The sequence below is a fragment of the Macrobrachium nipponense genome, chromosome 18 (assembly GCF_015104395.2).
Source record: "Macrobrachium nipponense isolate FS-2020 chromosome 18, ASM1510439v2, whole genome shotgun sequence".
In the NCBI taxonomy this organism is placed as follows: Eukaryota; Metazoa; Arthropoda; class Malacostraca; order Decapoda; family Palaemonidae; genus Macrobrachium; species Macrobrachium nipponense.
Window position 1 is genome coordinate 65,088,691 of NC_087211.1, and position 60,948 is coordinate 65,149,638.

Below are 60,948 nucleotides of genomic sequence, written 5' to 3' on the forward strand. Positions count from 1 at the left end.
GAACGGGAAGCGTCATGTAAGCGGGAAGCGTCTTCTAAAATTCTAGAGAAGCCGAAGCCTATGACGCCTTCAAAGACTATTAGAGCGGGGAAGAGGAAGGATTATCATTCCCTTAGCCCCTCTCCTATTAGGAGTTTGTCTCCTCAAGAAGAGGAACGTTCGGAAAAGGAGAGCGGAGAAGCATGTAGATCCCGAGTTAGAGGAAAACTCGGATGACGAATATAGTGGAAGAGAAGGTCTGTCTAACTATAAGGTGTTGACTACCTACTTCTTGAGGAGTACGGAGACGAGTTGACTCCTGCCGCTCCTCCTTCTCCGCGCTCGCTCTTTTCCAGTGCTAAGACGAAGAAGCCTTCGTCTTTTCTCAAATGAAACCCACCATATCGATGAAAAGAGCTTTACATTCCTTAGACGCATGGATGAAGTCTAAGAAAAGACCTTAGTGAGGACAGTCTGCTGTATGCCTCCAGCAAGATTAGCTTGGAAAAGAGGCATTTGGTATCAGACGGGAGAGAATATGGGTATTGCTCTCCCTTCTACAACCGAAACAGATTTTTCGACTTTGGTTGACGCTTCACGGCGTCCAAGTCTCAATTCTGCACGGATTACATGGGGGATTTCGGAACTGGATCATCCTCCTCAAGGGACTCTTTCGTGTATTGGAAGTTTTTAACTTCTTAGATTGGTCCTTGGGGTGATGTCCAAGAAAGCCCATGATTCGGAAGGAATCGAACCTGAAGCCCTGTTATGCATATTGTCTTGTATTGACAAGGCGGTACAGGATGGATCTTTTGAAATAACCTCTTTGTTTGGGGGCAGGGTCTTTTAAAGAAAAAGGACTGTATATGGCGCCTTCTTAACAAAGGCAGTCTCACATGCTCAGAGAGCAGCACTTCTATATGCGCCTCTATCTACTTTTTGGTTCCCTGCTCAGTTAGTAAAGCACATTGCGCATTCTTTAACTGAGAAGGCAACTCAGGATCTGCTGACGCCAGTCAGCAAGAAAGAAGAACCTGTTGCTGCATCGGACAAGAAAGGACCCAGTACAACGGTGCAGCCCTTTCGAGGTGGTCCGACCTCCAGACCTTCCCACAAGGAGGAAGGCTCCAGAGAAGAGAGGTAGATCTGCTTTTCGTCCCTTTAAGAAAGGAAAATGAAGATTCTCTTCCTCCAAGCACCAGTAGGTGCCAGGCTCCTGGAATTTGTGGAAGCCTGGACACTGATAAATGCAGAAACTGCGTCATCTTTGGCGATCTTAAGGAGGGGATATCGTATCCCTTTCCTGAACACTCCTCCCTTAACGTCAATACCAAGGGAACTATCAGCCAAATACAAGGATCCTGTGCTGAGGGATCTCTTCGATCGATGGTGGAACAAATGTGGGACAAGAGAGCGATAGAATTGGTACGGGATCAACACTCCCGGGGTTTTACAATCGCCTTTTTCTGGTGGCGAAAGCCTCGGGAGGCTGGAGACCAGTACTGGACGTCAGCTCTCTGAACAAATTTGTTCAGAAGGAGAAGTTCTCCATGGAGACTTCTGCTTCAGTCATGGCATCATTACGTCAGGGAGATTGGATGGTGTCTTTAGATCTCCAGGACGCCTACTTTTCACGTCCCGATCCACCCTTCATCGAAGAAGTACCGTCCGTTTCATGACGGGGGAAGGATCTTTCAGTTCAGAGCCTTGTGTTTCGGCCTGTCCACAGCTCCTCAGGTCTTCACAAGCCTGATGAAGAATGTGGCGAGGTTTCTTCACCTCAAAGGAGTGAATTGTCTCTATGTATCTGGACGACTGGCTCATCAGGGCCAGATCGGAGAGACAGTGCTTGGAGGACCTAAAGTTAACTCTGGATTTAATCAAAGCGTTGGGATTGCTTGTGAACCTCGAGAAGTCTCAGCTGACCCCCAGACAAGACCTAGTCTATCTGGGGATTCGGATGGATTCTCGGGGTTTTCGAGTTTTTCCTTCGCAAGAGAGAATCGCAAAAGGTTTGCGGATAGTCTCTCTCTTCTTAGAGAAGCAACAAACGTCGGCGAGGGAATGGTTGAGCCTTCTGGGGACGCTTTCCTCACTACAACAATTCTTCCCTCTAGGAAGACTTCATATACGTCCGCTTCAATTCTTCCTCAAGAGGTCTTGGAGCTGGAAAACCGGACAACTGTCGGACATTTTTCCCATTCCAGTGGAGATAAACGTCACACCTACAGTGGTGGTTGCTCCCTCTGGAAGAGAACAAAGGGATCTCTCTAACAACACAGAACCAGACCTAGTGTTGTTCTCCGACGCGTCGGAGAGAGGTTGGGGAGCGACATTAGGCTCATAATGGAAGTGTCAGGCACCTGGGAACAGCACAGGTGTCCTTGGCACATAAACTGCAAAGAGCTCTTCGCCGTACATCTGGCCTTGAAGAGCCTAGAACCTCTGGTGTCAAACAAGGTAGTGCAAGTAAAACGTGGCACACCACCGCACTTGCCTACATTCGGAAACAGGGAGGGACGCACTCCTCGTTCCTTTACGAGCTCACGAGAGATCTATTACTTTGGACGTCTCACAGGAACATCTCCCTGCTGACAAGGTTCGTACAGGGAGGTAGGAATGTGAGGCGGACAGCCTCAGCAGGAGGAACCAGGTCCTTCATACAGAATGGACACTACACGAGAAGTGTGTCTCGATCTCTGGTCTCTGTGGGGAACTCCTCATGTGGAATCTCTTCGCAACATTCATTTCAAAAAGGCTCCCAGTGTTTTGCTCGGTCGTGGAAGATCCAAGAGCACTTATGGTAGTAAGCCTTCCTGCTAAATTGGTCTCGAGTAGACGTTTATGCTTTTCCCCATTCAAAATCCTGGGGTTAGTAATGAAAAAGTTTGTGGCGTCAAAGGAGACGAGGATGACGTTAATAGCCCCCTTTTGGCCGGCCCAGGAATGGTTCACGGAGGTGGTAGAGTGGATCGTAGACTTTCCAAGATCCCTACCAAGAAGGACGGATCTTCTCAGACAACCACACTTCAAGAGGTACCATCAAACCTCCCCGCTCTCGCTCTGACTGCCTTTCGACTATCGAAAGACTTGTCAGAGCGAGAGGCTTTTCTCGCGAAGTGGCAAGCGCGATCGCGAGAGCACGCAGAACCTCCACTACGAAAGTATACCAATCGAAGTGGGAGGTATTTAGAAGGTGGTGTAGATCCAAGAAGTTGTCCTCCTCCTCTACCTCTATAGCGGAAATTGCTGATTTCCTGCTATTCCTGAGAGAAAAATCTCATCTAGCCGTATCCACAATAAAGGGATACAGAAGTATGCTCTCGGCTGTAATTCAGGGAAACAGAGGATTAGATCTGGCAAATATTAAAGATCTCCACGATCTCATAAGGCTTTTGAGACTTCAAAGTCTAAGGAACCAGTACCTCCGAACTGGAACCTAGACGTATAGTCCTCAAAATATCTGTCATCGGAAAGATTCGAACCTCCTCATCTGGCATCGTTTAGAGACATAACTAGAAAATGCCTATTCCTATTATCTTTAGCTACGGCAAAGAGAATTAGTGAATTACATGCTCTGCAGGATAAAGTAGGATTCAAGGGAGACTCGGCTATTTGCTCGTTTAAGACCCTGTTTTTAGCGAAAAACGAGAATCCCACGATCCTTGGCCTAAGTCATTCGAAGTCAAAGGAATGTCGAGTCTCGTAGGCAGAGAAGCAGAGAGGTCTCTATGCCCTGTTAGAGCTCTGAAGTTCTATCTTCAGAGAAAGCATCGGATGGGAGGCTCTAGACAAGGTCTTTGGTGCGCGGTAAAAGACCCCACAAGACTGATGTCCAAGAATGCACTGGCGTTCTTTGTAAGAAACGTCATTACAGATGCTCATAAGGTCTGTCCTGACGAACAGTTACAACTACTGAGAGTAAAAGCTCATGAAGTAAGAGCTGTAGCGACGTTTCTCTCGTTTTATAAGAATATGTCGCTTAAAAAACATCATAGATACGACATTTTGGAGATGCAACTCAGTATTTGCATCTCATTATTTGAAAGAGCGTTTGGCCGTGTGACATATGAGAAGTGTTTTTTCTCTAGGTCCTTTCGTATCGGCGGATACGATTCTGGGTACGGGAGCCGACACCAATCCTTAAAATGTATATACTTTTCTTATTTTTGGATATGGTCTGGAGTCTCTTCGAACAATGGAGGACTTGGTTTAGCACGGGCGGCCGTCTGTGTTCAGTAAGAGACGCTTGTCATATCCAATTAGATGAGTATAATTTTTTTTGAAAATTCTGTATGTGTGTGTAGTGGTTTTGAGTTACGGTTGTTGTGACGAGTTCGGGGATAACTCGGAACAATCCTTAGTTCTAACATATGGTTAGGATCAGGTGGTCGGGATTGGTTGTGTGCTCCTTCATAAGGTGTATTGTCATATAAGTGGATCAGCACCCATTGACAAAGTCCTTTTAGGCTCTGCCGAGTAAGCGGATAAGACCCCATCGGCAGACCCACAAGAACTCTTGGCCATAGATCATATATCTCGCTAAAGTTTCTTGAGGTGATGCAGACTACTGGCAAACACCCACGAAGTCTACCACCAACTCAGGTAGGAACCAAGGTTTTATTTATACCTACAACATATGTTGTTTACCTGTCTATTCCATATAAAAGTTGTCTTTTACCCTCCACCGAAGGGTGCCAATCAGCTATGTATATATCTGACAGGTAAGTTGATTGTAGAAAATGATATTGTTATGTTACAATAAAGTTTCATACATACTTACCTGGCAGATATATACAATTAAAGGCCCACCCAGCCTCCCCGCAGGAGACAGGTGGAAGAGAGAAAATATGATAGAAAACGGGGATGGTTCCTAGTCCTGCCGCCCAGGGCAGGCCGGTAGATCACCTGACCTACCTGTAACGTGGGGCTGCGAAATTTGAATTTCTGTCGGGACGACGGGTAGTTTCTTAGCTATGTATATATCTGCCAGGTAAGTATGTATGAAACTTTTTATTGTAACATAACAATATCATTTTTGCTGCAGTAGTGATGTTTGTTTGATTATGCATCTGACCTCACATTTCCAAAATCTGAAAAATTCCAAAAACCGAAACATCGGAATGTGTGTGTACTGCACATTTTTTTAAACACGCACACAATGTCTACACATTTACTGATACCCGTGGGTGAAAGACTCAAATTACAGTATTTATTCCTGAGAGGAGAGAGAGAGACGAGGAATGACGACGATGAAGGAGGCAGAGACGGAGATGTGAGAGTTGTCGAGGGACACGTTCGAGAACGAAGGAGAGATGTGCGTACGTGGCAGGAGATGGGGCGTCGCGGTGGGAGTTGAGACGGATGCTTAGGAGGCGGAGGAGAAGATTGACGAGAGAGAGAACGGGACGGACTGAGAGAGCTGCGAGCGCAGGGGACGTTTGAAGATCGCGAAAGATGGAGAGAGACGAGAGGAGAGAGAATGAGAGAGAGAGAGAGAATGATTTTTTTGGGACTCAAAGGCGTGTTATTTTTACAATTATTTTATTATCTTGGGATTCTTTTTTAATCTTGAGTTGTTCCGACACGGCATACAAACCTTCGGTCCTTTTACAATAGGAAGGTACTAGCAGCAGATGGATCATAAGCTTTGAACAAGGGGTTCGGTAGTTAACTGCTTGTCCGACAGGCGCGCGAGCCACTGGTAGGTAACAAACCACTTTTGCTTTCGGCCTGCTGGCGTGTAGACGTGATCATCGCTCTCTGCCCGCTTCATCGTCGTTGCTTTCTCATGGTTGTGTTTTTCTTTTTCTATTTATCTAGTGAAACTGAATTGTAAGTACAATCATTTCATAATTTATTTCCATTGAATTCAATTGTGAATTAAAGGATCTTGGTTTCTCCACGCCCTCCGATTACCCGAGTGCCGGGACTGAAGGGCGTAAGTGCGGGAATTCATTTTTCCCAGAAATGATCCTCGTATTGTGTATGCTCGGTGCCGAGGGCGGGAGAGCGCTCGCTCCGAGCTTATATTTTGGTTGGAAATGTGTAGATGAAAATTGTAAGTAAGTGCCCTTTTCATTATATTTTTTTTGACCTGTATGCTGGTTGCCGCGCGAATGCGCTCGGCACGAAAACTTATTCTGTATGGAAGTGGAATCGCAAGTACAGTATTCTTTTTCATTTTCATATATTTATTTTGATTGTAGCAATACTCATTTTGGATCAGTTTCCGCTCTTACCCGGAAATTGATCCTTTCCCCTTTTTATTGAATGAAGTGAAATCACAAGTGCAGTTCTTTTTCATTTTCATATTTTATTGAGATTGCATTATTTACTTGGATCAATGTTTCCGCTATTTCCCGGGAATTGATCCTTCCCCTTTTATTTTGTTATGAAGTGAAATCGCAAGCGCAGTATTCTTTTTCATTTTCATATATATTTTGATTGCATCAATTCATTATGGATCAAGGTTTCCGTTCATAATCGGGAATGGATCCTTTTACCCTTGCGCTCGGTACCGAGGGCGCAAATGCGCTCGATCCAAGCCCTTATTCATTGTGAAGTGAATCATAATGCAAGATTCTTTTTCATTTTATTCCTTTTATTTTTGATTGCATCAATATTTATTTGGTTCAAGTTCCGCTCAGTCAGGGAATTGATCCTTATGCCCTTGCATTCGGTGCCGAGGGCACGATTGCTCTTGGGCTCTTATTATTATTGTTGGGTACATGGGTGCTGTGCGGGGGTGGGGAACGAGAGGTACCGAGTGTACGGTCGCCTACCAGCGACCGTGCAGCCAGGAACCAGACCTCTGAGCTCGCTCCAAGCGTCAGGTTCACGGCACGGAGCGGAAGACTGGTGACAGCCGCTCACGCGACTCTCACCAAACCAGCTCTCGCTCTCGCGGCGACCAGCTGGCCACCCGGGGACGTGACGGTCCACGACCGGCCACGGGCTGAGGCTGGGAAGAGGTCCCCCCGTTCGCCGGGTGCCAGCTACGGCTGGAACCAGCGACGTGACGTGCCGTGAGGACAAGCACCACGGTCTCACCGTGACAGTGGAGCCTGCAGGTCGCCTGACCGTCGCTCTCACAGAGAGCGATCGGGTACGGCAACCAGCACCAGCTCTTCTGACACTCGAGATCGGGGCCGCTGTGCTCAGTCCAGCCGTTCTCCACAGCGAGACGGTTCGACCAGGCCTGCAGCTCGATCGCCACCGCGGGTTGACGATCGCCTGCAGCCCTCCAAGCCTGCTGGTTCTGCCAGCGAGCGAGGAGGGAGCGTCAGGTCTGCCTCTCCCGTACCTTCAACCTCCTCGGGTTACACCGGGAGGAGCGAGGTATTGAGGAGTGATCGTGAGGGGTGCGCCCCTCATGATCCCACCACGACGCCCTACGTGCCAGGCACGGTTCTTGGACTGGCAGGACGTATGCGCAAGTGGATGGAGAAGACCGAGAGGGCTGTCGCTGTTCCCCCTTCTTAGGGAGGAAGGTTCTCGGAATATGCTCTTGTTCGAAGGGCTTAACGGTCCTACTCTGCAAGATGCTGTGACTTCCGAGATCCAGGTGCTGATTCGTCAGCACAACGACCTCGGGGAAGGATCGCCGCTCCCACCAGCAGAGCCACGTCTCGGCTCGAGTCGTTTTGGGGCCCGAGAGGGAACCCAAATCGACGGTGGGTCTGCCGCGATCGGAGCTTGCCGACTGTGTTGAACCAGGTAGTCTCTCGTCTCCGGACAAGAAGGCTCTCTCAGTTCTGGCTGGTCGAACAAGCTACTTCCACCTCCTCTACTGCGACAGAGGCGTTTTTACGTGTCTTCGACACCGTATTTGAATACCCCTTCGGTCCTCCTGAGAGGTTTCGACCTTGACGAGGACTGGAATGAGTCGGAGGACGGTAATCGGCTCTCTCCTGTCAGGTGTCGATCAGCCCCACCCAGACGACGTTCACAGTGGCGGCAGACCCTTACCTACAGTATGAGTTCGTAACCCTCCTCGGGAAAACGTTTTCTCCTGACGATACGTTTTCCCAGGCTCTGAGAGGCCATCGCCATAAGGCGATGGCTGCTCCTTTTCTTCTCCAACTGCTAGTTCCGCTGGGAAGGCGAGCCAGTATCCAATTCCTCCCCCATTCCCTCTCTCCTTACGGCTACGAGGGAAAGGGGAGGGATCCTACAGAGATTTCTCTGTAAGATCCCACGTTAGGGCTGCACTACCGGGGGGACCTTCGGGTCCTACCTGACGTAAGCCCCGGTCGTTGAGGAGGGATCCTGCCCCTTTCTCGATTTCTACGGGAATCGAGAGGACCACCAGCCGATATCGTTTGACGAATTCGGTGGGGGTTTCGCAGAGTGCTTAGAATTCTACGGAATTTCTAGCGCACTCAGAGTGTTCGAGTTTTTTACGATCTCCAAACACTTAGGCGAGACCACGGTCCAAAGTGAGCGAGAATCCCCGATAATTGTTACACGATAATCGGGAACCTCGCTTATGCTCGAATTCTGTAATTTCTAGCATTTGGAAGGAGACTGCTGCTGAAAGAAGATATCTCACAGTAGGCGATTAACCTGGAATAGAGAAGAACGGACGGGAACTTCCAGTTTGGCTTGAACTATCGTCTTCGGTATTCTGTTCACCATTGAAGCTTTCCTTTGGGAAAGACTTCTCCTTCACTCTCTTGACTAGAGAACGAAGGCGGTCGATCTCCAATCCTTATTCTCATTCCTCGAGGGGAAAAGAAGTTAGGATGGAGGTTGTGGTACAGAACCTACAAATATACTACGTATATTACCCTCGCGACATGATTCTTTTAAACAGTAGAATTGTCCGGGGGGTAGGCGCATACCGTAGTTTAACTCTACGGTTTGTGACCGAGACGAATTGTAATCTTAATTGAACTGCAACTCGGGGTTGCCTGCAACCTCCCAGCAGTTATCAGTTTCGATTTTAGATACTTGGTATTGTCACGACAACACCAAATCAGCTTTTGTATTTTCCGAAATCCGTTTCGTTTAAATATAATTGCTCGAGCGTATTCTTTATGCTCGATGGTTCTAGCCGAACGCATTCCTTCGTGGAAGGAATTAACTGGCAACTCAGGATGACGAGTCACCGAGAGCTACTGCGTATTGAACTGCCTGATAGCAGCTCAGTATCAGCTAGGTCTCCGAGATGCACGGTCGGTTACGTCTCTCTCTCCCCTGGTTTGATTGACTACCGAACCGTATCTCTACCCAACAATCATGGACTTAGGTCTCTGATTAACGGGGATTCTCGCAATAATGAAGGACCATCTACTGCTGTGACGCTCGATTTCATCGCCTTCAACATTGCGAGAATTTTCAACAGAGATATCTCTTGGACTCTTTCATCTTTCTGTTTACCGCACGGTAACAGAAGTCTGTACTAGTCTCCCGCTGCATCGCACCGCGATAATGCGAATGATTTTTGCAGACATCTGAGTTTGTCTTCAAAATATCTCGTATTCGTAGGTGTGCAATTATTCATTGCTCGCCCCGAATTAACAGATGTGTCAGAAGACATCGCCTACTCTCCGACCTGACAGCTCTACTTCCAAATGTTCAGCCCATGAGAAGCAGTTCTTCAGGCAGTATTTCCCTGTCTCTTCATTACTGAGAAGCGCTACGCTTTTTATTGCAAACTACGATCCTCACCGGACAGCAATGAATAGCGGTTAGCGTTCTCAGTCTTTGTAGCACAGGTTCAGAATCTTGAGAATCCTTCTCTCGGTTCAGCTGTGAAGACGTAGGTTGCATTTTCTGTACACCTTCGTCTTCAACGACACAGTGTTGTTTCTCCTTAGCTGAGAATCAACTATACTATGAGATATCTTGCCATCAGGGACCTCGGTCTCTAGAAGGCAATTGACTTTCGCCTGTTGGGTATATGCCTTAAGAGAATCATCACCTCGCCTTCTGGCATCGGTGACGAACAAATTATTTGTTTAGTCTCTTGGCATAACCCTTTTAAGGCGAAGGTCACGTGACTTGCTCGGGTGCTTGGACAACTTGCCTCCTACCGAACACAGTCAGTCGGCAGCTTGTCAGGAGCGCCCAAGTCAGTTACGAACTTCGCTGTGGACTTAGTTCGGTTGTTCCATAAACAGTCTTTTCTTCGTCCTAACGGCTTGTCACAGTACCCATACCATCGACACCCACCATTGAGTGTCGGTGTCCTATCCACTACCGAGAAGAAGAACTTCACTGCATGGGGATAGGAGAATGTGAGACACTTCGCTGCAGACGGATAGACCAGTATGGGTACAGGACATCACCGAAGTCGAGAAGAGGGATAGGTCATACGACCATTCCCTTCTTTTCCTCTGAGGTAATTGCATGACTTTTCCTGCGAAGTCAAGCATCCAGGGGATGGGGATTCGTGACGCTTGATTTCGTACCGACTTCGTAGCGAAGACTCGGAACCCTTCGGTTCCTGACGATCAGTTAGAGTCCTTCACAATCCCCTCCCTAATGGACTTCACCGCCTTCGATGCGAAGGAGATGCTGCTTTGTCCTGTGAAAGCGCGGTCTGAAGAAACTCGACATCCCAGGCTGAGTGTTGAAGACTCTTCGTCAGCACCAAGATGACCTAGAAGTACACTCCCTCGAGTTACACAAGAACTCCGTGGCGCAGGTACTGAAGGCAGGGGTCTGGTACAACCAGACCACTGGCACCTCCTTCTACCTTTTGGATATTGCCCACAGGTCCTTGGATCGTTTTCCTTAGGACCCGTGGTGGCTGCTCAACACGTTGTGTAGCTAACCCAGACCCTAGCAGGCTGAACAGCATCGAGTCCTGGTGTGACTGTAAGAATAGATAAGTAAATGAGAGAGTGACTGGCTTCTCTTCCTATCTTTTTCTCCCCCTAACTACCGTGTGGGGTAGAGGGATACGGTCATCACCTTGCTGGATAAGGACGAGATGCAGGTGAGCTACTCGACAGAGCCCCATCCTATCCCTTTCACCAGGGATGGGAGCGAATATCCACCACTTCCTCCTACAAGGGGGGGGAAGTGGATGCCAACAAGAGACAAACCATAACTTTATGTTGCCTCTTGCAAATAGGAACTTGTTCTTGTTTGCTGGTACGAAGAGATACGCTTGCCTCTCTCTTAGTACTTGGTCCAGAGGTCTGACCATTGATCCTGCGGTGCACACCCCGATCAATCGGACAGAGGCTTGGATCCCTCCCTCGCTCTTACGACCAGGGAGGCATTCCAAGGTTGGGCGAACACCAGTCTGTTCACAAAAGACTCAGATTCCTCCCACCAAGAAGTGAGTCTTCCTATTGTAAAAGGACCGAAGGTTTGTATGCCGTGTCGGAACAAATGACAATTTGTCCAAAATTGCATTTTTCCTAACTATACAAACCTGAGGTCCTTTTACACATAGTCCCACCTCATGCCACCCCTCACTCTGCAGTTTTTGCTTGGGCCAAAAGCAAAAGTGATTTGTTTACCTCCCAGTCGCGCGCGCGCCTGTCGGACAAGCAGTTAACTACCGAACCCCTTGTTCGAAAGCTTACGACCTATCCAGCTGCCGCTAGTACCTTCCTATTGTAAAAGGACCTCAAGTTTGTATAGTTAGGAAAAATGCAATTTTGGACAAATTGTCATATTATCTATTCAATTCTCGAGATTAGTAAGAAAATTACCGTAACTTGACTAGCAGCAGCACACATCTGAATGACTCTGCCATTAGCATGCTAAACCACCAACCTTATGAACTGACGCTCTCGGAAAAGGAACTCGCATGATACATGAGATACATGACAAAACCACTGTTTATTGGTGAAAATTTGAGGGTCGCATGATATGCGAGATCGCATGTTACTCGAGTATATACGGTAATTTCAGTCCAAAAGTATTAAATTGTAATTACATAGTTTTAACTGGTTATTCTACTAAACCTATTAAGAAAATAATTTCAGAATAAGCTTAAGGCTATCATGTTACTTTCATCTGAAAAAAATAAAGTTGCCACCTTACCAGATAAAGTACCTTACCCTGAATAGCTAATTGGGATATTGTGTATTAAATTTTGATTTCCATGAAATCAAAGTCCTTTACAGAAAGGTTGACCTCTTCACTTTATTGTAGTTTTTCATGAAATATATTCAATATCCTGTGAAACAAGAGGTAAGTAGAAATATTTTGTTTGAGTTTCCTACTTTTTGTACGAGTAGTGATTTTGATTTTAAAAGATATATTTTCTCTGCTTAACAGTGTTGGTCAGAGGCAGTTAGTATGCTTAGCACGTGCACTTCTCAGGAAGTCTCGTGTTTTGGTACTGGATGAAGCAACAGCAGCTGTCGATTTAGAGACAGATGACTTAATCCAGCAGACGATCAGGAGGGAATTTTCTGACTGCACAGTTATTACCATCGCCCACAGACTTAATACAATTATGGATTCTACAAGGTATGGGAATCAACTATAATTGTTTTAATTTTCCTTCCTGATGGTTAATAATCACCCTGATTGTGGAAGTACCATCTATGTATATATTCAGATGAATATCTGTCAAAGGCTTGGAAATGATGAAAGTGGAATAATTTATTGTTTCTTTACAGGGTGCTTGTGTTAGCGCATGGTGAAATCAAGGAATTTGATAGCCCATCAACACTTCTTGCAAATAAGAACTCATTATTTTATGGAATGGCTAAAGATGCAGGACTCGTTTGAGAATGGTTCAGTATTAGTATTGTGCATTTTGTTGAGATAGCGATACTATCAGTATTAAGGTGTTCCAATTTACATAGATATGGTCATTTTTTTCTCACAAATAATTGCCATTAAATATTTATGAAGAGCATCTAGGTGATTTAGTAACTGGCTGGTTCTTAGTTAATAGAATTTTCAAGAGATGTTTGATATCCTTATTGTTGAACTTCATGTTTAATTCTCTGTCATTCTTTTACACCAATGTTGGTTCCCTTTTTGTTTTTAGTGGTAATTTTGCTAAGATCCTATGTGTTCTCTTTTATTCATTTATCATTCATTTGGCTTGAGCATTTGTAGAAAGATTATTTAATTTACTTTGTTAGAATTAGCTTAAGTCTTGTATAGCACAAGAAAATTACGTATTTACATTATTTTCACTCATTTTAGTTGTTTGTGCATATTTTAGGCTTCTACCTCATTTGTGAATAAACAGTTTCTTTTTTATTTTAAGTCATAGATTTTCCATTGATAGAATAAACAAGATGAAACTATCGTACAGTACTTAAATGGTGCGCTTTTAATTTTTAAGTAAAGTGAAATTTTGGAAATTGACCTTCCTTCTGTACTGGATATGGATTTCAAATATAGTTTCGGCGCAGCACAGTCATAAGAACCCATGAGTAAAACAGTGGGATTTCTATCTTGTAGAGAGGTGTTAACATACATATACGTACTATATATATGCATTCCCTTGATTTTTAAAAGTTTCAGCTAAGGCATAAAAGTCAAGGTAATTTCCATTTAAGCATCATTCATTCTTGGATAGTGAGTTGTCCTCTGTGGACCTATTTGGTCCTCATGTGGATCTATTTGGTGCCTGTGTGGAATCTTACACAAGAGTAATTTTTGAGTGAATTGATAAAAGTAATAATGATTAGTTATTTTTTCATTGGTGAATTCAATGAAAAGTTTGAAATGAAACAAAATCATTGATGAATTTTTGTTGCCTGGCCCAACAAGAATTGAGAGCTTTGGTTTAATGCTCAGGTAAGTTACCTCAGCACTGTAATACAGTATAATTATTGATGAAAGAGAGTTTCAGTTTTTTGTCTTCCTGAACTAGTTTTTATGTCTTGAACATTGAAAGATAAAACAAATCATGAATTTTCTCGAAGCCATCGCCATGGAGTTGTAAAATTGTTTACTCCAATTTTCATGAAGCTAGAAGTAGTTAACTGGACTGTTTTCAGTTTTCAGTTTGAAGGATTCTATTTTGAAAATACAGAATTTTTTCAGAATTTTCATTTATTGACATTAAATCAAGTACTATACACAAGTCTTCCTTGTTATCTCTTCGTAGGAGACTGTTTTATCCTTATACCAGTAGTTGTCATCATCATTTCAAATGAAGAATTTGGTGAGATAACCTCTTATATAAAATATTCTACCATCTTGCCGTATTAAAGTTTTTTCCTACTTTTTTACAACTTGCAAGTATTGATTAGTTTCGAGTTCTGTTAAATGTTTAAATTGCAGCAGTATATAATATGAGAAGTCATTATGCATTATTTGATCATGTCATTAACTTGTAATGCTAACATATAATTGCATTTGTTCATGTTTACGTTTTGTGTAATGTATAGAAATTTTCACTGGTTTCCTTGTCTAAACTTACATTAGTTTACTGCAAATTTACCTATACGTATTAGAATACACTACGTATATAGAATATATATGTTTAGTTTCTGGAAAGATTTCCATGTTCATGTTACGTATTACTCATAATCTTTTGTTTTACTTCCAACCAAAGTGTTCAGTGTTTTTGTATCCTGTTACTTAGGAATTGGCATTCTTTCCTAAATTTAGAGCAGAATATTTATTTTAACTAAGAATACTGTATAGCGATAGCGTACATTTGATCACTTCATGTTGTTATGGTAGGTGTTTTCAAGTCCCATTCTTTGCTTTCCATGTTGCTGTCAGTCCTACCCTTGGTAATTAATGTGCTGATTCCATTTTACCATGTCCTGTTGAAGCCCACCCAAAATTGAACCAGCCATATACTGTAATTGTACGACAAACGTCACCACTGTGTTCTCAGATGATGTGTATATTCGTGTTGTAGTTTAGTAACGAAAACTTTTATACACTAAGCTTCATAGTTTTACCATAGGTAATTGTTATAAAACTATGATACATCTGTGATGCATAGCTTAAAACTGCCAAAATGGAATGATAAATATTTTTGTGTAGTATTTTTTCATATATTTAGATGTATGCTGATGATTGTTACTGCATGACTTATTACTTGGATTTTTGTGTGTAAGCTTTATTAGGTAACCATTCATAAATAAGTTAGTGTGAATCAATCTTACAAGATGTAAATTGTACCATCCCAACTGAAAATGCCTTCCATAGGGTAAAATAGCAGAAGGTGAAATGGCTTTGAGAACTTTTACTTTTGTTTATCATGCTTCATGAGGTTTTTTCTTCTAATGTACTTAATTTTGCAGTAATATTTGCATAAGGAAGTTGCAGTCATCCTTTATATTATTAGGGAAGTAGCAACGTAACAATTAACATTAGACAATTATGTATTACAGTGGTTTATTACAGGTAAATTCTTTGTAAAATTATTGTGAAACTGCCATAATCATGGAAATTTTAGAATAAGGAAAATGAATTACAAGTAAAAGTGTTTTTAATCTGGATGAGTCATGTATTGTACTTATATAGTATTGATTTTATGCAATGGTTATAAACTCATTTGTGATAATTTAGTGCAATGGGGTCATTTACATTCAGATCTCTTACTCATAGCATCATCATATTAATCACATTCGTATGTCAACAGTTTTCATTAAAAAAAAACTTAGTGTTAGTACTTAAAAAGAATCAGGCAATTGAAAATCCTGAAAGTAGATTGCATAACTTGCAATCTTATGGCTATGGTTAGAACTGTAAGTTTAAAAGAGTGACTGCTGAAGTATATGAGCCATTTCTGAAAGACATTAATAAAATCTGCAAATGTTTTGTATTTATTCTGCCGACTTGATTACCATACTATATTGATTACATAATTTGTTTTCCTCATATTCATTCATTTCTCATGTACTTTATATGTAAGGACTATGAGAGGTTTTAGAAACTTTTTTCTTACACTTCATAAGATAAAATTGTACATGTATTACATTGTTCTTTGTGATGGCCTTTTGTACACTAAATTAAAGTATTACATTGTTCTTTGTGATGGCATTTTGTACACTAAATTAAACTTAACATTCTTGTTTACTCTTCAAGATTAATCATATCTGTCATTGTTATAACTTTTTAAATCAGCCTCCAATCTATGTAAAGGAAGAGGTGATGTATCAGAGGCACTTACCCATCAATTATTGTATCATAGGCACTTACTCATCAATTACCTCCTGTTTTGTCATGGTGTGATTAAATAGCCTAACAGTTATACTCAGTATTGAAGTCATGCTGTTTAGTGGTTTATTTTCAGTTTTCAAGCTACAGCATATTCGGATTGCTGTGGATTTAAAGATTGTCAAATTTTTACACTAATTACTTTGTTGCCAAATCTAGACTCGGAATCATTGGAGAAATTCATTTTAGCTTATGTAGTGTTAATTTTGATGTCAAATATTCAACTGATGCCACTTGTGTGTTCTGTGCATGTGTGTTGAGTCTTTGTGAAAAACCGTTCAAGACCTCCATAGATGAGTAAGTGAATATTGTTTATGCTGTTTACTTGTTCTAAAAAGGACATTCACCAGACTGTCGAATGTAATGAGGGCATTTTAGTTACTTACGGTTGGTAAGCTCAGTTGAGCTTGTCTGCACAGGTGTGTAGTACAGAGAATTTTACAAAGTTAATGATGATAACCTGTCTATGCTTGTAACTCACACTTGAATATTATAGTTTTGTATCTCATAGATAACGAAATTTGCCAATCAATTTTTAGCTGCTTAAGAGTACACACTTGATACCTGTGAATTATAACAGTGCGTGTAAGTAAAATACTAAAGTTAAATTATTGTTGTTGACTTGAATGACAACCAAAAAATGATAGGGTAACTAGTATTTTTGACAATATGTGCAAAATGATACTTGAAGCATTTAGTAATACATACCACAAATGGAAATAGGAAGAAACCATGATATATAACTTGTTTTTGTAATTGGTCATTCATTAGCAATGTTATAGTAAATTTTCTAAAGCAATAATATCAGAGTTTGCATAAACTGTAGACTAGTGCAAGCAGTTTTTGAAGTTCCAGATCAGTTTACTCATTACTTGTGACTGGCAAGTATATTACTGGTCGCTTTAAGTATAAATTAGATTTTTTCATTTGTATGTTACAGTAGGACTTATCATATATGAATACATGTTATAAGCTATGCTGCCATTCTAACTTTATCACTGTTATTGATTAGGTTGCACCAAAACTTTTGTACTGCATATTTATGTGACTTACTTGTTGTAAAAAGTATTTGCTTTCAATACAAAGCAGGGACTAGATCTTAGTTTAGAATTTATCTTAAGCACTCTGTGCCTAATTTAGTAACTGACTTATCAGTACTAAATACAACTTGTGATGGTTTTTAAAACCTTATAGTACTGTAGTTTTCATCCTATGTCTAGCTTAAGAATGTACTCAGTTCCCAGTTAACAGTATAATTGAATGATTAAGACTAGTGGAAGGTAAGTATGGTATGCCAAGTCATCAAACTGAGAGGTCATTTGTTTTTACTTTTAGGTTATTTAGAGTGGAAGAACAGTGTTAGTTATTTTATTTCTACATCTAGCTTTATGGAGCATAATATTTTGAAGAATAAAGATCTTGTGCTGTCTCATTTAGTTGCAATTTTTAAAGATTACATTATTGTCAGTGAAATGATAATGTATGCAGTTGCTATCTTTTCAGAAAATTGCATATTTGATTTTTATGCAACTTTGTATTTTAACATAACCTTTAAAACCATTGATGCAAATATCTGACTTGAAGGTTTGAAGATTGTTCTAGATTTAGGGATAGTTATATGACTCGTATGAAAAAATTAGTGTGTTATAGTTTTTGCCTTTCAGAAATTTATGAAGCTACCTTTCTATTCATGAGGATTTTAAAGCAAAGATCTTAAATTGAGTAAAATTTAAAATTATGATTTGTGGGGTGTGTGGATGGAAATTTTCCCTTCTTAGCAGTGTATCTCTTTCAGCTTCTTTCAAGATCCAACACATCTGTAGGGCTAGGTACCAAACTTGTTGTAGCTCCCTGTACTTTTGTTACCCTTCTAAATTACACAGAAACGACTTAAATAAGAATAGAATTATCCACTTATGAGTTTTAGACATGGTCTTCCAGATGAGAATATTGTCATAGAATAACAGTTCTTAGTAAGTATCTCGGAAATTAGATCTGGGATTGAAATATGCATGTCACATTTGTTTCCTCGTCGTTCTGGGAATGATTGAGACTGTTCCAGCATGAAGAGGTAAAGTTCCAGATCCATGTGTAACATGAACATCATTATGGTTTTGTTGTCTGATAATACATTGCTAAAGAGAGTGTAAGGGCTCAAGACAACTGTGACCTGCCAGCAAGATGTAACTACTATTCTTAATGCCTGTAAACTGCTAAGAGGTTAGATATTTGATTCCTTAGTCACTCTGAAGTCCCTCCCCATAATCAAATCTCTCCCTACATCATATTTTGGTAATCTTAGTGAATGAAGAAGCCATCAGGTGCTAAAGGACAAAAATGATGAAATAGTTTAAATCAGACTAAATCACGCTTCAGACCATCTCTATAGGCAGAAATGTTTGTATCATTATGTCAGTTTAGCTTTAGCATATTGTTTTACCTTCCTAGTCCAATCTGTTCTTGAAAAATAGTCTTAACATACATAACTAATTTTTCATTGTATTTTACTTTATCCCTACTAGTTTTATTATGAAAAGTTGTCTAAATTATTGCAGCTGTATTTAACAGCATGTTGTCAACCATTGAGCAAAAGCTTTCAACCCTCCTACCTTATAATCCTTTGATTCATTATAAATTTGGTTGAAATGTGAACCAAGCTTCCCATTCAATCTATCTTCATTAACAAGTATTCAGGCCAAAGTTCAGTTGAATATCCTCACATTCACTAGAATGTCAAACATTCAAATGCAGTGAAATAAATAAAATATGTACAGGATACATTTGAAATTATGAATAAATTCTATATTTATTGTATAGTATTTACCATATCCGGAGTTAAATTTTGAATTAGTTTTCTACAGTTCCTCTATCCACCTCTCCTAAATTTTCTGAAGGCCATTCATCGCCTCGAGCTTCTAATGCCTGGGACAGCTCACTTCTCTTTACTAGCCACTGCATGTGAATTACGGGCAGTCCACGGGTTACGTCGTTCCGAGTGTTCATCGCTTTTCAAACACGTTCATAAAAAATCGGTTCTGGGTTACAACAAATGTTCTGAGGTTATGTCGTCGTCTTAAGCAGCAACAAAACAGTAAAGCACATACAGATGCAATATAAAGTCAAAATTAGGAGGTTTTTGGAAACTCACCACATCAGAATGCAAATAAAATACTGTACAGTGCACCCAGAGGATTAAAGAATCTTTTGTCAATTCATTTCTCATTTTTATACGTTTTTCTTTCGACATGCCAGGTTACAGTGCGGCGTCGGAATGGAACCCCCAAAGTACCCTGAGGACTGCCTGTACTAGCACTGTGCCTCACAGACATACATACACCATTTACTACACAGCAGATCTCTTTTACTTTTTCACTTCAATAATCATAGCTCATCCAATCATTCACCTTGTCACCTGAAGAATCTCGGCTAAACTAAATTTCTCTCCAACAGCCAGTGTTCATTTTTGAGAGCTGGGACATAATGATAGTGAGAATGATGTTTTAAGAAAACATTTCTTTTCAATGCATAAATTTTATGGATTAGCAGAATTTCTGTATGGGGCCATTCATTTATTCATCAGCATGTTATCTAAATAAAGTATTTTTTTTTTTTCCCAGGATTAATTCCTGAAAACCAGCCTGAGGAAAGCCTTTATTAGGCTCAGAGGTCTGGATAAACTAATCCTTTATACAATAATAATAATAATATTCATTAACTGTATAGCCAGGAATGTTATGTGGATTGTAATTGCCTTATTTTTATGCTTTTACCTAATTCCTTTCACCAAAGCATTAGTGTGCAATATAAACAGTAGATATTAATCAGCATGCCCCTGTGGAAATTTTAGTTGGGAAATAGAATTTTATACAGGCAGTCCCCGGGTTATGACGGGAGTTCTGTTCTTGAGACGCATTTTAAGCTGGAGCATCGTCAAAAATCCTAAGAAAACTTTACTTTCAATGCTTTGGGTGCTTTAAAATCTATGTAAACTACATTCTTATTGCATTTTTCATCAAAAAAACCTTCAAATATTGATTATTTTGCATTTTTGGGGTCATATTTCTTCTGCCAGATCAGCATTGTAGGCGCTGTAACCCTGGAACATGCGTCGTAAAGCTAGAAATAATTCCTGATAAATATAATTGAAAAGCCTTGTAACCTCGGAACGTTGTAAGCCGAACCCTATGTAAGCTGGAGACTGCCTGTACACTATTTTAGTAATCAGAGCAGTTTCTATTCTGTTCTATTTGTTGTTATATCCTGTAACTTTATTTTTCAGTTACTGACTTTGTCTAGATAAAGGGAATATTATAGGCAGTGTCCAATTTCCTTTTCTTTTCATTTCACACTTCCTACGGTTCAAAGTAAATAACTACACAGCTCAGATAACAGTTGCTCGAATGTACTTACTCAAAGTACAAAGTTAACCAGCTTAGGTCCCTGTAAGAAATCAAACTTGTGTAGCCCTAAATCACCAGTAATTTGAGAGCTGTCTATTTTGGGTTTTTGCTTTGACTGATGCCTCAACTTAAAAGCTGAGATACAGACAAATAACAAGGATTACATCTTTAATTAAACTCTTATAGTTAACCTCAACCCTTCCTGTTAAATCTGGCCAGAATAAAGGTTTCAGGAAACAGCAGATAGTATACAAAATACATGACTGGACTAGAAAAGTATTGGCATGGGAGACTAATAGGAATGATTGACTATTTTTGTATGGATTTCACACCACATATTTTTGGAAAATAGAATATGTTAACATGCATTTTTAGTAAAATCAAGTTTTCTCTCAAGGAAAATAAGGAAAAATAATGTTCTACTTAATATATTCTTAATAAAACTACGTATTCTTATCAGTATGTTAATGTTTCATTACTTCATGAATAGTATAAAAGTTAAAATATCTCATTATTTTGTAAAGTGTGATGGAATCATCTGTAAATCACTGATCTTATAGGTGTAAGCTAGCATTTTTAAATATGCAGTTTTACCTTAAATGATTTAACAACTGTAAGTTATTTGGGTTAGGTAATTTTCATTGTTTTCTATGTAGGAAAGCTACTTAGTAGGTTTATTTTAGAATAGAATTGAGCCATTAATCTTCCAGTATTTTATCCCTGTTGTTCTCACCTTCATGTTGCACGTAGTGAAGATTTATTTATGTATATATATATATATATATATATATATATATATATATATATATATATATATATATATATATATTATATGTCAGTTTATCTTGAAGTTAAGCATGTAAGCTCTTGTCTTATTCATTACAGAATACCTTTTTTTTATGTGATTCCCAGTCTCATCTACTAGAGTACTGATTGTGGAAAGATTTACCTTTTTCCTTTCATTGGTTTCAGTAATGAATATTGTATCAGTTTGGGGTTGTTTAAATGGTTCTTACATCCCTCTTAAATTGTTTTGAGGGAGTTTTTGCGTTCTTGTATTACTAGATCTCAATCAAACCAATTTTTTGTACAGTGATATATTTGACCCCAGGAAATACTTCGTTTAATTGACCACTTTAATTGACAACAAAATTTTGTACAGGATAACTTAGCTTTCCCATATGATTATACATAATATACTCAACTGTTATCTGTTATTAGCCACATTCACTTAACCCTCACATTTCCGGTGTTTTAATACTTCACTATCTTATCCGCTAGTTCTGAGAACTTGACCATCACAGATATTTACAAAATTGATATATATGTAAGTGGTTTATGATTCTAGAAATTCAAAGGTACAGGCTTTGTCCACTTTATGCAGCCATTACCTAACATTGTTAGAAGGACTTTGAATTTCGTTAAATTAAGAATACGTACTCTACAAATTTTTGATGGATACATATATGTACTGAATACATATACGTACTGTTATATTTTTCAAATGTCAATACAAACTATTATCCTGTACTAACCCTTGGCTACAGGCACGTTTAAGAAGGCTGTTTTAAGATTCCAGATTGGTTTGTTAATTATGTGGCTTCTTAGTAAAAGAAGGCGATGTGTGTATATGTGATATAGTAGCATGTATTAGTCTCTTTCAGTGTCATTTGGTAAGTTTTACTTTTTTCATTCTTCATCAGAGTGGTTTTTGTTATATTGTACGACACTTTTCTGGTTTATATAGTTCCAACATCAGAGCGTAAGCCCGCCTCCCAAATTTATTTCTGTATACTTTATTTTTCTCAGTGTAGGTAAGGCTAATATACTGGTGGAAGCCAAAGAAACTTTCAGGCATCATGTTTGAGCTTTCTCAAAGTATTGTGTGGCGGCTACAAAACAGCAGCTTACCCCAGTGTTCTCGATCTCTTGTTTTTTTTTTTTTTTTTTTTTTTTTTTTTTTTTTTTTTTTTTTTTTTTTTTTTTTTTTTTTTTTTTTTTTTTTTTAAAGCTAGCCTGGTGTTATTGAAGTCTTTATTCTGGCGGCGAGATCTTTTTAGCTAGGCTCCAGTAGTCTGTTTCCTGGCAGTGAGAGAAAATCTGCAATGGGTGTTGTGTTTAATGTTCTCGTTGAAGTGAGTTAACCTCTGTTAGTTGGTCAGAGTCCACACGCCATCTTAAAACCTGTTATACTCTTTTTAACATCATAACATACTTTAGGAAAAGGCACAAACTGGTATAAGGCTGACTAATCTAAACCTACCAGCTAAAGTCAATGACCATATTTATGGTAGCACTTTGTTGCTTTTAGTAAATGAGTTTCCAGAGGACTTAGACATTTACCCAACCTTCACTACTTACATTCTCCATTTTTGCATCAAGAAGCAACACCCACAGTTTCATATAACGTATCGTATACTGTACTGTACATTTGTTATTGATCTCATCACATGACATTTAATCATTTACTCGTCACCTCATTCCATTGTCATTTAGTAGACTATAACCAATTAGGAATTAAAGTATCCTACTCCAGCTTTCCTCTGGTTGCCAAGAGCCACTGTATTTTTCATCCTACAAAAATTCAAAAGAATTTGAACTTAATTTTTGTGTGTGTATGTAAAGGTTCATCTCGAACTTGGTGTGAAATAGTATGTCATACTTCGTTACTAACAATTTTCTTCCATTTATATTTTCCTTTTTTTGTAATTGTTGAAACGTGTATCCCACAGGACTTATGCAAGTACAAGGATTAATGAATCTTGTATATTGAGATCTGCAGTGGCATATTAGGAGTGAAAATGTGTTAAACATATTTTGAAGTATGGTAATTTCATGTAAAGTGTTTTTTTGAATAATAAAAGGACTTTCAGAACTGCTGTTTTATTTATGACATTTCTTCTTTTATTAAAAACATTTCATCTTTTACTTCTGTTAACCAACTAACCAAACCAATGAGTCACTGACTTTCATAATAATTTGAAGGCTGTCATAGGTGGAACCAACTCATGAACATTTATTTATTTTAATATTTCTAGAAGTTTTAGTCTGGGACGTGATATTGAAACTTATAAAAAGGTAAAGTTAAATAAGTTGGAAAAATTAAAGGAATGGGCGAAAAGAAACAGCCTGAAAGCAGTACGTACTAAAACTGGGAACAGGTTGAACACTTCAAAAAACTTTAGTATTCCCACTGTGGCCGCAACAAGCACACTAGGCAGTATACTCCTTAGTGAAATACGTTGGTTCCTGAAATTTTAATGAATATGCAATTTGAATCCTAAAACTTGAAAATGGAAAGATGGGTAAATAGCTAAATTGGGAATCCAAATTGTTTGAATTCGAACATTTGATCTTAAACATGGTCTGGCTTTCTAATAGATAAATTAATATGCATATTTAAAGGGTAAAAAATTCGTTTGAGAAAGATGAATAATGATGCCGTCCAACGTTCGACAACGCATATGAATAATGTATGCAGAACAACAGTACTACTACACTTTGAATGCCAAATTCGCGTCGAAAAGATCAAAGAATGGTCAATGAAGCGATTGGTCGCGTACCCAGAGAATGGTTGGAATTGCTTCGCACTGGTTCAAGTTGCAGGATGCAGCATGTTGATCAGGCAAGTTCTAGCCTAGACCGTGGTTCTAGGCATTACCAGTCATCAACCGATATATACAGTACAAGGATGGCCAAATTTTAATGTAAACGGGTTAAATTACCATGTGTTACATTATTCGGAACTGTGTGGAATTGAAATCATTCAACTGCTTTACAATTTGATATCCAACATTTTTAGCTCGTCAACCAATATCTTCCGAAATTGTCCTCATTTATATTTAGTTATGAATGAATAATCATATTGCAAGATAGTTATCGATAGATAATTACTTTACAAGAGGGTTGGTTTTAGTTGATAATTACATTCTAATGCGTGAGCTATAATGGCAGCTGTTAGCCTAAAGAAAAATGTGTTAAACTTATTTCCGGGCCAGCACAGTGTTTGGAACTGAACGTATGACAGAGTGGGGTAAGCAATAAAAAATATTTACCATGTAAATTTTAGATTATTTTCAAGACTTGAACCTCTACTTCCTTGATAACTGAGTATGCAGGTGCATTGAACTATCAAACCTCACCAGTATAGATGAAGGTCAGACGAAGAGAAATGAATCTGAAGTAATTAGACAATATAAATGACAGTCTGGCGCACAAATGCTTCCCCAGGGATGTATGGATCACCGTTAGGCTTAACGAGAGAGTGAAATTCGACATGATGAAGAATAAATGAATGTACGCTTTGGCCTTTTATCACTGGTACTTCACAAGGCCGTGTAGCTGAAAGTAAAATATATGAAGTCGTCTTTTCATAACTGACGAAAACCAGATGGGAAACTGGAAAGCGATTGCTGTAATCTATTTGATTAAGATCTTACAGTCTTTTTTTCTTCTTCTTCTTTTTTGGCTTTCCGCCACCATCACCTCTCTCTCTCTCTCTCTCTCTCTCTTCTTCTCTCTCTCTCTCTCTCTCGTCTCTCTCTCTCTCTCTCCCATCTCTCTCTCTCTCTCTCTCTCTCTATATATATATATATATATATATATATATATACTATATATATATATATATATATATATATATATATATATATATATATATATATATATATATATATATATATATATATATATATGTGTGTGTGTGTGTGTGTGTGTGTGTGTGTGTGTGTGTGTGTGAAGACAATCGGTATGTATGGCTTTTATTTTATTATCATTTTTTACTGGAGTGAATCCAAACTGATGAACAACATAGTAAAACGGTCAGCTACGGTCGGGGTAAAGATTGGAAGATCTTTAAATTGCTTTACATTGAGGAAGATTATTGTATATTCGTTCATTTCTGAGAACATCCTAAGAGATACAGCAATGAGTTCTGAATAATTATTTTTTTTTTCAGATGGCAAAAATGACTTGAGGGGAATTAACATTCCATCGTAGGCGACGGAGCGAGCAGTGGGTTGCTGATAAAACATGTATTCATAAATAAATGCAATGACAAAAATCGACTTTCTCGTACTAGCTGGTTATCGATATTTCGTTAAGAAATGTTGCAGGCTACTCTATTTATAATGGTCATGTCATGTAAGTCAATATTCCTATTAGTCTTACCTAATAAACGTAATTACTCACCAGTACGATATGTCCTCACATACAAGTAATTTGTGTATGTATTATCAGTGTAGCCTATACCTGCCAAAACGAGAAAAATCAATGACCGCTATATGGCAAGGCGGTGATTGCGTCGCGAGTGGCTACAGCGCATGCGTCAATCTACCCCCCTCCCCCCTGGATCCCTCGCCGGTGGTAATACCACGAGCCCCTGAATTCTCGTTCTTCGCTCCCGACCTCAGTCGGCAAAGAAACACTGAAGAGAGAACATCGCACGCATAATTTTATCTTGTGTTATAAACAGTATACCTTATCTGTGTGATTTTCGCCATACCTTAGATTTCTATATTTTTTCCTTACGTAGCGGCATCACATTTTTCTTTGAGGTAATGTATTTTTGAGAGCCATTTTCTAAGCAATAATTACTGTTCTTTCAGAGAGCGTTCACAGGAGTGGAACAACCTCCCTGACGGTACCGTAGTCTGGCTGGGAAGGTGATGCAATTGTGAATGTCTGCTGCCTAGCTTTTCATTTCCCCGGAATTATCGTTGATGTTGTTAACGAGAATATGATGTAGGCATACGCGATCTTGAACAATAGGCATGTTAGTCAAAAGTTATGGCGTGAAAACGAGGCCATTCCCACAGCTTACGTAGCATTATTGTAGGGAGCCGATAGGCTTAAATGGACCTTGCCATTATTATTATTCTATATAGGCCTATCTGTACCTGGCACTGTTTGTGTTAACGTATAAAGGTAATTAAATATTCGCTTTTAATTCTTGTAAAGAGGCCGCTTGGCAATCGGAATGATTTTCCAACTTTCTCGAAAGACACCGTAAGGCTTAATAAGGTAGGTCGTGAGTAACCCCCCCCCCCCCCCACACAAAAAAAAGCACCACCATTAGGCTTATTCTAGTGGCCCTCTTCCCATCCATACCGTATGGTAGGTGAAGTTCTTTATTATATTCGTAGTAAATGCCAATATGGCGCCATTTCTTGGTGAAATAACCTATGATAGGTTAGTTTAAGCATTTTATTCGCCGTGAAATTCCTTCGTAAGCGCATTGAATTTGAGGTTTTCCACGAAAGATAGGCATACATTCCTTTGTGTTCATTGTATGGGGCTTTGGTAAATGGGCGTTGTACAGTAGATAATTGTATTAATCAAAGATATTCCCGTTTTTACTTCGTAGTTTTATATTTCATTTACACAGATGTCAGTTTGTGATAAATTGGTCTTTACTGTTGACTACATTAATTTTAATTACTACTATACGGGTAACGTAACCTGTCTTAAGTCAGATTTAATTAATTTAGAATGTCTCATTCTTCTGGTCGAATAACATTAATGCAGCCGTGAGCTTTTTAGTCAGTAGTGACTCCAATATGAGCTGAAGAATGCTGTGGGTTCCTGACTCTAACAACAAAGTGGAAGTTTGCAGTAGACCGTTCAGTTGGGCCTTCTGTTTTAAATGCAAACTACAGTCACATTCCGTCACTAGTTTTTATTTTAGGTCTGACGTTATGAATAACTATACATAATTGTAGCTACTCTTGTTTTTTTATTCGTTTATATATTTTTGCAAACTAACCGGGATGGGTTTGGTACATACTTCTGGACGTTTCCTCGTGTTGTTGCCGTCATTAGTGCTTTATATATATAGCCTGTATGGGGTGTGTGCCAAATGTGGCAGATGTATCGGTTTGGCAAATCATAAGACACGTTGGTCATTGTTTTTTGAACGTATCATCGAGTTATGACGTTTTTTTTCCTTATACCACCAGTTAAAGAAAAAAAGTAACTGTCTTTGTTTACCAATTCTCAAATGTACAAGTATTATATATTATATATTATCAAATAGATTATTCATAATGTGCATTTTCTTAAATAAAATATGGGAGGGGGTGTTCATTGGTTGACATTGACCAAGTATATACACATTGGATGTGTATATGCAACATAGAAAAATGCTATGCATATAGGGTATCGTATTTTCTAAAATTTACCTTCATTTTATTCGGAAATTTTTTTTATGATGCTCATATCTTAATAGGTACATGATATTTTCAACATATGAGCATTCCATAATGTGTATATATCATAGCCAATGCTAACCAATGAACATACCTCCAACAATTTTTAGTTGATATTTAGAAAATGCACATCACGAATAATCTGTTATATAATATAATATGCATATACATTAACAAGAATTGGTTAAACAAGAAAAACTGTTTCTTTGGCTCCTACTGGTGGTTTAAGGAAAATCAGGCTAACAAAATTAAAACATTATAATGCCTGTAAATGTTAAATAGCATATGAGTAAACAATCAACAGTTCACAATTCTGAAACATGAAGGTAGGTGGCCTACAAGTTTATTAGTATGGACGGTATAATTAGATTTAAGATGACCTTGAAATACTATCCTGTCACGAATATCGATGCCTATTCGCTAATGATTAACATTATTATTTTTGGATATAGTACATTGAAAATTGCAGTGTCCCTGTTGGCAAACTTTGTTAGATCGAGCAGCATGTCTTCTTTAATTATAATCAATGTCAAAACCTCCATATAGCAATTGTTTGTATATTGATCACCCTTGTCATGGTGGAAAACTAGACTGAACAGGTAGCTTTTAGGGCTCGCTTAAGACTTGCGGCAATAACTGGCGCTTTTATCGTGGGCACATCTGTGAAGAAGATCGGTGAGATTTGGCAGAGCTAAATTCAGAATGAATTAGTTTTTGGCGCCAGTTTATGCCACTAGCGTTCTTCAGATAGCGTTGAGCTGTTTACCTAAATGAAAATTAAGTTTGTTAGGCTCGGAAGAGTAGAAATGACTCGGTCGCACCCGAATTTTATACCCATTCAAACAACTCTGGAAATATTGAATACAAGGAGCGTACTGAATTGGATCTAATAGTAATCTCCCGAATTTCATCAAATTTCTAATGCACCCAGATTCTCTTATTTATCTGGTTGTGATTCTGTTGTCAGCCGGGCATCATCATCTATGTTTTTGAAGTTGTATTAATCACTCAAGTTCTTGCCTGAATTCACGTTCTTTCCCTTCAGTTAAGACAGAGCAAGGTTGAATACGAGTAATATGTTTGGTGCCTGTTCACAGCTTAGCGAAGTTTTGGAATTTTCCAGAAGAATCCCTAGTCTTGAATTAATTGCAAGTTGGTATCGTTGTCTTTCTCTAGGCCATAGTTTTTAAACTTTGAATTATTTTATTTTCTAGTAATAGTGATTTTTAATAAGTGTTTCTTTGTCTTCGTCAGGCGCTGCACACGTGGGATGGGCCGGAGCGATTGGCGCCCTTTCATCTACGGGGGCGTATCAGCCTGTGTAGCAGAATTCGGTGAGTTTAAAATTGTTGATTTATTTCTATTCGAATATGTTTTTATGATTGCCGCCTCATAGCGGAGCGCGCGTGATTGAGTGTGGGAGGGTGGACCAGCACAGCAGCTGTGCAAGTTTTTTTTTTTTTTTTTTATTGTGGCTTTGGAGGAATGTTGTCGCGACTCGTTTTCTTTTCCCAGAGCGTCATCATCGCTCATGATTACTTCCAGAATGTAAATAAACATACGCTTAAGCAAGGTCCTAAAGAATACCAGGTCAGACCGTCTCAGTGTTACTGCGCATATTTGTGACGTTACTGGTATGTGGCCATAAAAGAAAACCAAGAAAACAATAAAATGAAGGGTCACTATGGGAATTGTTTGCCCACACCCCATTCTCTCTCTCTCTGTCACGACCTTGGGTGAGAGAGGTCCCCGTTAATCTTCAGGTACTGCTGAATTAAAGGATTGAATCCGGTCTAAGAGAGCTTCTTTGTTCTTCACTCTGGTAAAAGTCAAATACTGACTGATGACATTTTTTTACCTGAACCTCGGCCAGATGCAGCTCGTGACGTCATGCGCGAGATTGTCCTTACTTTGGTCGGAAGCGGTCTGACCTGGTATTCTTTAGACCTTGCGCTTAAGTTTCTCACCACTTATTTCATCGTAGTAGTTAAGTATAGGTATTGCTGTGTGTGTTCATAATTATGCATCCACTTGCATTTATCTATTTCTTGTCTTAAGTTACCCAAAGGCACCAAAAACTTGTATATTTCCTAACACCGTTCTAGGAAACCTCGCGGGATGTAGATAAACCTGCTATTTCTTTGAATAATGTGCGTTCGAAGAATAGGTTGATTTGGCAACCTTTGGCTGTGAAAGTTATTGGTGTTCTTTGCTTGCCTACGAGTAGGAAAGCAAGTTGTTGATTATTTACTCTTGCATCGTTTGGTATTTTGAATTGTGCAGAACACCTGCCACGCCTCAGCACTGTTGCAGATATGTGCCACGATATTTTTAAAGCTGCTCGTCTGTTGACATTATATTTTTGATGACAAGAAGATTGTTGCATATTGTGCGCCGAGTTTGGTATCAGTGTTTTTGTCATGTTTATGAATCTTGTTATTTTCCGTAGTTTTAGCGTGTCCTTTGGCGCCTTTGTTTAAACGACCACGAATTTGCATGTGTATGATGTACTAAATGTTCAAATATTCTCCCTATAAAATTTTAAATTAATTTTGTTGAATAAGCCACAGGTTCATCTTGCCTTAGGGAAATGAAAGATTCAGCCCTGACCTTGGATGCCTTCCATGGAACGTTGCTTTGGGTGTTGTTTTCCCACCTGAGGAACAACTGGTTTTATGATGCTTGCCTCATGAGAAAAGCATAGGCGTTAGTCTCACCCAACGTTTTAAAGCGGTTATGATTTTCAAAAGAGGGTTTTGAAATTACACAGTGCAGTTTATTTATAAGCATGTAGTGGTTGAGCTCGCAGCTGATCACGTGATTGTGTGTGCAGTTTCACTAGCTCCCCACGTGAAGGTTGTTTTGTTTGGAGTGACCACTTACGAAACACCTTGGTTGGCTCTGCAGTGTGGCTAGGCTTAATGTACTCTCTCTCTCTCTCTCTCTCTCTCTCTCTCTCTCTCTCTCTCTCTCTCTCTCTCTCTAGTACCACACATTTGATCAGTGACGTGGTTAGTCATGTGACAGTCGCTTAACATCCTGAGGAAGTTGATGGTCGTCTTGGCTTATGTATCGCGATGAGTCATTCTCGTATCAACATTTTTTCTTTGAGGCAGCAAAGTGTTGTCATTTTTATTTAGTCTACCGCTGCCGTAGCATTTTGTAAAAGGTTGTTGACTGGGCTGTTCTCATGTGAGTTTTTTTTTTTTTTTTTTTTTTTACATTGCTGGCATTTTCCATTTTTTTTATTGCTGGCATTTTTTCCATATTAAAGATCTATGGGTATGATGTCAGGATCGAAATGATTACTCAATGTTGTTTAGCGAATTTTGTTTGCTTGTTTTTGTTTGTGGTGATTTTACGTTGCATGGAGCCAGTAGTTATTCAGCAACGGGACCAACGGCTTTACGCGACTTCCGAACCACGTCGAGAGTGAACTTCTATCACCAGAAATACACATCTCTAACCCCTCGGTGGAATGCCCGAGAGTCGAACTCGCGGCCACCGAGGTGGCAGGCCAATCCGATCACGTCACTGAGGGGCTCTGTTTACTAAAACTTGTCAGTATTTGACGTTATGTTATGTTTGAGTATCCTGACCTTGGTGGAGTGGTTGTTTTAAAACCTGGAAGGCATCATCTCTCAGTCTGTGTTAACATACACTTCACCACTCCGCCAAGAGTAAACGACACATTGGAATTACTGCATTTCCAGTATGTTTATCGCTATAGCTCATAGCCCTTATTTAATGTAATAAATTGGTCGCCTTTCAGTTTGGATTACCCTCACCATACTCCCATGCCCAGACAGAACACTGCAGCCTCCCTCGTGTATTAGCCTAGTCTATTTTTAATGTACGTTGCGCAAGCCCTATTTATTCATGTGCTGAACGATTTTGGCAGTCCTCGATGTTTGCGGTGACTTGAAGTAGCTGCCTTCGTGGTATGATGACTAATTAATCGTTGTCATCGCTGTTACGCATGTGGAAGATCTGTGTTGGAGGACTTTTGAAAGATGTACCCACACCATGAGAGACGATACTTGATGAAATATATATATATATATATATATATATATATATATATATATATATATCTATATATTTATATTATATATATATATATATATGTGTATATATATATACTATATATTTATTTTATTTGAGATTTTCATTAGGCAGAGGCGAATTGTGCCATTACGAGACCAGGCTTGTCACGTATCAGAAAATCCGGCAGCCGGGTCCTTTAAAGGAAAAGGTTGAAAACAGGAAAGCGATATATTAGGCGAAAATGGTGCGTGTCGTAAGCTCGCAGATGAGCCGGTAGTGGGAGTAGTGGGTTGTCCGTGGTGGGTGGGTGGGTGGGGGGATTGGGAAGGTGGGGAAGGAGCCATCGCAAGGGATCGATACGTCTGGTCGCATCTCGTGCTGGTGGAAGAGGTGGATGATTTTCTCGCCACTCCCTTCGCGCTTAAAGGCGGGTGGGGTCGAGGTGGTGGAAATAAGGAATAGTTATGGGTGGAGCTCTAATGAATATTTCCTTGTGCCATTTCCACTCTTGTTTGTGGTGGAGATTGTCGATTTATTTCCATTCGTAATATTCAAACGCCCCATCTTTTTTTTAGTAAGTTTCGTTAGAAAGCTCTCCCTTTTCGGTGTCAGGCCGTTACGAATGCTCTTATTTCAATACTGTCTTTTCAGCGTACCGTGGTCTCTTCTATTCTTGCCATTAAAACAAACCATTTTTTCAGTATCATATCCCCCTACAATATTCCAGCCCTTGACTTTTTAAGTATCATTAATAATCACCATTTTCAGTCGTATCAAATTACTTTTTCTGTGTAGTCTCATCGGCGTTCAAGATTGTATGGACTACTCCGTTCTGGTCACTACCTGCGCATGGGATTGCCCACATGTGTGTGCACATTCTTTTGGTCATAAAAGGAACCGCCCAATTTTCTAAGGTTTCCCAGGAAGTGATGGCTTCAGAATTTTGCCATATATGGTAATCATAGCGTACGAAGCTCTACAAGTATCTCCTATCGAGAGTGAAATAGGCGTTATTTTGCGGTAGCTTATTTGCAGTTGGATATGTTTAGCAGTGGGTATATTTTTTGTACTAGTTTCATTGGGACTACATCTTTAGTGAGTGCTCTCTCTCTCTCTCTCTCTCTCTCTCTCTCTCTCTCTCTCTCTCTCTCTCTCTCTCTCTCTCTCTCTCCTTCCTGTACTCAGGATTCCTGTTTTATTTCTATTTATAATTTTTAAGACGATGTAAACAGCTTAACCTGATGATAGTCTTTTGTTAAGGTAACCTCCATATTCAATTTGACATTTTCTATCTGAGATTTGTTAAAGATGTACTGTTGAGAAGGTTGCAGTATATTCTTTTTCGTTCATCATTACAGCCCTTTATAGGAGTATTGACGAACATGGCCCTTAACATTCATATTCCCACCCACCCCCTTATTTCCTGTCCGTTCTCTAATGACGTAGGTAGCTTATGCAAGGGGACGGTCTCAGAGGAAGACCCATTTATCATCCATGATTGAGAGGGTCGTTCCTCCAGTCTCACCTCTCGAGGTATTGCTTCGTTTTTCCTTTTATTCCTTCAGTTTTTTCTTATTTCTCATTTCATTGCGGTATTGCTTAGTTTTTTTTTCCTTTTTTTTCATTGATGTTATTTCTTATTTCGTTGGGGTATTGCTTAGGTTTTCGTTAGTTCCTCGAATTTATTTCGTATTTCTAATTTATTTCTTATTTCATTGAGGTATTGCATCGTGTTTTAATTCGTTCCTCGAATTTATATCTTATTTCTAATTCATATCTTATTTCATTGAGGTATTGCTTAGTTTTTTCGTTCGTTTCATCGACTTTTTTTTTTCGTTTATCGTCACGTCCCTCCGCCCTTGTTTTTTTTAATTATTTTTTTTTCAACTTTCCGCCAAGGTCATGTGAAGCTCTGGAGTGCCTGTCTGGATCGATGGTGCCAACGGTGCGTCCAGGCACAGTTATAATGTCCTTGGCTGAAGGTGAAGGTCATGAAGCCTGTGGCTCTCTCTTCATGAGACTTGTACCTCCATCTTTCTCTCTCGGGCTGGAGGTCTTTGTTTTATAGCATTGGATTTAGTTGAAATTTAAGTTTAATTTTATTTGTTAACGACCAGTTTCTTTATTTTTTTTATTAGGCCACATTGAAAATTGATTTTTTTTAACTTAAATATTGAATAGAATACGCACACTCGTCGTACTGTAAGAACTAGTCCGAATTCAGTTGTATTTTGGAAATATATTAAAAACGTTAAAATTCACTGCAGTTTCAAGACCTACTGGTCTCCTTTTCAGGTGATTACAGTGTATTATAATAAAAGAAGGATAGTTATAAATGTTAAGACCAAGAAAAAATAGCCCATCTTCGGTCATTACCAAACTGCTACTCTGAAAACAAACTAGTGTTTGATATTGATCTACTTTACGATGTTGTTAAGATTGGCTGCTTGAATTCTATAATTAGACAAAAAAACTGTCAAACTTAGTTTTAGTTAATTTTTCCTTTACTTGCACTGGGTCTTATTCGAGGTTAATTTTAGTTGTTCTTGTGCTTGCACGGGTTCCTGTTCTCGGGCAGCCCGGCAAAGTATGATGCTGAAACCGCTGTTAATACGAGTGCTTGAGTATTATCTTAAAGCAGCAGTATCTTATCCTCAGGTTGAGAGCAGTTGAGAGAGAGAGGGAGGGGGGGGGGGGGGGCGCCCGATATTAATACCATTATGGTTCCAGGATGGTAGATACTATTGTTGCACAGGTGATTTTTTTTTGTGGGGGGCGGGGTTCTTGTGCAAAGGATTGTATAAACATTGTAATGTAAGCCCTTGACCTCAAGAGATTTCTGTGTCACCTCTCTCTCTCTCTCTCTCTCTCTCTCTCTCTCTCTCTCTCTCTCTCTCTCTCTCTCTCTCTCATCGGGATGCTGTCGCCTTCTCATGGTTTTATTAACCCATATACTATAAAAACGTGTCGTTTTTGTCCTGATGTCTGACGCACTGCGGGTAAATCTGAAAGCCGCCCCCACCCCCTCCCCCTCCCCCCACGCTTTTTCTCTTCCTTCCCAGCACACACGCCACTGCCTCCATTTCCATCTCAGTGTTGACCTTGAGGATAAAACTGCCTGGATGCCGTCGAGAATTCTTTAATATTGTCCTCATATGTGCCACATCTTTGCTGTAGTGGTTGCGGCACGGGAGTTCCATATGTAATAAGTTCCGTGTGTTGAGTCTAGTCTTTGGTCCGTAGGAAAGGACTTCTGCGTCTAGCACTTTCGAAATTGTCTCTTATCGGATTTAAGAGACGCAAAGATGCATACGCCAGACGCAAGACTATATGTAAGAAAGCATTTTTAAACAATGAATTACGTTCGTCCTCAGACTAAATATGTGACAGTACTCTAGACTGACCGATTTCCGTTTATATGGCGAAGCCTTCCTGTCACGTAACCTGACTGACTTTAGCATGTGTACCTGATGTTTGCATTTGAATGATCTTTACTTTTTTCTGTGTCGCGTGATTCCCCCGACCGGTAAAGAATGGTGTACTTCGTGTGCCATTATGCAATAGGGTCCTAGAATAGCAGTGACCTTGACGCGAAGGTTGGGAGGAGGGACACTTGCCATTAGTACCTGGGCTCGTGATGCGGCTGCTGTATTCTGAACAGCAATGACGTTTTAGTTTTGTTTCTCCTCCTTGTTTCGGATATCGAGACTTGGGCTTCTTATTGTTTTGCTCTCAAGGAGTTGATTGCAAAGTTGTTGTTCGCCTCGCATTGGTGGTTTGAAGTAAATTTTTTGTAGTCGTGGTTTGGCTTTTGCTCTTGTTTGTAAATATCCATTATGGAGAAGCTGCCAAGAACCTCTCCCCCCCACCCCCCAGCTATCCCTCTTTTTTGCTGTGAGAAATCCTCCCTGTTGCAGTTGTATGTTTGTTTTGATCAAATACACACTAGTTGTTATGGCGCAGTATTTTGTATCTATGTATTCAAGTTGTTATTAAGTAGGAGAATATACTCTATTATTATTATTATTATTCAGGAAACTAACCCTACTCTTATGGAACAGTCCCAAAATGGCCACTGACTTGAAATTCAAGCTTCCGAAGAATACGGCGGTCATTAATAAAAGAAAGAGAAGATAAAGGGAAATACAGAAAGACGATATCTCACTTCATTAAAAGTACAGGGAATGACAAATGGGTTTCATTCCAAAGAAATGACCACATCTTAGTCTCATTCTTCTCTCACGCTTCACGTTCTTACTCAACGTGAGCCTGTGTAACTAACTGGTTTTAGGCTCACGCTTCCTAGACCGTGCTTCCCTTGCCTGCTAAGGAATGTGAAATCTCATCTTGGCTTCTTGCTGGATTATCGGTTGTACTTGTTTTGTTTTCGTTTATTTCGTACATGAAAATTACCCGGCTTTTTGCACTTGGCTGCTGGAACACATTTAGCTGCCAATTTCCTTCCCCACCGTCCGAGGAGGTGAATCATGTGGCTTTAATGGATTAGTTTTTAGGCTCTAGGCCGTTTTGTTTAATTTGTTTTTACGAACATGGCTGCTCTTGTTTTTTAATCAGCATCCCCATTTTGTTTTTAGGGTAATTGACCTTTTTTGTTTTTCAAGCAGTAGACTTTTTTTTTTTTTTTTTTTTTTTTTTTTTTTTTTTTTTTTAACCCTTTTTTTTTTTTTTGTTTTACATACGTGTTGTTTTTTAAGCAATATCCCTTTTTCGTTTTAACGGAAAACTGTCTTTTGATTGTAAGTCAGGGACAAAATTTTCTTTGCACCAAGGCTTGTGGGTAGATTATAGGCTTTATTTTAGCCAGAACGATTTTTTTTATTTGATAAGCTATTGAAATTCTGATCATATCTCCAAGAGGACGTGGTTTTCCCTTTTGCAGATGATAGTAGTATGAATTATGATTACCATGGTTGAAGTCTTGACTTGTGACATTCTCCGAGGATAGGTGCCCACCTCTGCTTGCTGACTCTCTCTCTCTCTCTCTCTCTCTCTCTCTCTCTCTCTCTCTCTCTCTCTCTCTCTCTCTCTCTCTCTCTCTCTCTAATTTTGCCCCTAGATGGGAAGGCCTTAGATAATTATATTGTAGTTCTTGTGTGAAATGTTTTATTAGTTGACTATAGTGATGTTTATACTCGGCCGATAAGGACTATGTTGTAGGTCAATGTCACGAGGTTTTTCATGTTCAGGGCCTAAAGTCAGTGTTATGGGTTAGTGAGACAAGGTCAGAAGACAGTTTTGTTACTAAGGATTCAGTCTGTATTGGTACCCTGCCATGTGTCGTGTAAAGTACAAAGTAAAGATAAGGTATTGATCACGATTCAGTTGAGTGCTATGAATAATTTCGCTTCTGTTTGTTGACAGTTTTTGATAATGGCTCCAGTGAAAGATAAGCTAGTAGTTTCTTATCTAATGCTATTGCCGTAATAAGGTAAATATAGAATCCGCGGAAAGATTAGATTGTCGTTCGTTATCTGATGGTATTGCCGTATGAAATCGATATTGAGTGCTGCTGTTGCATCAATAGTGACGTAAACTCTCATTATTGATTGATAGGTAATGTTTGAGGTTCTAATTTAGTTCCTCGAATTTTCACGTGTCTTGAATATCAGTGATCTCTAGCAGTTTCTTATTGCATGTTTTTGTGGGCCTGCTTCCATTCCGTCATATTATGTCAAGTGTAATGTTCAGTCAGCTATTGATGTTAAGACTTCCGTCCTAGTTTTGCTTGACACCGGGATGAAGTGTCAACAAGCACCTTCTCCCCATCGTATTGCCAATATACGTCAGTTAACTCGGCCGACCTTAATTACAACAGCCTCTGCGGGAAGAAAAGTGTCATGTTATCTGTCAGATTTGTGTCTGGGTGGGGTGGGCAGTTAATTTAGCTGCCGTTTATTCGGTCACTGCAATAAAAATTTGTTGTATTGATATCTAGAATGGCTATCATTTCAAATATCTTTTCCCCCAACAAAGAATTGCTTAAAAAACATGTTCTCTGTCAAATTTGTCTGGGTTAGGTGGGTTAATTTAGTTGCCGTTTATTCGGTCACTGCAATAACATTTGTCGTATTGATAGCCAGATTTGTTATTCTCTCTCTCTCTCTCTCTCTCTCTCTCTCTCTCTCTCTCTCTCTCTCTCTCTCTCAACATGGGATTGTCTGTCACGTTTGGTGTTTTCATTACATAACCTTACAAAATGATGGTTATCGTGTTACCTGAGAAACTATGAACAATGTTTATCATAACTAGAAGTCAGGATTATATTCCATTTAATGTGTTATTGTTTCTTTTTTGAATGCTGACGTGTGCGGAATGAATTTAAAAGTCTGCTTTTGGTACGCCGTGATTAGATAATTCTACTGCAGGGGCCAGACGCCGCCGGCTTTTCATACCAGAGCTTCCCCAGACAGGAACGACAACCGGTTTGAGCAGGTTTTCTTCTTCTTCCCACTTCCTCTCTCTCTCTCTCTCTAGTGGATCAAGAGAAATAAGACATTTTTGTATCTTTGAAAGTACGTTCCCCTTATGTCATTTCCTCGGGGACAGCAAATGGCACGTCTTTTTATTTATGTAGAAGTTTTTTTTTCCCCGTCTTCAGTCCTTGATGCTGTCAGCCAGCTAGCCAAGGTATGGCATCTCTCTCTCTCTCTCTCTCTCTCTCTCTCTCTCTTTCTCCTCTCTCTCTCTCTCTCTCTCTGTCACGAGACCTGTTATTTTTAAAGTAAGTTGGCGTATAGTAACGTTGCATCAGCGGGATGATATCAGTTTTGGAAATGGGTGGATTTTCATCATTACTTGGTTTGTTTCAGATTTTTATATGTATTTTACCTTGGTTTCAAATTTTTCATATTTTTATTTTCTATTATTTTTATTGTTTTTTTTATATTTGTGTTACTTTTATTGTTATTGTTATTTTTTACATATTTATTTTTATATCTTATTATTTTTATTGATATTTTTATTAATGTAATGTTTATTTTATTTTTATTTTTCTATTGTGTATTATTTTTCTAATTTTTATTGTTTTTTCTTCTGTCTCGACTGCCCTTAGGGGTTGTGTAAGACACAGGTGGAGATAATGTATGACCCACATTGATAACAGTAATGTTTACCTGATAAAAAAAATTTTCTTGACGCAAGTATTTTTTTACTCATAACCTCTTGACAATACTCTGAAACGCACCGGTTGTACCGCTCTTGTTTTGTGTTCTTCCAGGATTAATAGTATTTTCTATTAATCCTGGTGTTCGTCATTGGAATAATCCTGGCGGTTGATGACAAGCTTGGTTGCGTTGTTATGAGAGAGAGAGAGAGAGAGAGAGATGGAATTGATATTAAAACATGTAATTAAAAAATAGCTGTTTAGCATTAATGTAGGAATCTGTGGAATTTCCAGTCGAGATTTTTTCCTTCCTTTTTTGCAAAAGGAAAACTAATCTGTCTCTCTCTCGGGGTTGGAGATTGGGTCTTTGCCCGCGGCCTTTCGTGAACCCAATTCCCAAGGTATATAGATAGGGGAGTGGTGCGTGCATCCAATATCATCAGACTGATCTCTTCCTCGAAATCAGGGAAGACTCAATTGAGTTGACGAGGCCTCGAGAAATGAACCAGAGGAGAATGGAAATTCTGTAAAAAAAAAAAAATAATAATAATAATAATAAAAATATATGGGAAGTGTGCAGAGTTAGTCTCTTCTTTCTGTATTTACCTTGACCACCTCTTACTTCTTCCTAATAACACCATATTCTTTGGAAGCTTGACGTTCAATTCAAGTCAGTGGTCCCTATGGGCCTGTTTTGTATGAAAAACAGTTCATCTTCTGAATAATAATAGTAATATATTTCGTCTCGCAAACGGTGTTGTGGTATTCAGCTTAAAAATTAATAATTGTAATGCAATATATATAAAGCCTTTTTAACTATATAAACCATTATTTTTAATAGTGGAAGACTGTCCAGAGAAGCTTTTAAATTGTTTCTTTCGAAACGATAATTCAACTGACTCTGTGCTTACTGCATTGAATGTAGTCTTTCCCCTGCACCTCTGAAAACAGAGAAATAACTACGCAGTCTTATCTGGTGGTAACGTGACTCATTACAGAAATAACATCCCCAAGGAGTCCATGAAAAGTCCCTTCGCGTGACAAGGCACCGAAGCCAAGCAAGGGAACAGTCACGTAAAATTCATATCGTCAGCATCGCAGTTTTTCCAAGACCCTCCTTTCTTTCGAATGGGGTCAGAATTATTATTATAAAAACTGTCAAGTATACTTTTGTCCGTATACTGACACGTAGGATTGTAATAGTTAGCAGTGGTTTGCCATGGTCTGAGCAACCCAAAGCGTCATCAAGTTTGCGTGGCCTTGAAAGGAAATTTAAATCTTCCTGCTTATCAACTTTAACGGTCAAGTCGGCGAATGCTTGAGCAACCCCACGCGCTAAAAATAGGGAGGCTGGATGTGGGGAAAGGTCATCCTCTCCTCGTATCAGTATCGCTCGCAGTCGCGCGATATTTACTTTTACTTTCAGGATGTCGATGGTGCTTGATCGGTAGCGGTCTTGTAATGGCTTTTCGAAATTAAGTATGGTTCAGACTTCACTTCTACACACTTTTGTTTAGCTTTTCCTATTTCAGTGAAAGAATGATTGTCTGGGTCTGGCGATATTTGTTCAATAGACGTCAGAGTTGATGGTCCAGTTCTGATGATATTTTTTTTTAATAGACGTCAGAGTTGATGGTCCAGTTCTGACGATTATTTTTTCATCAAATAGACGTCAGAGTTGGTAGTCCAGGTCTGACGACAATTGTGTAATAGACGTCAGAGTTGGTAGTCCAGGTCTGACGACAATTGTGTAATAGACGTCAGAGTTGGTGGTGCAGTTCTAGCGATTTTTTTATGGACGTCAGAGCTGATGGTCCAATTCTAACGAGTATTTTTTTTTAAATAGACGTCAGAGTTGATGGGAAACACTGCAACTAGATTAAGTTTATAGAAGAACAGTTATGAAATGAAGCAGAGTATTACCCAGTTCCTCCACTGTGTTCATGATTGTTTTTCCATTATTGTTTTTCCATGGGTGCTAACCTAACAGTTCTTTCATAGTTCGAGGTTTTCCTCCTGTTAACCATCCAAACCCTTTTTCCTTTCTTTTTCCCTTTCAACGCCGAATGACCTCATGGGTCCCAGCGCTTGGCTTTTGGTCTAAATTTTATGGTCCGTAGCTAATTAACCTAGAGATGGTTTGATGCGAGTCATGTTTTTGGATATAGTGTATTTTGTTAGCATATGTTGCTGGTTTTAATGAACCGCGGATACATGTCATTTACGGTTTTTATTGGCTCTCGTTGGTGCATACGATGAGCTTCGTCATGGTGTTTTCCCATTTGGGAGGTGCTGCAAATGCAATGGTGTCTGCGTCGGCTCCCGGACGGGTTTATTGATCTGAGAGGGTTGGCGGAGCCGGTGCGTTGGGTGGAAGGAAGGAAAGAGGGCGTAGGGGATTTTGAGAGGAATTATTTCGTCGTTGAAAAATTATAACTGTGTGTGTAAGAAGCCTCTTGGTTAAGCCATGGCATCTGCGACCTTGTGAATTGTAGTGATATAATTCATGAATTAAATAGCGGTCAAACCCCATCCCTCGGTACTTGAAAAGGGACACTGCTTCGCCCGTCCTATGGCCCTCTGCTCTTAGAGATGACTGAATAATTCCATAACTGGAAGGAACTGCCTTTCATTATTGGTTAGACAGTATACTCTTGACTGCCCCACCCAACTGACAATATTCTTCTTTGGTTCAAGACAAAAAATGGTCCTTGTTATCTGGGTTATCTTGAAAGGTTTAGAAGGCCAATTTGATTTTGCTTTAGTTTGTACACATTGCCGTCGATGTTGCTGACTTCAGCGTAATCATTTCAGCCAAAAAAATGTAATCAGACCGTATCAACGCAAAATGATGTATACCACTGATAAACTGGCTGACGATAACGTTATTTACTAACGAGGTATGATGATGGTCTGTGACGTACAAGCCTGGGGACTTGGGTGAGGTCGCCCACTGGCACTTGTGGTAACATACAATTTCACAGCTGTTCTTGACAGCATCGCTCGTTTTACAGTCTGTTCTTTGAGGAGCAAAAGTCAGTCAATTAGGAGTATTAAAACTACACTAGCTTTAATTGTTGAAAAAAAAAACTTATTTCGGTCATTAAAGACTAAACTATCAAGTTTCCAATAAATAGGATATCAGTGTGGGAAGGAGGAAGACAGCTGAGAATACAGAAGTTTAATTATGTAAACTTAAATATATATTTGTGGAGTTGAATTACCGAACAAAATTGTGGCTTTTAGGCGAATCATTCCAGTCATTCTTAAGTTTCGACACTTGCACACTTCCGCGAAGATTCATCCTCTGGTGCTGTTATTTGAGTGGTTGCTGATGTTATGAGTAATGCGTAGCAAGCAGTAAAAACGTCGAAAAAAAGTATTAGCCGAAATGAAAGTAAGGAACAAATTTGCCTGTGAGATAAAGGCAAGGTCGTTGGATACCGCTAAGGTAATAGCTTGGTGGATGGAATCGATCAAAAGATGTAGGGATTCTGCGCTTAGGAGGTATGGCGAAGGATGCCAACCTGTTTGGTTACATATATATTTGTAATTATAACCATTGAGTGAGGTAACTTTGCGCCCAAGGCTATGCAAAGGGTTAGCAAATTACACAGTGAGCATATCTTTAACAGCGGTTCTTTAGGAAATATACACAGTACAAGGCTTGTTTACAAAGAATCAAACGTTTACCTTTGAAGATAAATTAATCTACGGGAGCTCCTGTAGATGTACGGTGGACATAATTGTATGTGACAGGAATTAATCTATAGCAGGAAGTAGCATCAACATAAGGAAGACGCTACCGCACCATTAGCTTACCGGTCGTCCCATTTCTCAGGGTTACTCATATTGCAGACTTCCTTGTTGCAGGTAACAGGATTTCTCATAAGGAAATTCAGTGCGAACAGTTCTATAACATATTGCGAGAGAATGGAATGGCCTGGGTGACTACTTTAAGACCCCAGAACCCTCACTATTCCAGCTAGCAAAACCGTACTATTTTTTCCTAATTAGCCAACGGTCAATAGCCAGATGTTTATGCCCTTCACTGCATTATGTAACATCGAGGTTTTATCATGAATTCTCACACGTGGGCGGGAGTGTGTGGATCAGCGATAGGGGGAAGGGAACGGGATCCTATGAACCCCTTGCCCAAACCCTACCCCACCCTTACCATAGCTGGCTGCAACGTGTCACGTGGATCCGAACATGGGTTTCCAGCATAGCAGCTTGAACTTGGTTACACCCATAGTCGCGTCTACTACATTCCGGCTGCTCCTCTCCGTCCACGCCGCTTTCAACGTGATCTGCGGATGCTGTTGCCACGTATGGGATGGGAGGGTATAGGATGGCGAGGGATGCTGTGCAGAGGAGGGTAGGGGGTCAGTGGAGTCGGGGCTTGGCCCAAGGTATTTTGCCTTGGTTCCCTGCAGGCTCTAGACCAGGGTTTCCTTTGGGTTGGATGGTAACAAAGAAAGGAATTTTACTATGTTCTCTCTCTCTCTCTCTCTCTCTCTCTCTCTCTCTCTCTCTCTCTCTCTCTCTCTCTCTCTCTCTCTCTCTCCTTTAACCATGCAGATCTGCAGATATGTCTAAACCTTCTTGGACTGTGAAGTTTGGTACAGTAATTGCAAATGTTTATATGAGTGAAGTCTTGCTTTCGTACTATAAATAAATAGAGAAGCAGGTTTCATTAGTAGAACGCAAATACTAGTTTTAGTGATATACTGACCATCAGTGTGTTAGTACTGGACTTCTGATTTATGTCGTAAATTATTAATTTGGTCAGTGTTTTCATTACAGATATTTAAAAAGATTTTATGTATTAATGGATATTGGTATTGGCAATGGGAAAATTCTCTCTCTCTCTCTCTCTCTCTCTCTCTCTCTCTCTCTCTCTCTCTCTCTCTCTCTCTCTCTCTCTCTCTCAATGAATTCAGAAGAAATCCGATCGATCCAAGTCTTATTAAGATGAGCACACCCGTCAGAAGAGAGTCGGGGGTATCCATGATGTGGTGAAAAATAATTCCACGCCCAGTCTGCCACAGCTATCACCGCCAGATAGCTCCTTTCAATTTAGAAGTTGCTTGCTATCTAGTCGTGATAAGCCCAAGGTCTTGTGACCTATTTGGCACTGTGCCAGATCCGTGGAAAATGAATGGGCGGTACTTATTCATTAGTCTGTGCTCCTTTCGGCGTGTTAGAGCTGGCGTTGTTCAATGAGTTTTAATGTTATTGTAGTTTGTGTACTGAATTTTCCTATTTTTCTCATATTCTTATAAAGGAGAACGGTAACGATGTAATGTTTTTTGGTAAATGGATTTTCCCTTTTCCCCGTCGACGTTTAGTGTCCTTGACATGAAGTGACTGAATATCTCTCTCTCTCTCTCTCTCTCTCTCTCTCTCTCTCTCTCTCTCTCTCTCTCTCTCTCTCTCTCTCTCTCTCTCTCTCTCTCTCTCTCTGTCAGGAATTTATCTAGTCTTCCTTGTTACCAAGGGAACATTCAGTGTGGAAACTTATTTCCTGTCGTCGGCGTTTCTTGCTGTTTGAATGGCTTCTTGCTGTAACATTGAACTTTACGGAGTTTTGTTTCCTCCTTGGCGGTGTTTTATTTTGGTTGGTTGGGCAAGTGATGTTAATGAGAAGTTGCCTTTGAGCTGCATTCAGTGCCAAGGCTTCTATCGGCGTTTTTCTTCCCGTGTAACCACAAGAGTTCAGTTGTGATACATTGTGTTGTGGAAGTCATCTCCACAAGTCATTTGTTGTTCATGCCCATGCCCATTTTAATAGTAACTGTTTTATCACATATTCATACACGCTTTGTCTATTTGTATGTATGTGTGTGTGTATGTATGTATGTATGTAATGTATATGTATGCATTATTTACTTGTGATGACAGTCCCGTAGAAGGAAACAATCAAAATAGATCAATAATTTAGCCCTTATATTTAAACCTGCCAAGGTGCACATTCACAAATGACACTGGACATCGTACAGGGCTTATTTTGTGATTTAAACTTTTGGACAACTTTGTATCAAAACGCGTTAATTTCTATTAACATAAGCATTCATGCTTATGGATAGTGCACCACGGAAGCAGTTAAGCAATACTGTAATTCTTAATTTAAAATGTCTGTGTGAATATTGTTTAAAATTTAAAATGTCTGTGTAAATAAAGTTAAACAAAGAAATGTGTTCACGAGATGGAAACGTGGACAGTGCACAGAGGGGTACGTACGTAGTTGGCCGGTTATTTGAGAGATATCTTCACGTGTTGGCACTGGGCACTCGCTGCCCATTCAGGTGCCAGATCTCCCAGTGCAGATTTCTGAAGAATGCAGGATGCGATAGGAGTAATGTTTCTTATCGCTGAAAAGTTTTATAAATTGTTTCACTGGTGGTATATGAGTCATCGTTGGTGAAATATGTGTGGGTCACTATTTTGTCATATTTTTTTATGTTGCTAATAATTTTTTTTTCATAATTAATGTAATAAACCCTATACTTGCCTTGACTTTCCATGCAGGGATGTCCACTTTGCATATGTTTTTCAGTCTGTGGAATTCTTATATTCCTTCCAAATGGAAACTTTATACTTAGCTTGTTTAAATCCATTTATATGGCGCTCCCAATATTGCAGTCAGCCGTGATAAATAAATGCTGTACCTTAAACACCTAATTGGCAGGGAGCCTTTTAGGTTGAAAAATGAGTCCCTCTTAGGGACTTGGCTGTGGGATGCGTCGTTTCTTTACATCGTAAGCATTCGTACGTGAAATTTTTAATCAGGTGTTTTAGATTAGAACACTCGCCTTTTTCCGTTGCATCCTGGCTTGGACGTTCAGTATGCCGAGTTAAACTAAGGCTTTCAATACGGACTCATACCGATGAAATTTAGTTTTATCGTTAAGCAAGTAAATTGTAATGAGGTAATATTGATGTTGGTTTTTATTAAATATGTATATATTATTTCTTGGCTACATTACTCAACCATCTTTATGTATGAAACCTTAAATTCGTTCCTTCGTATATTTCTAAGGTTATACGTGTACTGTTATTTTGAGTTCTAAATTTGGAGACAAGGTGTCAAGAGAAGTCTTCTCCACTATTTGAAATCTCTCTCTCTCTCTCTCTCTCTCTCTCTCTCTCTCTCTCTCTCTCTCTCTCTCTCTCTCTCTCTCTCTCTCTCTCTCTCTCTCTCTCTCTCCATAAATATTTTACTCGCTGTACCATTGATATCCAATTTTGTGGAAGTGGGCTTTGATGCGGTGATCAGTGAGTGTTTTTGTGTGGGGGTTGGAGGAAGTTTGGGTTCGGGGATAGTGTTACCAGGAATTCGAGTAGCTAATAAGAAAAAAACTGAATTAGTCTCCCATTTATTACCTTATTGGGCCCCTAAGGGAACCAGAATGACAGGCTTACACAAGGGACACGAACAGGTTTGTTCAAGGACACACTGAATGTAGTTTATAAACAAAGTAAATATTTGGCCCACGATGTCTACATGTTTCCTATGGAAATGTAGGGCAGTAGTATATCTTTGGATATACAAACTGGGACATTCGCACCACCTCCTACTTTTATTCCCCTTGATTAGCCCTGAATAATGAGTCTGCGTCGTTTATTACCTGGATGTAGAGTTAATTGTTTACATAGCACGCAAGATCATCATAAAAAGGGGGTTCATCGGCCACTATAATTACCTTGACGTGCATTTGACTTGTGGTAATTTGGGTGTTCGTGTTATACATAACGAGTTTTCAGTTCCATGGAATGCTTTGTTCTCAATGCAGAGAATTATCCTCCAAATGAGAATTGCTACATTACTTTTACGGTGCAACGGGGATTTTTGTCAAGAGGTTGTGATTTTTTTTTTTTTTTTTTTTTTTTTTAACCTTGCGATTGGAATTTTAAGTCTCTTATATGAAGGTTTGAACACCATATTTACATTTGAAAGTCGTACGAGGAGAACTGGACGTGAATATATCATTTGTTCGTATTGATCAAGTGCCTCTGTTGAACGTCACCGGTGAAAAGGGCGTTGTGATCATAAATGGCAGTCGCTTGCGAAATATCGCGTTGAAGACAGCCTTCGACTCCCTGTCTTGAATTTTACTCAGGAATGTAATGTTGCGTCCTAAGGCTCCGTCAAAAAAAAAAAAAAAAAAAAAAAAAAAAAAAAATTAATAAAAAAAATAAAAACCTGTTCAATGTTAACAAGCAGTCTTCCTTTGTGCGTCTTATGAATAATGAAATGCTGCCGTACGAGAGGAACTAGTTCGATCGGGTAACATCTCGTCTGGAGTGAGAGAGCTGTTGCTTTGGCAAGTCAAATAAATTTCTCTCTCTCTCTCTCAGTACTAATGTACAATCTGTGCAGATTGCAGTAATATAACTAAAATACCCCTCTTCCTTTTTTTTTTTCTTTTTTTTCCTCGATCACAGGGTATCTGAGTTAGCTCGGCGGTTTCCCAATTTTTTCATGATTTTTAATTTTTTATTTTCTGTTCTTTTACTGTTACTTTGAGTCTTATTTCAGTTGAATTATCAGTGTATATTATTATTATTGCTAAGGTTGAAAAGGTTCTTGAAAAGGTTTTGTAATAAAAATCCACAATTATCCAGTAAGTTTTTATCGTTAATGTAGTTATCAATTTATTGTATACTTGTGGATTTTATTTTACTGTTAGCATTATCATTCTCGAGATAATAAGTCTAAAACAGTAACATTGTATTGTTAAGATCGTTGAATATTATTATTAGCATAAGTAGTACATTTGTTAGTTTACTGGAAATCTTATCCTTATCAAACTAATTGTATGAATCGATATGAACGGAATATAAATTCACGTTAAGAAGGTTGCCCTCATGCACGGAAGTTAATATATGGGACTATGACCCTTTGCGTGACACGGCGCCTTTCGTGATTCGGTTCCTTTGAGCACGATCTAGGTATGAGCACCATAAAGGTACGGAAGTTGACCTTTCCGTGCTTCGAGGGCTGTAATTTATATACGTATATACATAACTCGACTCTCTTCGTACTCTAAAAATGACCGTTTGTAGGAAAAGTATTTTAAAAATACACACTTAACCAGACTGTCTTCATGCTCTTTGAAAATTACAGTTTATAGGAAAAAGTGAGTGTTTTTGGAGTGCACCCAAGAGAGAGCGTAAGCTTCCACGGTGTGACATACTTCTATTTATATTGTATCAAGATCTTGCCATACGTCTACTGATTTTTTTTTTAAGTGTTGCTGTGTCCTTGAGACTTCTCTCCCTATCCATTTTCCGTTGCGTATGTGGGTCAATGCTGCCTGTGCCTCTTGAATTTGATTACCCCGAAAGAGAGCAAGGTATTTATGAGCACGATGCATTTTTATGCAGTTTGTGATTACACAAGCGCACGATGCAAAACGCTCCAGCGTATTGTGAAACATATTAAGATTGGAGAATTGAAAGTCACTACCACATTACAGATGAAGAGTAGGACTATTCAGTAAGGTTAATTATACCAACTGGTTGTTTATTGTGAAAATTAGCGTCTTGCAGATTATAAAAAGTCATATTTAGAGCTACACTGAACTTTCGAAAAATCCTATTGGCGTTATCATTACCAACCAAAACAGTCTAGCTCTAGCCGTTCATGGACGCATGACTATACAGCTATAATGAACAGAGCAATCATTTGCATAGTGTCAGTCTCCCATCAATAGTTTGATGTAAATGAGCACCGTAGTTATCGCCGTGGATTTTTTTAAGATATTAAAACATTATCGTATATTGTCGTTTAGTAAACATCAGAGCCAATAATAGGTGAAAAAGTCAGTTTATCGTGTTTCGTGCTAGGCGTATGGCTTCCGTGTTAGTTCCATCGAGCTGCACGTCATTTTGTTTGGGTAAGGGGAAAAAATCATATTCACACCTCGATGTTATGTCGTGATTTGATATCGAAAATCCTATATTTCGCCTTTCCAGCCCAGAACACCTTATTAGCGTGTAATACACACACACACACAAAATCGATCGGAGAGATCCTTGGCCTTTCATAGCGGAGGGTCATGAGGATAATCTTGAATGGTGAGAGATATTGGCGAGTGAGTTGCTGACACAATGATACTCTTAACGGCAAGGAATAGTTGCTGAGTTTCCAGTTGACTATAACGATGTCAGCGCAGTGTCACCAGTGTGTTCAAGTGGGAAGAATTTTATTGTTGCTTTTTTTCGTATTTTTCGAAATTGCCATTATTTTATGAAGGTCTTATTTTTTTAGAAAGTTTTCTTAAGATTAGTTTCGATTGGGTTTTATTTTATGGAAAGTAAGCGTGATTTTTCTGATGAAGTATATTTTTTCTGATTTTTTTAAAAACAAACAACGCCAACTGCGAAGTGTTGGTAAGGTCACAATGTCGACATCGCATGAAATAATCAATTCTATCCACCCGAGCCCAGTCGATTCGTTAGGTTTGTATAGAAAACATAAACAGAAACATTTTGACAACGTATTTAATTTATTTAGGGGTAAATTGTTAAACATTTATTAACCAATAAAGCTCTGAATTGGCCTTGTGTTGTAGTAACGTCTTTTGAAAAGTTGGATGCCTGGCATTAGTATGGTCTTCTTCGGTCTTGAATTAAAAAATAATAGGCTCGATATTACTGCTATTAATACTGTTGCCACTAATATTACGGTTTTCCGTATTACCTCGTTCGTTGTACTTTTTTAAATCAGAGCCGCGAGTGTATGTTCCTAATTCCGGGAAAGTAACATCGTATGTATGTGTGTGTGTGTGTGTTTGAGTATTCGTAAGTTAGTACTCAGTTTAGGTATAAGACAAAAAATGCTCTGAAACATACAACAGTGGTGGTGGTGGTTGTAATACAATCATCGCTGGAAATTATTTTGGTTATGTAATTTAAATTTATATTTTATCACGCAATTTCTCCCTATTTGGTTAAGAAGTCTTTCGTTCGCACGTCATACTTTCCGCCGCTCCCAAATCCCTTTAGTCTTACCCAGAATGGATAGACTCGACGCGCTTTTTGCGCACTTATAAGTGTTCCCTGTGCATACGATGTTACCGACAAATTAATTTGCCTTGATTGTGTGACACGTGGTTTGTAATAGGAAGTGTAACATTTTCAGACGCTTAAATATGTTTTTCATTATTTTTGCTTATTTGTAGGTAGTTATTGCACACTTATGAGTAAGACCACGGCTGGAGTTGAAATGTGGCAGTCATCTTTCCATAGGCCATACACTGCCAATTTTATAATGTTAATACCATCCTCCACCTTAAGAAAAAGAAACTTTAGTACTGTTATGGCTATCAAGTTCATTTCGCCTCGGTAGAGAAGGGTAAAGATAAAAAAATTAAAATTTTCTTTTTGGTCAGTTATATATTTAAAGAAAAAGGGTAAAGATAAACAAATTAAAAATTTTATTTATTTGATCAGTTATTTAAAGCAGTACTAAATACATACATACATACTTAAAGGGAACAAAAGTGCATTGACCCCCTTTAAAGCTTGAATTCAAGCCAGATGATGTCGTATCTGTTTTGTGTTTTTCTAGGTCAAGCCTAAAGGCATTTTTAGTTGGGTGTCATCATTGGCAAGCACAGTGTCCTTATTTTTTCTTTATTGGCATTATATATTAACACATTTTGCTTACTAGTAGTATAGTATATTTTAAATCTGACAGTAAAATAGCTCAGATATGCAGGTTGTTCTACATAAAGGTGTCAGAGACATTCTTGGGAGTGCTGCATGCCATGTTTCGTAGTTGCTCAGTTCACTGACTTGAAAGGTTTCTTTTAGCTTTAGTTTATTCATTGACATTCTCACTCATTCTCCAGCTAATGCGTTTATACGTTAAACAATTCATTATTAGGAAATCTAGGGTATAGTTTGAGCTTTGCAGTTTGATTTTGAGGTTTTCACTCTGATAAAACTATTCCTTAGTTGAAAATATCCTTTGGATACTTCGCTTACTCTTAAGATTTTTAGTTGCTGTCGACTGTCACAAATTCCATTTCCTTACTTGGTTGATTATGAATGAATTATTACCATTGTAGTTCATGAATAATTGAAACTTAACCACAAAATGCAGTCGATATGAATGAATCATTGCTACTGTAGTTTATGGATAATTGAAACTTAAACACAAAACACTTTACATGTGCTATGTACTGTGTTTGACTGGTGAATTTTTAATGAGTGGTAGTTGCTTGGGAGACCTTATAGGCTGGTTGAATGAGATTGGGTGCTGCTTTCATTTTAACCAGCTTGAAGAAAGGTACTATATCTTTCCTCTATTAATAACAAGTTTTTTTCTTTCTTTCTTTTCCAGGAACCTTTCCAATTGATACGACCAAAACAAGATTACAAATTCAGGGTGGAAAATGTGACGCTGGTGAAGTTGTAGCCAAAAGATATCGGGGTATGCTTCATGCCCTCCTCAAGATATCCAGTGAGGAGGGAGTTCGTGCATTATACTTTGGGTATGTAGCCCATTTTGTATTCAAGTGATCTTAAAAGATAATCCCCAAAACAATTTTATGCATATTTTTGGTAATGTTTTTCTTTAGTTAAAGGAATAAATTTAAATTTCATGTAAAAAAATTTAAACTTGCATAAGGATAACTGTATTGAAGGTTTTAAAAGTGCTTATGAAACCTTGCAGGCAATGAAGGAAGAGTTTCCACTTGATGTTATACATGTATTCATTCTTACTATTTTGTCTTCAGAATTGCACCCGCTGTCCTCCGACAAGCTACTTATGGCACAATCAAATTCGGTATTTATTACACCCTCAAGCAGATGATAGTTCAGAATCCTGATGAAGAAAGATTGGGAATCAATGTATTTTGTGCAGTCACGGCAGGTGTGTATTGATGGTTACGTTTTGCTTTAATGTGAGAGCATTTTCATCATTGGGAAGTGTGTGAGAGCATATTTATCATTGGATATATATTTCTTGACCTGTCAGCATTGGTGTTGGGAGGTGGTCTATACAGCAGTTTCATTGCAAAGTGTTTGAATGCAAGTTTTAATGGTAATTTTTCTATTATAAAAATCCCACCTTATTCAATGCTTTTATTACTTCCAAATTCTAATTTTAAACATTTATCCTTTTTTTATGTTAGGCGTGGTCTCCAGCGCCATGGCTAATCCCACAGATGTGCTTAAAGTGCGACTGCAGAGTGGCCGTACCGACTTTAAAGAAAAAAGCCTCTTGCAGGCATTCGTTAGTATATATAACCAAGAAGGTATCCAGGGTCTGTGGCGAGTAAGTAAAGACTTTGTAAAATGTTGTATATTAAATGGTATTTATGTACAAAAGCACCTTAATTCCTTACAATTAAAGTGAGCAATTTATTTCACCTATTTTGTTTTTCTACAGCAGGGCTAAATAATTTCCTTTTTAAATTGAAAGTCATCTGTTAACCCTTAGTGGACAAGTAAAAAAATCAATACTGTGCAGCTTTTCAGGCCAGGTAAACTTTGAGGCAGATATGCAAATTTACATGGTTAAAGGAAAAAATTATAAAAAATTCAACCTACCTTCCACAAGAAGTTGAAAATTAGTATTTTTAACTCCTTGAGGGGCCCTTCTTACAAGACAGTCGTAAATTTTACCAACTTATGTACTTATATGTTTTTTCTGATAAACAATTTTATTTTATTTTGTAAAATTATTATTACAGCTGACACAATATCAAAACAGATAAAAAATAAAACTGGTAACAAATTCTTAGCATATTTGCTAAAAAAATATTTACGTAAATTTACTGAGAACGAAGATTGAGTAACTTTTTTTATCTACATGTTTTTTCAAATATTTCTTTGCAAAATTACATTTACAACTGACATGCTATCATAAAATATAAGAACAAAACCAACAACAAACCATGGTATATTTTTGAGCAAATTTAAAAAAAAAAAAAAAAAAAAAATCATGTGAGAGAGACTGTACATTCTCCCTCAAAGTCAGAACCAGAACTGAAGCCCTGGGCCTGAGAAGCTGAGATGCCTTGCCAGATTCGTGATTTTAGCCAGTATAAAAGTTGCCATTAGTGAATTTACAGACTATAGAATTATTGGCACCTCTTTCCTACCCAATTCTTTCCAAATTGATGGCACTTAAGGGGGCCGGCCGGAACCCCTATATATGGTGGTATAGGGCGAAAAATGCAGTCATGAAAAAATTCATGGACCTTCATAAGGCAATTGAGAATACGTATACAAAATATTTTGTCAAAATTCCTCTTACTTTACTAGTTACAGGGTAATTAGTAAACATAACTCAATAAGCCTAAAACATTCATCCGTACAAGAAAATGCAATATTTCTTCTATTATCGTAAATTTTGATAATTATTGTCAAAGAAATTGGGAGAAATGGCATCTGTAGACATTCCCCGAGTCGAGAAGGGAGACTTCACTTCAGTCAGCTACCAAGTCCAACCATCAGTGCGAGCACAAACTTCAAGTAGTCTACACGTTCGATTTCACCTCTACATTCGCTTGCTTTTACGTATGTTTCGGCAAGAATTTCATCATGCCAATGAGAAAAAGACAAGGAAAACATCTCGCTAACATAGACGAAGAAAAATCGCTCAAGTATCATTACAGAATATCATAATATACGCGTAGTTAGTGAAGAGAGAGGGGAGGGTTGCGTAGTAACGCCCCCGTCTTGCCTGACAGCACATATCACACTGTGCCCAAGGCTACGATCTTTGAGCAAAGAGATCTTCATTTATGATAAATAACAAAGTTTTGGTTTTCTAATACCCAAAATGGAATATGAAATTCATAATCATGATTTATTAAATTGTCTTTGTAAAAAGAGAGTACTCCTCCGAGTTTCACCTCTGACATTCTCTTGCATTTACGTTTGTTTATCTTTGTTTCGGCAAGAATTTCATCATGCCAAAGAGGAAAATACAAGGAAAACATCTCGCTAACATACAGAAGAAGAAAATTTGCTGTAATAAGCCGAGTAAGTGAAGGGGAGAGAGAGAGTTGCGTAGGAAGGAGTGCCCCAGGCTACGATATATGAGCAAAGGGATCATCATTTATGATTAAATTATAAATTAGTTTTGGTTTATTAATACACAAAAAAGAAATATACATTCATAATAATCATTATTTATTAACATTGTCTTTATAGAAATACGAAGGAAAACTTTCAACGCCCGTATCTCAAAACTATACTTATTGACCTTCAAAATCTATCTTCTCACTTAGTTTTAAAGCTATAACATTGGAATTTGGTATATAACTCAGAAAGACATTATAGAACAATCAAATGAAGCCCTTTTTCCAGTTTTTTTTTTTTTTTTTTTTTTTAATTATATATATAAATTTTGTTGATTTATAGGGTTTATTTTTTTACCATATTGAAAAATTCATATCTAGCAAAAAAATTACTTTTAGAAAAAAAACTTCTCATTCGATTGGAGGTCTACATCAGGTCTATATATGGTAGTAATCCTAGGTCTTAATATTAAATATCAAGGGAGGAGATAGAATTTGAAAAATGGTTATTTTCGGGATAAATCGCCCTGGCGTCACAAAACCGAAGGTCAGAGGCGAAAATCATAATGCGGTTTGGAGATGTCCCAAGTCGCCTTATTAAGTGGTATGAATATCAAAGTCCTGTCCTTAAAAAATGGCATTAGCCGGCCGGGCCCCTTAATATTGCTTCACAACAGCATCAATTTGTCCACCATCCCAAACTTGTTATTACTACTCCTGAGAAGCTATCAGTTCATTAAGGGTTAATAAGGTAAATGTAATAGGATTCTTTTATTATAATCTGTATTATTTCTAATGGTGGTTCTCTTTTGTAACTGAATAGGGTGTGTGTCCAACAGCTCAAAGAGCAGGCGTGATAGTTGGTGTGGAGTTACCGATTTACGATATGTGTAAACATTACTTCATTAAAATGAATATATTGCCTGACAATGCTACGAATCATTTCTTGTAAGTACCTGCGTTTTGTATATGTTTTAAAAATGTTTTTCTTTTTACTGTAGGCTGAGCTTTTAATTCAAAATATCTAGGACTTAACATTATTATCAAATACTGTACACCAGGGGCTTAGTTATTATAACAGCATCTTGCTTAACTGTGTTGTACATAACTGTTATATTGGGTGTAATTTATTCTCTAATGTATTAAACCTGATTTTTTTCTGCCAATATGTTGAAACCTCATGATTTACATTAAGCAGTTGCTGTAATAATACGGATTGATTTTTAAGATGTTACCTGAGTTTGTATTTTTTACCTAGCCTTCAATTTACAGTTTAATGAATTGGCATCATACGAAGAGTGCATAAAGTGCATGTTAACCCAGTTCCACATTAACAAAGTTTGTAATTTTCATCTCATTAAGAATGAAAGACAGAATGGATGAGACTCATTGTTAACAGTCTTTTTTGTTTTTTTTAAAGTTCGCAAAAGGAAGTGGAGTTGATGAGTAAGAAAAAAAAAAAAAAAAAAAAAACAAAGTAAAAAAAAGGCTTAATGTTTTGCAGAATAGGCTTCAATAAAGTGAGATTTAATGTACAGTTTTTGCCTTTGTGTAATGTAGCTCAGTATATTGTTAGTCTGTGAGGGTTTTAGCTTTAGTGGGGGAAATGCTTAGTAAGAATTGGTTAGTTTGTCTTTTTCCTGGTGGAAGCCTGCGTATTTGGCAACCACCACATGGTTTCACGTGTGTCCATTCCAGATGTTTCGCAAACGCATGTCCAAGATGAATCTAGGGTCCTTGAGGCCCTGGCAACGGAACCCAAATCCCCGGTCCCAGACCGCTTACCCGGCATGGGTCCCCAGTCCGTGAGTTGGACTGTGGGGCCCTGAGCTGAGGAACCGCCATGATTCTCGGGAGTGACTTGTCCCATGTAACGTTGATAACCTGAACTGTACTGTAACATTATCATTATCATCACTTATAGTGTCTCATTGTCATTAATCATACCATTATACATTATTGTTAACAGCATTCATCAACTTTTGATTCCCTTAACTCTCCCTTCCATTTTTTTTTTTTTTTTTTTGTATTTGTTACAGTGTTTTCACTAACTTCCCAGAATATAGTGTGACAATAAGGGATAACTTTAAAGTGCTTGATTGAGATATAAAGATCTAATTGCTTGTGCCTTCCTACAGTAATACTTTGTGCTCTTTTGCACTTGAAATTTATATTGAAATCATTGCTTTAGGAATCATGCTTCTTTACAAGGTTTAATTATAATCAATAGATTAAAGTTCTTTCCATGTTTCATCATCATAAAAGATTGCAAATTTAAAGTTAAAACTTGATATGATAAGTGAAGTTCCTTACAACTTTGCAGTGAATACTTAATCCCTAATGTTAATTATATACCAGTATTTCTTATGTAATTTTTGTAGCTGTAACTTTTATCATCTCATTTGTAATGCACCCTATTCATGCGTAGTTATATCTTTAAATTACCAAGTCTGATTCATCATATCATTCCAGTTCATCATTTCCATTTTTCATTTAAGTACAATTTTTTTTTCAATTTTTTTTTATAAGTGAAGTCGAGAATTTAAAGCCTAAAGTTTTTGCCTTAATTGGTTGATACCAAAATGAAAAAAAAAAATAAATGGAAACCTCTCACTGACTGACTGCTTTTTCAGATTTTAAGTTTCACATGCAAATGCTCTTTTATTTCCTTTTCACAAAACTCTCAAAACCAATTACAGCTTATATTGTCTAGGTCCTGCTTTATAAGATTTTGATAGAATTCAATTGAATTGTGTGTGAAGCTTTTAAGTAATTTAAAATGCATAAACACTTATAAAAGCATGCCATTAGAAATTTTTGTTGAATTATTCATTATGGTTATTATTCAGTAAATGCATGCCAGGTGCACAGTTTTTGTTTTTTTTATGATGTCAGACAGTGAGAAGTCATAAATTAATTCAATCAAGAATTCAGTGAGCAAGGAGAAAACTCGTCTTTGGAAAGGAAAACGAAAAAAAAAAAAAAGGAAAACAAAAATTCAAAACCTCTTAAAAAGAACAAAAATACAAGTGTTATATGTATCCTTATGTCAGATGGTGATTTTTGTATTATTTTTCTATAACAGGTCTAGCTTCATATCCAGCCTTGGTGGTGCAGTTGCATCGACCCCATTAGATGTTGTTCGGGTATGCTAATATAATTTTTGTTTTGCCTTATGTCTAATTATCAATCTTTTAGATCATTTATGACACTTTGAAGTACATTATTTTTGGTAATTCTAACACTTGTCATTTCACCCTTTCTGGGTTTTGCTTTATTTATAAATACCGAAATGTAGTTAACTTATTCTGCTTTAAAATGAGACCATAATGAGGGATCAAGCCCAAATAAGGAATTTGCAGACAGCAAAGAAAGTCAAATATTGCTTAAGTGATGGTCTAGGGCAGCCAGGGCTCAGAGGCCTGGTGACTGAAAGGGTTAAGTATTACCAGATAACTGCCAAAAATGTATTATGCATCTGATTTAACGTACATTTTAGAATCCTTTGTGATATTGGTACCTATTTATCCTAATGTTTTTTTTCCCATGTTTCTTTTTCATGAAGACTCGATTAATGAATCAAAGGAGGCTTAAATCTTCCCCAGCAGCCTTAAGTGGAAATGGAGCTGTATGCACCTCAAGCATATACAACAGTACTGTGGACTGTTTAGTACAGGTAGGTTTATTTTAAAGACTACTTGAAGTCGAAAGCAGTTAACATAGAAAATTACAAGAGATTAAGTTTCTATTTCCAATGTTCGAACTTCTACAATTTTATTTACATTATTAGTAAAGGAATAAAGTAAAAATAGAATACTGTAGCCTAAACAAGTCTTAAGATAGGAAACTAGAAAAGAGCAAGAAACAGCAAAACAAACCCATCATATAATTACATGAAGGAGAAGCAAGGTTGTAAGTTGAAGGCTTTCAACTAACTTTCAATTTTTACCACCACAAGTAGCCACCAGCAACTTTATAAGAGTACTAAAAGCACTGTTATCAGTGAGTACTGATGCATGTAATTATGTATGCAAGGTAAATAAATGCAAGTGAAGCATTAAGAAAGAAAAATTAAGTCTTCAAAAGTATAATGCACTTAAGGAAATAATAGCCATCTAGTAAATTACCTGAAGACCAAGTGCTGGGTTATAATTTGATTATGCTCAACCTTCTGCTGCACATGAATTAACTTTTTTAGTATAGAAAATATAGAGTGAAAGCATTTTATTATTCAGTAACATGACCATCTAAAATTTCAGGTGAATTAATGCATCTTTCATATTGATAAGTAACTTTTGATAGCCAAGACCTTAACTATTACTGAAATAAAAATATTGTAAGACCAATACGTATCTAAAGGCTTACAGTGAATATTTCTTTGCCTTGTGACTTGAGCAAAACTTCTTTTCTACAGACTGTGAAGTCAGAGGGACCTTTGGCGTTATACAAGGGTTTCATCCCTACTTGGCTGAGACTGGGGCCATGGAACATAATCTTCTTTGTCACCTTCGAACAATTGAAGAAGTTCTATTAGGTGTTGGAGAATTAGGGAAAGCTCAAATGCCAGTGAAAAGGAGTTCCTGTAACATTTCAGAAGGTTTATTTAATGACCTAAAGAAGATCTTCGTGTATTAAAATATTCACTGCTGCTCGATATTTGTAATTTAATCCTGCAAAAATAAAAAATCTCGGGAGGGTCAGTGTACTTTCCAAAATAAAGCTGTATTATCAAAACAGCATTGTGCCCTTTTTATATTTTGTATCTATTACTGTGTAATAAAAGCAAAATTGGGATTGTGTATGATCCTTCAAATTTTGTAGCTATCTGTTGTATATCTTAGGAAATTTGTAAATCCTGAGACAATCTGTTAAGAATTATAAATGAAATGTCTTGTGCAAGTCTGTTTTGCACAACAGACTTGATGGTTTGAATTTTTTTTTAAACACTTGTATTAAATTAGTACATAACAGATACAACAAGCGTAATATTCCATCTTCGTAGGGTGCTGATATTGTCAAATATAATAGATTTGCGTATGCTAATTATATCTGGTATTCCTTAGTATTGCATTCCACAGTCTTGCAATGGGATGCATGCATAATCTTTTGTAAAGTTTTTCTTACCAGTGGTGTATATATTTTTTTCTTTGGAAGATCAAGTGTTTTGAAAGATATAGTAACCAAAGATTATGTAATCAGAGTATCAGGGCATTGGAGATGTGCGTCAAACGTGAGTAAACTGATTTTTGTGTGATTTTTGTTTGCAGTATTACTTACTAAATTGATAACACAAAGTCAGCCTCATGTGAAATGCACCTTTGCCATGTTTGTAACTGCAGTCATCTTATCTGTTGAAGTGTAACGCTAAAGTTCTTTATTTTTGTAGTGCGCATGACACTGAATGGTAACTTACAATAGTTAGGAAATCATTTTGTTAATTATTAGTGTTATTTGTTTTATACAGATAGTATAAAATTTCATGCAAAGTTTTTAAATTTTGTAATTATTATTTTTATAGAAATACAATACAGTACGTACTTGTTTTGTTTTGAAAAGTATGAATGTGTATATTGTGGAGCATGAGAATAACTTATTCTTCCAAATAAAAGTTTTTTGTAACTGTGTCATTCATTTCCAATACTTCATTTAAACAACTAGCAAATTTAACTTTGTTCAATTTCAAGTTTGTCAGTGAGACTTGTTCTGTTCACTAGACTACTTCAAAGTACAGGCAGTCCCTGGGTTACGACAGGGGTTTCATTCTTGAGACGTGTCATAAGCTGGAACATTGTAAAAAATCCTAAAAAAAAAAACCTTACTTTTAATGCTTTTGGTGCATTGAAAACTAAGTAAACTGCATTCTTGTTGCATTTTTCATTAAAAAAAAAACTTAAAATATTGATTATTTTGTATTTTTTGTGTCATATTTCATCTGCCAGATGAGTATTGTAGGCGTCGTAACCCTGGAAATAGTCTGCTGAATATAATTGAGAAGCACCTTAACCTCGGGACGTTGTAACCCGAACCCGTCGTAACCCGGGGACTGCCTGTAATCTATTTCAAAAAAGTCAAGTATATCTTACTTTAACCAGACCAATAAAGCTCATTAACAGCTCTCCTAGGGCTGGCCCGAAGGATTAGGTATTTTTACGTGGCTAAGAACCAATTGGTCACCTAGCAACAAGACTTGCAGCTTATTGTGGGATCCGAACCACATTATATAGAGAAATTAATTTATAATCACCAAAAATAAATTCCTCTGATTCTATGTTGGCAGTGCAGTGAGTCAACTTGCGAGTAGCGAATTGGTAGGTGAGTACGTACACTACTTACCCAATGGGGAACTAATCTTTCTATGAAAATAAACATGAGGTGCACAAGGTGTAAGTTTCAAAACAAACTTTTCCACCTATTAAGCTCTTTCTCCTGTGCCTATCTCCCAGCAAAGAATGGAAGGGGGCATTAGAGATGGCAATGAATAATTTTGTATGAAAACTTAATCATCCAGTATTCATAAAGAGCCTAATCAACAAAGTTAAACTAATAATTGAATCCGAGAAGGAATAATCTGTGCCACAAATCTACTACAGACAGAAATTGGGAGTTACCCAATGTAGATCCAAAAGTTCTAATGTACTTTGAATGATCTGCAATGGAAGGAAATCCCAATATGCATTATGTACTCCCACAAACAATGGGTTTGCAATGGAAGAATGCCCAAAGATGGAAGTCTACCCCATGGTGCAGTGAATTCCAGTAAAAATCTCCTTGGTGCCCTCTCTGATCAAGGATGGGGAGAGGAAGATGACAACTAATAACCATATACCCTAGGCAAGGACATGGCTCCTCATGACAATATGTGAAAAAGAAGATAAATTCATGGTACTACAGTTGTTAACACATGGAAAAAAAGAGCAGAGTATGGCAATGCCTTGTGCCTGTATCATAGTTAGTAGAGGGAACCAATTTATGAAAAAACAGGATGAACAGGTACTAACATCTCTGCTAATCCCTGCAAAAACACACAAGGG

The 60,948-nt window shown here is 38.3% G+C and overlaps 2 protein-coding genes and 1 long non-coding RNA gene across 4 annotated transcripts in view; all 3 read left to right on the plus strand.

Moving 5' to 3' along the window:
* Positions 1-20,424, plus strand: part of LOC135196623 (multidrug resistance-associated protein 1-like) — a 124,734-nt gene extending 104,310 nt beyond the window's left edge. The window contains exons 11-12 of the mRNA XM_064223463.1: positions 12,226-12,420; positions 12,573-20,424. Coding sequence (XP_064079533.1) covers positions 12,226-12,420; positions 12,573-12,684 — 307 coding nt within the window. The 3' untranslated portion in view covers positions 12,685-20,424. The remainder of the gene's footprint in view (positions 1-12,225; positions 12,421-12,572) is intronic.
* A 5,462-nt stretch (positions 20,425-25,886) lies between these two features.
* Positions 25,887-59,536, plus strand: LOC135197100 (mitochondrial uncoupling protein Bmcp-like). 2 transcript variants are annotated; one of them, XM_064224061.1, is made up of 9 exons: positions 25,887-26,050; positions 28,955-29,034; positions 51,226-51,376; positions 51,623-51,759; positions 52,022-52,164; positions 54,741-54,865; positions 57,003-57,063; positions 57,483-57,593; positions 58,332-59,536. In XM_064224061.1, exons 2-9 carry the CDS (start codon positions 28,971-28,973, stop codon positions 58,449-58,451), a joined length of 912 nt encoding a protein of 303 aa, XP_064080131.1. In that variant the 5' UTR covers positions 25,887-26,050; positions 28,955-28,970; the 3' UTR covers positions 58,452-59,536. The 2 variants fall into 2 exon arrangements, with proteins under 2 accessions (XP_064080131.1, XP_064080132.1); XM_064224062.1 differs by lacking the exon at positions 25,887-26,050 and adding an exon at positions 38,094-38,190.
* Positions 38,518-46,054, plus strand: LOC135197101 (uncharacterized). Its single transcript, XR_010310555.1, has 2 exons — positions 38,518-40,560; positions 40,605-46,054. It is a non-coding gene; the product is annotated as an uncharacterized LOC135197101 (long non-coding RNA).
* Positions 59,537-60,948: the final 1,412 nt, after the last annotated feature.

Bases quoted from the DNA above. Each gene is read 5' to 3' on its own strand.
- LOC135197100 (XM_064224061.1), top strand. From the start codon at position 28,971: ATGGGCCGGAGCGATTGGCGCCCTTTCATCTACGGGGGCGTATCAGCC. The intron at 51,760-52,021 runs GTGTGTATTGAT...TTTTTATGTTAG, and splicing joins ATTTTGTGCAGTCACGGCAG to GCGTGGTCTCCAGCGCCATG. The intron at 52,165-54,740 runs GTAAGTAAAGAC...GTAACTGAATAG, and splicing joins GTATCCAGGGTCTGTGGCGA to GGTGTGTGTCCAACAGCTCA.